We start from the raw sequence: 72089 nt of genomic DNA, 5'->3' as shown, positions 1-72089 counted from the left end.
AGTGCCCCAAGGACAGATAAAAGTCGTCTTATGTTGATCCGCTGGTGCAATGTTGATCTGGTTATAGCCAGAGAAGCCGTCCATAAAAGAGTAAATTTCGCTTCCTGCACACTCATCGATAAGCTGATCGATGAAGGGTGTAGGGAAGTTATCCTTAGGACAGGCACGATTGATATTGCGATAATCAACACAGACTCGGATAGTGCCCTGATTTTTGTTCACAGGGACTATATTAGAAACCCAATCCGTCAGTGGAATGGGGTAAATGAAACCAACCTTGAGAAGATTTTCGACTTCTGCTTTGATAGCTGCGACCTTTCGGGGGTGCACAGGGCGTAAGCGCTGACGAACAGGCTTAGCACCTGAATACGTAGGTATTTTGTGCACCACTATACTAGGGTCGATGCCAGGCATTTCTTCATAGGACCAAGCAAAGACATCATGAAATTCGCAAAATAAGTCAGTGTAGAGTTGAACTTCCTCTGGAGTGCAAGTGACTCCGATATGAATGTGCTCGAAAATCCCTGGTTTCACAGAGATGTCGATAGGTTGGGTTTGCGTGATGTTTCCCATATTGCCCTCAGAAGACACTTGATAAAGCTGAATAGGTGTTTGGAGGGGTGGGGATGGGACACACGAAGCAAACCGCTCGAGACATGCGATCATTTCCAGATGGGGAGGGAGAAACGAAGAGCGGTGGTGATGATCTGACCAAGGGAGCTCTTCGAGAGACATGGTCTCTATGATGGCTTCATCGGAAGGAAATATTTCCTTTAATGGATCCGATGTAGCCTCATCTCCAAGCCAAGGGAAATGAACATACGAATCGGGAACACCGCTCGAAAGAGCAGGTTCGGGAGGTGGAGCCGATGCAGCAACGATTTCGATGTAGTTGAGCTCGGCAGGACTCAACGGCATCATATCACCCCAGGAGTCTATCTGATTAGCGGGAGGAAGGACCCACGGATTAGAACGTACAGAGATCATGTTGATAGGGGCGAGATTCGGAGGTGGGAGGGGAAAGACTCCCATTAAAGCGGGATCTTTGAAAAGTCCGGCACCCACGCTCTCGAATGACTTAGAGGTATGCTCCATAAATGGCACATTCCCTTCAGAAGAAGAGGCGAAGAAGGAGAGTTGGTCCACCGTGACAATCTTCCCCTGGTGAGGGAAACGAATGACACGGAAAAGGGAGGAAGCCACGGCTTGCATCGCATATGTCCAGCTACGTCTGAGGAGGAGGTTGTAGGTAAGATTGGCGTCAACAACTTCGACCTCCACTTCCACCATCTTCCCTTCTAAAGAGATGGGCAAGCGTTGGAGGATACCGTAAGGACGGGACTCTCTTCCATCGAAGGCTTCTAACGTCGTAGGAGACTGACTCAACGTAGGAGAACCAATAGCCTTCCAGCAAGCAACAGACATGATGCAAGTTGAGGTACCTTCATCAATGACTGTACGATGGATCGTTTTGCCACTGATGATGACCTGTATAAGGAAAGCGACTTGGTGAGGCAGTCTCGGTGTAAAGCCCTTGAGATCAAAAGAAATCAAATCTGAATCCGCCGGGTCTATGCCACCGATTGCCGATAGCAAGGACTTCCTCTAGGAGGGGCAGCTCTGGAGGACTTCTAGAGCGGACATAGCAAACGGAGCCTGAGCTAAGTCCTAAACAATGCTATAATGCTGGGCAGCACGAGCATTAGGGTTGTAAGACGACTTCCGGAGTACACCTTTCGGAGGGGGTCGGGGGATCATCTCAGTGATGGGCCTTTCGATGTGGAGAGGACCAGAACTGGACGGAGGAGCGCTGGAGGGGACCTCCGGCTCTTTCCCGGCATGAGATGGATATTCTTTTGCTCGAGTAGAAACATGGATGGGAATTGTTCCAGCCATGAACACTTGAGAGCCAAACGAGGAAGAGGGTTGAGATGGGTCTGCCACCATTTGAGTTTGCTGGGAAGGGAAAGGTTCTTTAAGCATGGCAGGAGTCCCAGGAGCACCTTTCAATAATCAACTAACTTTGGACTGCCTTGGGTAGTCCTTAGTGTAGTGATCCTCATCACAGATGAGACAAGGATACTTAGGTTTTCGTTTAGCTCCTTCCTCGGGTGGAGGCTTAGGGGAATCCTGCTTGGGCTGTCCGGATTTATCTTTAGCTTTCCCTTTCTTTTTCCCTTTTGAGGATTTATCCACCGTGGTGGACTGAACGGCATTTACCTCGGAGGTACTCCCAGAATTAGATTGGCCCTGAGAAGCATTTCCATTAGAAGCGTTCTGTTTTTTCTTCCCAGGGTTCGCGGCCGATTTCTTTGATGACGAGTTTACAGAGCCAATGACTCCGTCAACAGATGGTTTTGGCGGAGCCTTGGACTGTCCAGGCCTTGGGGCGTCTGGAAAATAATCATATAAAGTACCCGACTGAGAATATACTAAGTCAAGGTACTGAGAACGCACGATAGCTTGCTCTTCAGTTACACAAGCTCCCATGGCGATGTCTCGCGCAATCACAGGGACAAAGGAAGTCGTGAACCAATCGGTCAGGAGTTGATCAGGAATCCAGAATTTGATCAAGTGACAACGCCTTCTCCATTCGTGTATATGATCAGATATATGCGTAGCCGTGTCCTGTTTGAGAGACGTGAGGAGATGTGTCCCTGTCTCATACCGAATGGGTAACTGAAAATGAGTTAGGAATGCCATAGCCAGCGAGTTGAAATCTTGAAACGTGCCGCGATTCAGCTCAATATACCACTTAGCGGCGGATCCGGTGAGAGTTCTTTGAAAGAGGCGGAGCCGGATAGAGTCATCAAGCCATGAATTCGATGAACACCAAAGGTGATAGGTCATGACATGGGCTTAAGGGTCTTCACCAGCTTTGCCATCAAATTTTGGGCAATCACCGGGTATTTTAGTCGGAACTGGTGGCCAATATGGATTATGAAGAATGGGATCATTCGTCAACTTGGACACATCCGGGAGTTCCAACGTCACTAAGAAAGGGAACTGAGGGTTAAAGGACATTTGTGGCTATGGAAGAGGGGCAGTACCAGGGTTCCAACCAGGTGGTAGTTGTCCCCATGGAATTTGTCCGGATGGGCCCAGCCCGAAGGGGCCTGGCCCATAGGAACTTTGCCCATAGGGGTTCTGTCCATATGTATTCTGTCCATACGGATTCTGTCCATATGCAGACAGTTGACCCTGGGTCTGCCCCCCAGCACCCCATGGATTAGCAACTTGACCTACAGGTGCAGCGTACTGATAATTCTGGTAAGGAGTGACCTGCATCTGTTGATAATTTTGATACGGGGTAAACTGAGTTTGCCCCTGGGTTTGCTGGTAGCCATACATTTGCTGAGCTCCATACTGAGCCTGATAAGAAGGCTGCGCTTGGTAAGAAGGTTGAGGCCGTGGCCCACCTTGCATTTGATAACCCATTTGAGTTTGGGGCCCAGAAAGATGTCCTTGAACAGGTTGGGCTTAGACCATCTGGCTGGAAGGTTGGCCTGGTTGGGTTTGGGATAGACCTGTTTGCCTAGAAGGACGTACTTGCTGGGTGCCAGGTTGTCCTTGAGCAACCAAGGGTTATCCTTGCAGAACAGATGGTCGAGCGGGCTGGATGGCCGGTTGACCTTGAGGTTGGCCAGCCTGTCCAGAAGGATGATTAAGACGGGCAGTGGGTTGGCTTTGCTGCGTAGAAAGCTGGCCCATTTTCCCGGAAGGATGCATGGGCTGAGCAGTGGGTTGGCCCTGCTGTACGTAGGGTTGCCCCCCTTGCCCAGAAGGATGACTAGACTGAGCAGTGGCTTGGCCCTGCTGTACGTAAGGCTGCCCCCTTGCCCAGAAGGATACCCCTGCTGGACTGTCGGTTGACCTTGTGGAATATAAGTTTGTCCAGCTTGTCCAGAGGGATAACCCTGCTGGAGACCAGGTTGGCCTTGTTGGATGTAAGGCTGTCCTGGTTGTCCAGACGGGTAACCTTGTTGGGTACCAGGTTGCCCCGGATAACCAGAAGGTTGACTCTGATAGGTAAACGATGGACCACCAGCGGCCGAAGGTTGTCCCTGATAGGGTTGTCCTTGTGGGCCCCCAGATTGTCCTGGGTAAGACTAGCCATAAAGTGGCTGCCCTTGGGGGGCTTGCACATAAGGTGGCTGGCCTTGATTAGGCGGTCCTTGAGGCTATGCAGGGATTGCTTGGCCTCCATGAAAAGAGTGAGTACTAGAGTCCCAAGCAATGGATAACGGTACCGAAACCTCAACGAAAGGTTGAAGCGGCAAGGTTTGAGAGTATTGGAGGTATTGACCAGTAGAATCGTAATAAAAGAGTGGACCTTGCGCATTCGGATCCTGAACAGGTTGCCCATAGGCATCATATGGCCCCCCTCCTGGAACAGGACCAGAAGAGGGTGGAGCACTTTGTGCAGGGTGGACGACTCTAGGCGAGAGTTCCGGCTGGCCACTACTCACTTGACCCTGAGGGGAACCAGCACCAGTGTTCATAGATGAAGACGTTGTTACGGCGCTAACGACCGGAGTCGAGTATACTACACAAATAGTTGGATTCGTGGCAACTGAGGTAACAGGTGTAGTATGGGGTTGTGAAACAAAAGGTCCTGTGGTGGGAGTGACCTGAGGATCCCACATAGTCATAGCGGGAGTCCTGGCAGCTACTCTATCCCTCAACGATTGATAACGCGGGGGGAGTGGAGAAGTAGCTGGGATGGGAGTGTCAACATTTGACACCACAGGCGTCTCACTTGCGCTGGGAGATGTCTCATCCATGTGGGAGGTAGACATTGGAGACGAAACACCAGGGGGGGTAACAGGAATATCGTCCTCGTCAGGCTCCCAGATAGGGTTCCAATCGTCTTCATAATCTTCGTCGCCCGGGGCACGAGAGTTGATAGGTTGGATACTCGGGATAACAGGAAGAGTATCACTTACAACCGGTACCTCAGGAGCAGCGGAAGATGGAGAGCCTTGATCACTTGGAACGGGAGTTGATGGGTCAGCCAGGATGACAAAACCCCAAACAAGACCTAAAGGAATCTAACGATAAAAGACCTTACTCAAACTAACGCACACAAGATCTAACCAGGTGATGTTAACGTGGCCGAATAAATTTTTAAGACACAGGAACTAAACTTGACCTTTTCATGTTTCAAGAGTCGAGAAAAGGACGAAAAGATGACTCTAGTCTCCTTCAAATGTTTAATGAGCACGAAGTGACAAGACGCTCACTGGAACCTTTTCTTTTAGGGAGTCCGAAAAGGATCAAAAGTGACTACTCTGGAGATTCTAGGCAAAGGGTTTACCAAGCAATTCGTAAAACTGCTTATACACCTTGGCAATCGTATGAGAACCAAGGACTTTCCGTACTGCAGTCAATCTTCCCAAATGTTGTGTTCGGTGCGTTACGGTTCGCAGGGCGGCAGACTCGGCTTCCTATGGATCAAGGATAAAAGCCTAGTGGGGTCTCCCTATATACGCGACGGTATGTGGGAGCACAATCCGTGTTAGACCACTATCGAGTCACAGAAGGAGGAATCACCCAACCGTAATGTGAAACAATAGTGACTATGTTTAAAGACGCCGGAACACGTCTCTAGCCTAGACCTCTAGATGTTTGCGTTAAGTTCCAATGCGTTTTTAGGTTTATTCAGTTTATTTTATGGTTGATCTTGAATTAATTTTCGGTTTCAGGCCCTATCGTGTGATCTCTCACAATTACCTAGATGCAAACTACATGCCAAAGAATACCATTTCGTTCGATGAATTCTAACTATGAGAGGGTTAAGAGTTTTCAATCAAACAAAATGAACTCAATCAATCAAACAATCTAATGCAACTAATGGCAAAGAAATGAGATTTTCCTTTTGAGAACACAAATCAATGAAATGCTCTTTTTCCCATTAACTATTGAATGCAAAAGATATTAGTTCGATTTCTTTTTCCAATGGCACAATGCACTTAAAATGAATTTTGAGAGACAGCAACACGGAGTAAAGAAAAATAAAATCACTCAATGGAAAACACAACAAGCATGAAAAGAGTCGGTTGAGCCCGAGCAACTGTAATCCATGTTTGGGTAGTGAGAATTAATCGAAACAATCCAAGGACTGGTTCAATGACAATCACCTAAACAACCAAGCAAAGAAAGCAAAAGAGGAAGGTTTTCGCAAAAGCAAAGGCAAGTAGTAACAAATCTTTGTGAATGAGTGATGAAACAAAGTCAATCCAGCGAAAACGGGATGATAACACCAGGTCACAGGACACAAAAACAAGATCCGCCCATCAAGACTTCGCAAGCAAGTGCTTCACAGTTCAAACAATAGAAATCAAGTCATAAACCAGGTGGAAAGAGTAGGAGATAGTCAAACCAACAGGCTCAGGAGGAAAAATTGAAACAAATTCAATTCTATAGGATCAGCGCGGGTGGTACACAGCAACAAAGCGCTGACCGGAAACCACGCGTAGCAACAAAGCGCTGTCAGCGCGGAAGTACATGGCTTAAGTGCGCTGGTTCGATTTCAGAACCATCGCGACTGTTAAACGTACAAGCGCGATGACAACGAAGTCAAAGAAACAGCTATGCGATGTCAGCGCGACTGTTTTGATATAAACCGCGCTGAGGCTAAAAAACAGGCACAAGCAAGCCAAAAGCACCCAAACCAAGGTAATAGCCCTTTAAACAATTAAGGCACCTCCCAGACTGAACTAGGAAATCTAAAAGCAGAGAACTAATCCCCAATCTTTGAAAAGAGAGTAACAATCAAACTCAAAGCAAGAATGAACAAAAAAGACAAAGGCCAGCTCCCCAGTGGAGTCGCCAAATTGTTGGAGAGGTAAATCCCCTCTACGGATAGAGGCGATCCCTACTAGCCCAGAACGGGTCTAGCAACAATCAGTCAATGCTACTATGCAAGTTCCTAATTGCAAACAAAAGGCAGGCAATGAACACTTACTTGGATTCCAACGCTACTATTTGATGAAGAGACATCCTTCTCGCTCCTTCGCTTTGGCCGGTCACGATCTTCCACAATCCCCGTAGATAGATACCTACACACACGAAGAGAAACACAAACACAAGCGTGAAATCTAATAAATGCAATTATAAATCAGTCAGAAAGGACGTAATTCACATTAACCATTACAAAGACAAATGAGAATGGAACAATAATAGTAGTCATCTATTATTAATCAATAACAGAGAAAGGTACAACCAAAGTTCTGACGTTGAGTCCTTCTCAAGAGGGTCCAGCCAGCAAGTCTCTTAAGCATTCACCCTTGGAGGTAGATCTCCCAAGACAAAAACTCTCTCTCACACAAGAAAGCAACACTTCACAACCTTCCTTAAGCTCTCTAGCAATCCCACACTTGTCACACCAACTACCTACTAACAGCAGCAGTCTAAGCACTATCAATTCCACACTATCAAAAACTAGCTGCTCATGGCCATGGTAGAGGCTTAAATAGGAGAAGGAGTCTCCATGAATGGTGGGAGGATGAGCTTATCTCCAAGGAAGGTGGCTCAAATGATGAACAGACATGCCATAGAAGGGAGGGCGACATTTACAAGACCAACAACCAGGTCTGGAGTCATCTGGAAGGCTGGCTGTTAGAACAAACTCGCCCAAACTGGATCAGTGCGGGTGTATAACTGCACTGGAGCGCTGATGTCGCATCTGAATAATGGAGAACGTTGTGTCAGCGCGACTAAATACAAATAGAGGATGCGCTGGCTCATGAAATTCGACCAGCGCGGAAAACACGTGTGCTTCCGCGCTGGCAGCGCATTCGTTGCACTATGAGGCGCCAGTCAGCGCGGTTATTTTAATAACAGTCGCGATGATGGAAGAAACCTTGGCAAAGTGGGTCATTTGGCCAGATTAGAGAGCATGAGCATGATTAATTTGAATTCATGACACAGTAGGGAGACTGACAGGGAGACAGTGACAAATTACTGTGTAACACTCCTGTAAGGAAGTGAGGACCCCGAAGGATTCTTCCAACATAGTGGTACAGGTCTGCACTACCTGTCCAATTTCTTCTAGCCCCTTTTGGATAGCGCCAATGCGTTGTTCCTGAACTTCTGGGGTCGTGGATGACTGTGCTTTTAATCGAAATTCAACAATCTAAAGGTTGAGGTCTAGTTGGATCCTCGTTGCTTCCTCCTTTGTCTCACAGAATCCACTGGCCAATTTGTAAATTCACACTCCTATTGGTAGGTTTGTCGCAATCTCTAGCTCTGGGGTGCGGTGACATGCTTCCTCTACTATCTGTTCCAGGTGCTGATTCTGTGCCAATGCTTCATCGCGTTGTAGGCTAAGCTACTCAATGTTGATTTGTTGTTCACTGAGCATTTGCAATGCACGTCCTTCACTAGTGCGGAGTTCTGTTGTCGCTCCATCCTGCAGCTGATATAATATATCTCGCGGAAGGGCAGCCAAGTTTAGGCCCAACCCTTGATCCAACCCACTGTGACTTTGTCCTCTATGCTGTCCACTGTCAGTGCTCCTTCCAGCAGCATGATGGTGTTAGCCATCTTGGCCCGCAACAATTACTCTGTTGCCAATGTACTCGTGGCACCATAGGCAGCTACCGTTCCCTCTTGTGAGGGTTGCACCTGAAGTCCCTACAGTTTCATCCTGAGGGCCTCCAACACAGTTTGCTGCTCTGTCATTGCTTCCTAGAGTGCTTCCCTGGTGACCTCGTGAACTGTGTCACTGATGTCGTATAGGTCACCCTCTGTTAGTGTAATAGGTTCACCATCCAGTTTGGAAGCCTTGGTCTTCATTCGTGGCCCTATTCGTTCCATACCACGTGGCCGTTTCAGTTGTGTTGATATCATGCTTGAGTCTGCGCATTCTGCCATGTCGTTTGTCCTCTGTCCTGCGGTTAGGTCCGAGCCACTTTCCTCCTGCGTCGTGGTAGCCCTAGTTGCCGGTGCTGCTGCTGTTTTTTCGGTGGCCTTGTTTTGCTCCGCGACAACCTTTGCTGCTGTTAGGTTCCTATACCAATAGGTTTCATTTTTCATGATTGACTGTAGAAGAGCCAAATATGTTCATCCTTGCATGCTGCAAAGGTTCCATATTTTGTAAACAAATCAAGAAAATTAAAAAATGAAAAGAGGGTATGCCCTAAAAGAAAAATCAAAGGGCAAAAAGAGTAAATTGGTCATAAAAAATGATAAAAATGAACCCCAAACCAAAATAACAAGAAAGTGTGCTAGTTTAAATGCCACTACTGTTCCATTGTTGCAGAACTTCATTGTGTACAGGTGGTTGATTCTGCATACAGTTGATGAATAGCTAGACAGTCCAATCCTGGCTAGATCATATTTGAATTTACTTGTCTTTAGAATAAAGAATAATGGTTTGTCCAAACAGTTCAAGCTTGGCAGATGAGTAAATAGGTAGAGTAAACAAAGGAGCCCAACTGCTTAATCTGGGACCTTGGAAGAGATAAGGGTAGACTTAGATAGGTGGGCATTCAAAGAAAAAGAGGAAAATCAGGGTTTGCTAGTCCAAATGCACCCAATCAAAAGGAAGAAAAATGTTAGGTGTTTTTAGGCTGGGTAGGCAGTTTGAGGTTGCAGAAGTAAGTTGGTGATCATTTTTTTCTTGTCTAGAAAGACTTATCTCATGTATGTCACAAAAAACCATGGCAAATTGACTACAGGACAGTGGAAGCATGACTAATTTCCCTTACCATTCCACCATAAATCATTTGCTAACATCCCCTCAAGGACCTTGGGATCTGCCCAATAGTCCTATTTCACTTCATTTTATGAGAAAAGCTAAGTTGAACTCTGAGTTTACTTATTGAAAAGAAGCCACATTTCTTGTGTAAAATATCTTACCATTTTTTCATTTCCCTTAAAACCTAAGTTAATACCTTATCAATTTAGCGTTTCCTATCCATAATATCATATTGACACTAACTCTATTATTTAGCTCCTTTATCATTCCCCATCCCTACTTTACAAAAAACTATATAAAAAACCCCCAAAAAATACCTAAGTATCCCTACCCTTGGCAACTATAGCCATATAAAACAAGTTTGGGGATTATTGGTCCATTTCGGACCTTAATAATAACCCTTCCGCATTCAAAACACATTAGGGGTTAATCTAACATCTGGTTAAATTAATAACCGCACCTAAAACACCCACCTAAGCCATAGGTTAACCCCCCGCGCATGTATACATTGGAATTAGTTTGACATTTGGTTAAACTAATAACCATGGTCGCCCGCGTAACCACATAAAACCCATAATCCAAAGTTTATACCCCCACGAATATTAAAAACATTAAAAAATTGCAGCGGGTCCCGTATCATAACCACCCGCCATCTGCACTTCCCGTCCACCGTCCGATCCCGCGCCATAGATCCAACGGCTGGCGGCGATATCGGAGCCCCTGATCTGCCGAGAATTAGCGTCCGGGGGATGGGTGGTATTGCTATCGTACCCCTGCCACGCGTCGGCTTCCCGGCATGATCGGAGCCCCCTCCTGCGAAACCACCATGGGCCAAAGGCGGTGCAGGGAAAACGGCTTACCGCCCACCGCCTACCACCTGACTTCATCCCCACGTCACCTGATGACGTTGCATCCACGTCGCCCACCACTGCTCTACACCAGTGCCATATCATCTGTTGACATCACCACCCCGCCACCATGTCATCCGCCATGTTATCCCACACGTCAGCCGCCACATCATCCTCTGTACCCACTACACGACAAAAGTACGTCATGATGACGTCATCACAAAAAAGTGCTAAAATGCCCAAATTTTGTTAAAAGTCGTGAAAACGACGGTTTTTTGTTTATTTCTATTTGTGCGCCTGCAGAGAACGTGCATGCCATTTACGACCAATTTGCCTCTAGAAATCCAATTAGCCACCCACATGAGTTCATCCTGCAAACTCGGCCCCCCAGCTCAGTGTTGTACCTGCCATTTGTACCAGTCGGCTCTGAAACAGGTATTTACCCATTGTTCGCTCGTAAACCCTGTTTTTCGAAATTTCTCCATTTGAAATCAACTGAGGAACTAGAATTCAAAGTAAATTGCACTCCTGCCTATGAATCGCCACCTTTTAATTCACTATGTGAGCCATTGATTCAAAAGAAAACCTACAAACTTTGCCCTCCTCTGCAAATCATCCATTAAACTACACTTCGAGCCCATTTCTGTCGGCAGAGTCTCCAAAACTACCCATGCATTGAGTTAAATTGCCAAAATCTCCTGCAAAAGAGCACCATGTCCTCTATTTCATCTAGCCTCCCAATTTAACTGTGCAGACTTTGTCCTTCCTGTGAAATTTACCCAGTAAAGCCGTTTTTGTATAAAGTTCGGTCTGCAAATTCCCTGACAAAAGCCTCAGAGGCGGTTTTCAGTGTTCAGTTGTTGCACAAAACCAAATTCCAAAATTACAAACACAGAGAATTTAAAGATGGCCACTCCAGCAGCCTTGAACATTACTCCTCTCAATGCACCCCACAAAGAACTGGAAGCATTACCTTTGGCTGATAGGGACTACTTAATTCAAGACTTGGTTGGTGACAGAAACCACCTGCAGACATTCTGTGAGCTGAGGAACAGTTACTTGAACAACAGTGATATTTATGGGATATGGGAATCAAATTTGCCCATATACTTCCTCCCTTCTATCAATGTCTTCCCTGAAATAATTCGCCTTTGCTGTGAAAACTATGAGCCAACTCAAAGGGCAGTCAAGTCTCCATCTGGGAGCATCCTCTTCCATATAACTCCTGACTCCATCAATCAAATGCTAAACTTCAAGCAAACTCAGCTTCTGGTCCCTCTTTCTATGAAATTCCTGCTTGATGAAGGTCCCAAGCTCTCCAGCTCAGAGATAGCCTGAATTGCCCAAGTATTCATGAGGGCAGATCGCCAACCTACAGGGCCACCTCCTTTTCTCCATGTACATTTCAATGAAGTGGGTAAATTACTAGTTGATATGATATCTTATGTTCTGGGTTTCAAGACAAGTGAATATATTGATGAGACTATACTGGTATTGCTGTCTGCATTTAGCCCAGGACAGCCCCCTGCTGTCAAATACATTTACGCCAAATTCATTGCCAATAAGATACATGACCAACTACTGAAACTGGATAGGGAGGGAGTATTCAAATACTCATCCTACATCTATCATCTATTCCTGTATTATCAGCCAGACTGTTTCCAATGCCCCATCAAAAGATTGGACTCCAAAGGAGAAAAGAGGTTTGTGATTTTTTGGACCTCAATCTTTCATGAAGTCTGCAGCTCTCCCTACTCTTACTGTGAGTTCATTGACCTGTTTGTCTATCCAGTCTCTTCTCTCCTAATGAGAACTCCTCCTGCTAGGCTATCCTATGACATGCAGAAAATATTGCAGCTTTCAAAAAACTACAAAATAGGTGACTGGTACTTTTACCAGAATCACACTGTCATTAGGATATATGGCTGTGAGCTGTGTCCCTACCGGCTGCCAAGATATGTGCCAATGAGATTATTTGCCTTGGAATATTACAGGCAATTTATCAACTCAGATCTAACTCATTTTCATAGCACCAAGAAAAAGGCTCAGTTGAAATTCAAAGACCAACTAGGCCCCTTTGTCATGAACAAAAAAGAAGGATGGCAAGATGCTGATCAAATATTGGGGGAAAAACTCAGGTTAAAAAGAAGTTTTTGGTGGGTACCTTATGACCCAAATGGTTTAATCAATGCTAGAAAAATAAAATATAGGCTGTCAGCCTATGAACATTGCAAAATCCCACAGATTGAATAATTTGCCAACCAAGATGAGTGGGTGGCAGGGACACTAGCTGAAGAATTCACCCAAGAAGAAATAATCAAGAAAAATGTGAAAGATTTGGAAAAGACTCTTGACTTGGATTCATTTGAGCAGGTAACATTCAAACTGCCACAGCAAGTTGGAGAAGGCACATCAACTGCTGCAGCTTCACAAGCTGCCCAAGAAAAGACTACACGAACAGCAGTTACAGCAAATGTCAAGGAGGTAATTGATGCAGAGCAAGAAACAATGACAAAACAACCAACTACTTCAAAGGAACAGAGTCAAGGACAAACCCCTCCACTGCAGATAGAGGCTCCATAGGTACCAGCTTTGCAGACTCCTCTCAACAAGGAAAGAGGCAAGAAACGGGACAGGGAAGAAACCACACCTGCTAGTGGGTCAACACAGCAGCCAGAGGCCAAAAGGCAGAGAGTAGATCCTCAAATTGAAGAGGAAGTTACTGAAGAAGTCATAGAGAGCCCAAGGAGGGAGAGGGAAACCAGCCAACAAACATCCATCAGCTTTCACAGACAGGAAATAGAGATGCAACATGGTATGGAGGTGTCCTCCTCCAGGCAGCAAGGTGCACAACCATCTGGTATTAAAGGAACTTTTATGGAAATCAAGGCCCAAAATGAGTTATTGAGAATATAGCTGTATGATCAGTTTCTCTTGACAACACCCTCCAAACAACAGAGATTAATGGCAGCTTATGACATTAAGGAGGAGAAAATGATCTTAAGTCATTTCAAGCCTAAGATACCACAGTCACAGACAGCTGCAGATTACATAAAGACAAACTTAGAGGTCCTTGCCAAGGACATACACCCGATGGAGCAAATTGAGCTACACAAGCAAAGCGGTGAAATGGTCTATGCCACTCTAGCAGACAAGGAAATGCTGGCCCATCAATTGAAGGAATCATTGAGAAATACATCTAATCAATTAGATTTGGAGAGAATGTCTTCCTTGGCCAAAGACAACAGAATAAATACATTGGAGGAAATTATTATGGAACTAGGGCATGATCCTAAGGATTCCAAGGGCATCAAAGCCCTCATAAGAAAAAAGGAAGAAGATATTGTTGCACTTAGAAAGCAGCTAAGGCTACCTACAACCATGCACCCTCAAACTACAGAACTTGTGCAAGAAAAAGAAGGTGAAGATACAATGGATTTTCTAATGAGGATGAATCAAAGGATAATTCAAATGGAGGAAGAATTGGAGAAAGCATTGCAAGGCAAGCAGGGAGAGTCGACCTCCCAGCCACCTGTAACAGCTCCAACAGTCCCCACTGCCCTTCCCACAGCCATAGCAACAATTCCTCCTGTCATTCCAGCATCAACAACAGGTACATCAACTACAGATGCTTGAGCAGCATCAACAACAACAGCACCAGGATCTAGCATGAGTATAGACGAAATGATGAAAGCAGTTAAAGAGCTAGAAGTTCAAATGACAGAGCTGAAAGAGGCCAAAGAGAAGTTGGCCAAGCTAGAAGTAAGCTATGACAAGTCCAATATAACAGTGGCTGAGAAAACAAGGGGAATAAAGGCCTTGGACAATAAAATAAAGTCCTTAGAAAAGGAGCTTACTCTAGCTGAAATCAAGAAAATTTTGTGGGCCAAAATTGGCCAATCTATCACTGACCAATGGCAATCAATTCAGACCATACATGAGCAAATAGAATTGATAGGCCAAGCTCAATTTGAGACTCGAAAGGCTAGAGAATCATTGGGAAATATGCCTAAACAGGCCAACAAAATGATTCAATTTTTGAACACTCATACCAAGGAGCAGCTGGCAGCTCTAGATATCAAGAACAAGATAGATACCATTCTGATAGTAAAAAAGGTGCTGACCCTGAGAAATTTTGTACAGAATTTAGAAAGGAAGTGCCAAGAAATGCAAGCAGAAATAAATGCCTTCAAACTAAAGTTTGCAACATTGCAGAGCAAAGGATTACCCAGCCTATTAACCAACAGTGGAAGACGGCTAACACATGAACAGTATGCCAACAGGGTAAATAATTATGTCTCCAATCAAATTACAGCATCCTCAAGCACCTTAGAAGAAACAGGGCCACCTATCAAAAAGTGAAAACAGCAGAAAGAAGAAGTCAAATTGTGACTGCAGCTCATTAATGGAAAACCAAGCACTAATGACAAGTCCAGGACATCAACACAACAAGACATCAAGCCAGCAAATGCAGGAAATGCAGGAAATGCAGAGTAAAGACGCAGCCACCAACCGACTCACTCAGTCCAGAAAGTCAAATATCTCTGACAAATTAGACAGCTAGCACACCAACATTTACTGTGGCATTTATTTCTCTCATTAACTTCTTCTGAAGAGTTGGTGAAGGAAGTTATTGCATGAGAACTTATCTACAAGATATTTTGGTCTCCTTTTTTGTATAAATACCTCCCCATAAGATGTATTTGGGGTTGGTGATTTTCTCTCTAGACTGCGTTGTATTTCTGAGACTCTCTAATACAAAGGTTGTTTGAAGTTCATTGTTGCTGAACCGTCTGAATGTGGATTTGATGTTCTGGAACCTGCTACAGAATTCATGTGTCTTTCTATGGATCAATAAGTTGCTCTAACCTGCGTTTATGTTTCCTGTGTTTGCAAATATCATATATGTTTCATGATCTTAGTAACAGAGAAAAAGAATAGCCCAGAATTTGTTTAAATACACTCTGTGTTCAATCTCTGCTATTAATTATGTTTTCTTCAGAATTAGTCATAAATAGGAATTCTTAGCTGCTCCTGTTTTCACTAATTCTTTCATTTTGAATACTACTTAGGAATTCTTAACTGCTCCTTGATAATATTCAAGCACCTTCCCTCTACCAACATGATCAAGGATTCTTCACTGCCCTTCATCCACTGGCTTACATTCCATTAACTTCCAGATCTCAAAATTGTTCCAAAACTGATTATCTTGCTCTGTAGCATTACCCTTTACCAAAGAAAACACTTTTAGCAGTACATCATCATTGACCCCATTGCCCAATGGTATAAGCTATTTTTGACCTGCATCCCAGCTTTATTTGGGAACACCATCCAACAAACTTAAAACCAAACTCTGTGCATCATAACTAGCCTAAAATACGTTGAACAAAGCTAAATTACAAAGAGAGAGCCCTCCCTGGTTGCAGGTTGGCTAGAATCTGTAGCTAAAAGATTGGTTAGTGGTTACGTCAGCCGTATTCCCTTCTGGAGGCAGGGAACAATCTAAGTGATAACATCATTGGCGACTCCACTGGGGATCTGAATGGCTGTTTGTAACTGCTGTCTATTTTCTAAAGCTACAGATGGATCCTGAAGTTAGCCAGGTAGCCTCTGAAGCTATACTTGCCGTGAATTTACAGGAGTAAATAAAAGCTGCTTCAGTCAATCTCCAGTCTAGTTTTAGGCCTTGGACATCTGTCCCAAAGATTTGATCAGTCTCCTTGTTTCAACATATTGAAAGGAAAGCCCAAGTCCTCCTATATGCCAAAGAACATCTTGTAGAATATTATAAAAAACTGTGATCTCAAAACATTTCCAGAAAATACCAAAAAACAAATTTAGAAGCTGACTCGAAAGAAGAAAACTCATTACACCAGGTCAAACCCTGACCCAGATCCTCCAGCTATTTTTGAAAATCCTAACTTAATTTCTAAGACCCTTAGAAAACAAGAAAAACTAGAAAAATCTGTTGATTTACACCTTGATATACTTCAACAAAACCCTACTACATCTGATATTACTCCTGGGAGAGTAGCAGTCCTTTCTACAACCTCTCCTAGTTCTTCATCCACACCTCAAAGTATCCTCTCCACTCCCCCATCCACTGCACATATTTCCACTGTTGTCCCTGCTGTCCCAGCTGTCTTATTTCTTCTTGTTGTCCCATTTATCCCTGTAAACATGGCAAACCGTTATGCTCCTCTGCAGTTACCTGTAGGAATTTACAGGGTAAGTTCCTCAGAAAGAACACCAAAAGGACACCGCTCACAACCAGATCACAGATCAATACACCAGTATTTTTGACGTGGTTAAAACCCTCAAAGAGGGAAACAGTCCACGGCCTACGCCAACGTGGCTACTACAGGCAATTTATTAATCAAAGAATGAAAATTTACATAAGCTTCTCTCATGCACGGATTACCCGAACAATGACCCTCCATGCGCTTTAAATAGAACTCATGGACCAATCAGGTGTCAAGCCACGGATCAAGTGTCGATAATACCGAGGAGAGAGAGAACCGTCGGATCACTACATATCATGACCGTCGGATTGTAAGTTACAAAATGTACAACGGTAAAGAAACACACTTTACCTAACTCTATACCTAACTCTATACTAGACCAAGTTGAACTTAACTATTTCCTATGTTTCAGAATATCCTAACATCCCCCCTTAAGAACAACTTGGGATAGGATTGAAGGATTTACAAATATGACACAATAGGAGAAGGAAGGAGGCACTAGAGCCTATCCCGCCTTAGTGACAACTTCCTAAACTCCAAGCATATATCGAAGTTTAGTGAACTTCGCCTCTGTGAGAGCCTTTGTGAAGATGTCTGCAACCTGATCATATGTTGAACAATATTGCACTTCAAGAACATGGTCATGTATGAGCTTTCTGATGAAGTGCATGTGTAGTTCAATGTGTTTGCTACGCTGATGCTGGTCTGGATCTTTGCATAGCTGAATGGCACTTTGATTATCACACCAAAGTGTGGTTGGATGTTGCTGCTCAAAGCCAAACTCTGATAGGATCTGACGAAGCCACAAGGCTTCCTTACTAGCTTCCACGACACCACGATACTCTGCTTCTGCTGACGAAAGAGAAATGGCAGCCTGTTTCTTACAAGCCCATGTAATAGGTCCTGAACCAATAGTGAAGACATAACCGGCAGTAGACTTCCGATCATCAGGGTCACCAACCCAATCAGAATCAGTGAAACCAACTAATAGAGGAGCTGCTTTGGCACTGTAATGAATCCCAAACTGTACTGTACCTCGAACATAACGAAGTATTCTTTTGGCTGCTTTCCAATGACTTTCACGGGGGTTTTGCATAAAACGAGCAACAAGGCCAACAACAAAGGAAAGGTCAGGACGAGTATGGGTTAAATACAAGAGTTTTCCTACAGGTTGACGGTATAAGGTAGCATCAACTTCAGGAGAAGTACAAGAGACTGAAAGTTTGACTCCAGACTGAAAGGGAGAAGGGGCTGGCTTACAGTCTTCCATGTGAAAATGACGAAGAATATCACAAGCATACTTGGACTGGGAAAGGGAAATACCCTCCTTGGATTGCAAGACTTGAAGACCGAGAAAATAGTGTAAGTGTCCTAAGTCTGTCATTTCAAATTTCTTTTTAAGGCTAGACTTCACATGGTTTATAAGGTTGGGATCACTACCAGTAAGAATAATATCATCAACATAAAGAACAAGGATGATAAGAGAGTTTCCCACTTTCTTGTTGTAGACAGTATTGTCAAAATAACACCTAGAAAAGCCAGATTCTAAAAGAAAGCTATCCATTTTGGCATACCAAGCCCGAGGAGCTTGCTTGAGACCATAAAGAGATTTCTTAAGTCGACATACAAGGCTGGAGTCTGTTTGGATGAAGCCAATGGGTTGTTCCATATAGATTTCTTCATTCAAGAAGGCAGATTTAACATCCATCTGATGGACTTCCCATTTTAAAGAGGCAGCAAGGGAAAGAACAAGGCGGATAGAGTTCATTTTGGCAACAGGGGAGAAGGTTTCAGTGTAGTCAATGCCTTCAACCTGTGAAAAGCCCTTAGCAACAAGACGAGCTTTATGTTTATCAACTTTCCCATCTGGTCCATACTTGGTTTTGTAAACCCATTTACATCTAACAAGTTTGCGTCCCTTTGGTAGAGGAACAAGATCCCATGTATCATTTTCCAACAATGAATGATATTCTTCATTCATAGCTGCTTCCCAATGTGGATGGCCTGAAGCTTCTGCAAAAGTGTCAGGATCATGATTTACTGGAGCTTGAGCCAGTAAAGAAGAGGCTCTTTCAAACTGAGAACGTGTACGTCGCTGATCTGTAGGATCACCGACAAGATCACCTGCTGCATCCCGAGTAGCACGGACCCATCTTGGAAGTTGAGGATCCTGAGAAGGTGGGGGAGGATTGTCATCCTCACTTTCATCATCTAAAGAAGAAATGTTTTCAAAAGTAGAAGAGATAGAAAGAGGTGGCACATCCGCCGAACTAGGCTCGCAGGCCGATTTATTTTCATCAAATTTTACATCTCTTCTAATGATAACATTTTTGGACTTAAATGGAATAAGTCTATAACCTTTTACATCTTCAGAATATCCAACAAAAGTACATTTCTCACTCTTAGGTTCTAAAGCTTTATGCTTTTCATTTGGAATATGGGCCCATGCTTCACTTCCAAAAACACGAAAGTGACTTACATCTGGTTTAATGGAACTCCAAGCTTCTTCTGGAGTGATATTCTTTAGAACCTTAGTAGGAGTGCGATTGATTATATAATTTGCACAATTAATTGCTTCGGCCCAAAAACTAAGACTGAGTCCTTTAGATTGCAGCATACAATTAGCCATTTCCTTTAAGGTGCGATTTTTCCTTTCAGCTACACCATTTTGTTGTGGAGTGTATGGAACAGTATGTTGCATTTGAATTCCATTTTCGGTGCAAAAGTTGATGAAGGTGTTTTTAACATATTCTCCACCATTATCAGTTCTTAGCTTAAGAATTTGATGTCCAGATTGTTTTTCAACAAAGGCTTTGAAGGCCAAAAATGTGTTAAATACTTCGCTCTTAAGTTTTAAGAAGTATACCCAAGTGCGTCTGGAGAAATCATCAATGAAAGTTAAGAAATACTTGCAGCCAGAGAATGAAGCAATAGGAAGTGGACCACATAAATCACTGTGCACAAGCTGTAAAGGGGCTGAGGCGTGCCAAGAGGCACGTTTTTCAAAATTGTCCCGATGATGTTTTTCGAGTACACATCCGGAACAAACACCATCTCTGCAAGATACCATAGGAAGACCTGTCACCATATTTTCTTTACATAGATGCTGAAGGGAGCGATAGTTTAAGTGACCAAATCGCTCATGCCAAAGTTTGCTCACTTCATCATTATGAGCAACAAATACTGAGGGAAGATTTGATGACCCAAAGTTGTGAAACTTATACAACCTTGTGGAATCATCAGCAATACCAGTAGCTAGAATCTGTTTAGGATCTCTTAGATCCTTGATTACAACATCATGAGGTGAAAATTCAACAATTTTACCTTCACCTGAATGAGTTATCTGATATACAAATAGAAGGTTGCGGGATAAGGTTGGAACACATAATACATCATTAAACTGACCATTGTCTAGATGAACAGTTCCAGTCCCTACAACATTAAGAGATCTATCATCACCAACATATATATTTTTGGTGTTACAATCATTTAAAGAAGAAAACATGGCTTTGTTTTTGGCCATGTGATAAGAGGCTCCAGAATCAATGAGCCACTCATGAGAATGAGAAGAAGAAGATACATTTAATGCATAACCAGACTGAGATGATTGACAACGACATGCAGAAAGTGCCATTCCTGAAGATGAAGTTGAAGTTGAAGAATGCTCCACATGGATGTTATGTTTCTTCATTGCGGCTTCCAAGGCTTCCATCTTCTTAAAGCATTTAGATTCTAAGTGGCCATCTCGATTACAAAAGTTACAATGTCTATCAGTCTTCTTCCATTTGTTTTTATTGGTCTTATCATTTTGCTGAAATGATCTTTCATTTTGAGGCCGAGTTTGCTTAGGACCCTTGTTTGGTTTAGGACCATTCTTTTTAGGATATGACTTCTTAGGATTCTTTGAATTTGGTTGCTGCTGGGCGGCTAACGCTTTCTTGGAAGAGTTTCCAAGATTAAGAAGACCAAGGTGTAAGAGTTTTTCTTGTTCTCTTATTAAAGAATCACAAAAAGAGTCAAAGGAAGGGGCCTTGTAGTCTTTTCCTTGACAAATGAAAGCTTCCCTTGTAGAATGGAAGGTGGAAACAAATACAGAGTAGGCTGGTCCCAACTTAGTAAGGATGGAATAAATAAGGTTACTATCTTATTTCTTAACCTTAACACCTTCCAAAAGATATCTAAGGGTCTTGAACTTAGACAAGAAATCTTCAATGCAAGAAAAATTATTAGGATCCAATGTAAGCATCTCATTTTCAAGTTGATGGGCTCTAATTTCATTTTTAATCCCAAAAACTTTAGTGATTTGTTCCAATGCTTCATGAGGAGTATCAAGTTCTGCAATATGGAATCTAAGATCAGGAGAAATAGACATCCCTATCAAACCACGTGCTTGATCTTGTCTATTTTCCAATTTTGCAGCCTTGTCTTCATCTTTGGGTTTCTTCTCTTGGTCTGTGGCTATTCTGTAGAGACCTTTACTTCTAAGTAAATCTTCCATGTAGGCTATCCATTGGAAGTAGTTAGTGCTGTCAAGAATGACTTGGCATGGACTTTCCATTTAAAAAAAAAAAAACTGAAGCTGAAGATGCTGAAAGTAAGTGTTCCAATGGATAGATCTTGAAAAATTAGGCTGTTTTAAAAGAAACGGCTCTGAAAAAGGCTTCCGGATGAAGAAGTTATGGTTTTTTGAAAAAAAATTGTTGAAGTTGCTGGCAAAGTGCGCGAATGTGTGGGAATGAAAAAATCCGCCCCCACAAAATGGAGACTTGAACCCAAGACCTCTACTCTCTTAAAATAGCTTTGAACCAATTGATCTATACAAAAAATTTGAGAGAGAGAGAGAGAGAGAGAGGGGGGGGTGGCCTTGGTTTGTGTGCTTGCCTTGAGAAAGCTCTTTTTCCCTGCAAAACACAAAACACAAAACCCAACACGGACATGCAAAGAAAACGAACCTTATGGCTCGAAGTTAGCTTTAGCAAAAAAAACTAGATATTTTCAAAAAATGAACCTTGCGGCTCAAAGTTAGCTTTGGCCGGAAACTAAATATTTTTCTCAATGTTTCTGATTTTCCGAGATCACCCTAAGGCACAGGGAAAAGAGCATACGCATGAGAAAAATCCTTCCTTTCTGTTTCTGATTTGCCCAGATCGCACAAAGTCGTAGGGCAAAGAGCATACGCAGAAAAGAAAGGTATAGATCCGGTTAAAAAAAAAACTAAATAAACCGAAACCGAAATAAGCAGAGAGAAAATAACAGTAAACTACAAATAAAGACTGTATACCTCCAGATCTTAAAAATGACGCAGCTAGGGCTACCGGAAACCTTTTCGCGTGAAACGAAAGGGGTTCCTCACTGGAACAAATGCTCCGAACACAACAGAGTAGTCCTCTCGGCCCGAAAGCAGTCAAAAACAGCAGATCTAGGAAACGACAGTCGGATGCAGTTCTACCGGCTTCAGATTTGGATCACCAATGGACGCGGCCCTCAAATAGCTCCGATACCATGTAGGAATTTACAGGGTAAGTTCCTCAGAAAGAACACCAAAAGGACACCGCTCACAACCAGATCACAGATCAATACACCAGTATTTTTGACATGGTTAAAACCCTCAAAGAGGGAAATAGTCCACGGCCTGTGCCAATGTGGCTACTACAGGCAATTTATTAATCAAAGAATGAAAATTTACATAAGCTTCTCTCATGCACGGATTACCCGAACAATGACCCTCCATGCGCTTTAAATAGAACTCATGGACCAATCGGGTGTCAAGCCACGGATCAAGTGTCGGTAATACCGAGGAGAGAGAGAACCGTCGGATCACTACATATCGTGACCGTCAGATTGTAAGTTACAAAATGTACAACGGTAAAGAAACACACTTTACCTAACTCTATACCTAACTCTTTACTAGACCAAGTTGAACTTAACTATTTCCTATGTGTCGGAATATCCTAACATTACCTAGAAATCCAAGGGTTATGCCTCCGGATTATTAGAGCAAAATCACATATTTTGATGGTGTTGGCTCCTATATAGCCCAGCAACACACTAAGAAAATGCAAGACTATTTTGAGAATTATGAAATTGATGATGATGATGTGAGAATGAAGATCTTTGTCCAAAGTCTAACTGGTGATGTAAGAATTTGGTTTAGAGCACTTGTTGTAAATTCTATAGCCAATTCAGGAGCTCTTTATCAATCGTTTTTAAACAGATGGGAAAAGAAGAAAGACCCTTTACACATCTTAACAGAATATGACAATTTGAAAAGAGGCCCACAAGAAACCGTCCAAGACTATTGTGCTAGGTTCAACAATGTCTATAATGCTATTCCTCAGAACCTTAGACCTCCACCTGATTTGGCCTTGATCAAATTCCCTGATGGATTTGATTCTGACATGGCATATCAACTAAGGGAAAGAGCCCCTCCAAGCTTAGCAGACATGCAGAATATAGCTGTTAGTGTGGAGGAAACTTGATTACTAAACGAAATTAGGCAAGAGCTGAAAGAAGAACAACTTTCAAAGAAGAGCCTTCAGCATTTGAACAAAAACTGGATGCAATCATCAAAGGTATGGACAGACTTGGAGATAGAGTGGAAACTATTGAAAGGAAATCATCTTGGGAAGGTCAACCAAGTAACACTGCAAGAAACCCAAACTTTAGAAAAAATCAAAATCCAAATGTTGGAAGGGCTGGCCCTGACCAGAACATCAGACCTCCATTTCAAGAGAACTATGCCGAAGCCTCAACATCTAGTGAACCAACAGAGGACACCCAAATCAATCTAATGGGGTTAAACAATGAGCAACAAATATTTCTAACCCAAGATGACCAAGAAGCTCATAATTTCAGTCAATTGCAAACCAAATCCGGAGAGTCATTTGATTTCAGAGAAGGTTATGATGCAGCGGTCTATGAGGTTCATAAACAGTATAAGTTAAGAAGCAGAACTATAGATGTGCCTGAAACTACCAAGCTGAAGGATACCAAGCAGCCAAAGAAAACAAAGGATAGAGCTGTCCTAACAGAACTCCCTGTTAAAACAGACTCAGACCCAAAGGAAGCCACTGTGGAAGACATATCAGATGTACAGCCCTCAAAGAATCAGCCATCCACATCCCATTCCTCAAAAGAAAATCTAAACTCCCCTCCTGAAAATAATTTTAAAATAGATTTACTTCAAAACAACACTCATAATCAAGATAAGGTCACTGAAAATACAACAAAAAAGGAAAACCTTGCTGCTTACAACACAAGAATACAAGTGGAAAAACCTTTTAACTTAGAAACAAAAATAGGCAAGCTGAAAATAGCTATTCCTCTGTCTGAATTGGCTAAACATGAAGTTTACAGAGAGCAAATCAATAGGTCACTCCAAATACCAGAGAATAGGGATGCAATCAACGTTTTAGATGATCAACTAGAACTAATTTTTGGTCCTGAAGTCAATGGTAAAATAGTAGATGGAGGGGTTCCTCCATTCTATGTAAGCTTGGATATTCATGACAAAGTGCTGCATAATGCAATGTTTGATTCGGGGGCTTCCCATAACCTAATGCCTAAGTCTGTGATGGAAATACTAGACCTAGATATCACAAGGCCATACAATGACTTGTTCTCATTTGATTCTAGCCAAGTCAGGTGTCTAGGCCTAATTAAAGACCTTCGTGTATCTTTGGTCCAATATCCAGCCAAAACAATCTTGATGGATGTGGTGGTTGTTAACACCCAGGTTGTTCCCTATGACTCCCAAGGGAATACGGCCGGGGTAACCACTAACCAATCTTTGGATCACTGCTTCTAGCCAAACTGTGATCAGAGAGGGCTCTCTCTTTATGATTTGTATCTGTTATGATAGTGTTTTAGGCTAGGTATTATGCACAGGTTTTGTTTATGTTTTGGTTGAAGATTTTCTTTCAGGTCTTGTGATATAATGTTCAAAGAGTCAAATATCATTGGGCAATGGAGTCTATGGCTGTAGGTGTCTAGAAACCTTGAGGTGAATTGGTGAAACTTACAGGGCCATTTGGATACTTCATACAACAAAATTTTTGATTTATAACACAAACAGGTGAAAAAACCAGTGAAAGCAATTAAGAATTTTCACTAAAGTATTTAAGTATTTCCACCAAACTAGGTATGAGAAACGGATAGATGTCTCAGGAGCAAACTTGAATCCTTGGGAATGTCTATCACTGTAAAAGATATAGTTTTAAAGTGCAGCAATTAAGAATTACACTTCATTCACTGTATCTGAAGAAAACATGGATAATAGCTCAGATTGAGTTCAGGGTAATCAGTGATTAAATCCTGGAACTATTCTTCTACTTTGCTATTAAGTGTAAAACATTTAAACAATAAAAGAGAACAAAAGACTCGAAAACATGTAACACAGAGATTTAAGAAAGACTTATTGTTTTATGAAACACTCTGGAATCCTGCAACATTCACCATTCATCACAATGCATCAAGGTACGCCAAGCTTTGGAAGTTCCATTCACCCTTTGTATTATTTCTCTGAGAATTTTACAGCAAGTGAGATCTCCAAAATGAAAATAACAACAACCCCTTAAGCTTCAGTGAGGGGCGAATATATACATACGATTTTACAAAAATATCTGAGTTCTAAGTTATCTCAGACTTAATGTTCTCACCAACTTTTGAGATATTATTATCCGAAATTTATTACAGCATTGAATACAAAATAAAGGCGTCTTGATGTTCTGTCAGAAGATATTTTAGCCTTTGGGAGCTGCTAAGTCGGTTGGGATACTTTGATCAAATGCTGGAGAACCCGACTTTATGGCTCGTGCGCTGTATTTTGGGTCTGCCACCTGTGATTGTGATTGCTTCTGTGGTGAGTAAATAGCCCTGCTGAGTTGGCTCAGCATCTGTCTTTTCCTTGTGGAGTTATCCACCAAAATTCTGCCTGTGCATGACTGTTCATAAACTGGAGAAAATTAACGCTACAGGTTCGGGCCTGATAAGATTATCTGTGTCAAATTCCTCCATACTTCCTGTGTGGGAAATTGGTGTTTTATGATTGCCTGCATAGTTTCATCTGCTTCTGTATACTTAAAGAAATTTGGTGGTGTATCAAACAGGTGATCAATTTCATTCATGATAAAAAACAGGTTATCCACCCTATCATACAAATTCTGCCCTGATGCTGGCCCTGTTTCTGCTGAGGTACTAGGTTGTTTTGCAATTTGTGCTGCAGCATGGGCATCAACCCTTTTGATGTAATTTTCCAGGGTAAGCAGTCTTCCTACACTGCTTAATATGCTGGGGAGGCCTCTGTTCTGTAATGCCAGGAATCTGTCCAGGAATTTGTTGATCTCGGTCTGCATATCCTGTGTTCTCCTCTCCAGCGTTCCAATTAGGCTTCTTAGTGTCAGGACTCTTTTAACTACTGAGATTGTCTCAGTCCTGTTGGTAATTCCTATTGTGGCCAGCTGAGAGCTTGTCTTGTTATTTAAAATATTGATCATTCTGCTGGCAGCATCTGGCATGTGGCCAAGGCTTGCTCTAGCTCTGTGTATTTCCTTGTTTGCCTTTGTGATGAGTACTATTTGCTCATCCATAGTCTCAATATACTGCCACTGATTGGTGATGGATCGACCAATGTTGCCCTAGAGGACTGCTTTTAATTCTGCTGTTACTTTTTCTAGTGCAAGCTCCTTTTCTAGTTCAGCTATTCTCTTTTTTAGAGCTTTTACCTCTCTTTCCTTTGCTGCCTCATTCTGCTTGCTTTTGTCAAATATTTCATTCACCTTAGTCAAAGACCTTTTGACTTCATCAAGCTCTTTCATTTGGGATTCAAGAACTTGGATCTCAGCTTGCAGCTTCTGCATATCCAGACTAGGAGTCTGCTCTGTTGTTGGCGTAGTTGTTGCTGTAGATGGTGTTGTAGTTCCTGTCTGCTGAGGAGGAAGAGTAGTTGTTGGAGGAGCTTCTTCAAGATTGATTACTTCCGGAGGGGGCTGGGAAGTTTGGCCCTCTTCTCTCTGTTTCAATGCTGTCTGTAATGCTGCCTTTGCAGCTTCTGATTGTCCTAGCTGGTCTTGAGTCCGAACCAGCTCCTTGTATAAGGATATCATCAAATCCGTAGCATCCTTTTCTAGCCTTTGCTGAGCAACTTCATCTGTTTGAGGATGGATGGTGGCTGGGAGCTGGATTTTCCTCCTTAAGGCAGCCATGTCTTGATCCCTTATCTTCAACAGTTCTTGGATACCTTTAACATCTTTAGGATCATGTCCTATTTCTATAATTACATCCTCCAAGGACTTGATTCTGTTGTCCTTGGCTTGTGATGAAGCCCTCTCCAATTCTAGCTGAGAGGCTGTATTATCCAGGCTGCTCTTCAATTTATAATTTTCCAATGTCTCATCTGCCAAGGAGGCATAGACCATCTCACCGGTTTGTTTATGTAGCTCTATTTTATCCATAGGGTGGATGTCTTTGGCTAGAACCTCCATGTTGGTCCTGAGGTAATCCGAGGCAGATTGGGGATGCAGAGCTGTGGGCATGAAATGACTCATGATCATTTTGCCTTCACTTACATCAAAGGCAGACATGAGTCTTTGCTGATTGGTGGGAGCCAGGTTCAGCAAATGATTGTACAGCTGTATTTTAATAGGATCACTCCTCCTTTTAATGTCGATAAATTGTTGTTTGATGCTTACTTGTCCTTCTTGGTGCTGGCTGGAGGAACTGACCTCTCCTCCCATAGCTCTATCATGTTCATGCTGGAATGAACTGGCTGACACTTCTCGGCTGGGTGGGCCCATGCCCGATGCTTGTCTTATTGCCGCATCATCTTCTGGGAAGTCATTCAACCTTTGCCTTTTCTCTCCCTGATTGATGGATGAAGTCAGGGGAGTCTCTCTATCTCTTTTCCTGGTTAAGTCCTCCTTTTGTGGGGTTTGGAGGACCGAGGCATCAAAAGTAGTTTCTGCCCTAGGAGGCACTATATTCTGAGCCTGTTGCTCAGTGGAACTAGGAGTGTCAATCACCCTTTCTTGCTGCAAGGGTTGCTGTTCCTTAAGTGGCACTTCTTCTTGTTGCTGCTCCATCTCTTCTTGCTGTTGCACCAATGTTTCCACTTGCTCTTCTGTCAATGGAGGTGGCTGTTCCACCTGTTTCCCTTTATCTTTACTGGCTGTTTGTGGTGTTTTCCCGGCAGCTTGCTGCTGTGTTGTTGATGATGAAGCGGCTGATCCAAGCTGTCTTCTGTATGAATGAGGAACCTGTCCACAATTTTCCAAGTCAGCTTGCTTTTGTATATTTCTAGCTTCTCTTTCTAGAAGCTCTTCAGCAGTTATTTCTTCTTCTAAGGTACCCTCTTCCCAGCTTAATGCATTGGCATACTGTTCAATCTCAGGTTGTCTCTTGTGTGCATAACTACCCAATTTGTATTTTATCCTCCTGAGGGAGACAAAATGATTGGGGTCATAGGGTATCCATTCAAAACTAGTTTGCAGTCTGAGGCCTTCCAGGATAGTGTTTGCCTCTTTCCATCCCTCCTCTTTTCTGTTATATAGGAAAGGACCCAGCTGGCTCCTCACCTTTAGCTGTGACTTCTTGTTCTTGCTCTAAAATGCAGGTAGTCTGAGTTGCCAAACTGTCTGAAATATTCCAAGGCAAAAAGCCTCATGGGGACATACCTTGGCAATCTAAAAGGTGTCAACTCACAGCCATATATTCTGATGACTGTGTGGTTTTGGTAGAGGTACCAATTACGAATGCTGTAGGTTTTGTTTAGGTGAAGAACTCTCTTCATATCATCAGTTAGCCTTGGAGGAGGAACACCATGCAATACTGTCAAGGCTGGATAAATGAATAAGTCAATGAACTCATTGTATGTGTAAGGTGACACAGATGTATAGTGAAAGACAGAGGTCCAGAACACCACTGATCTTGGATTTCCTTGGGCATTGAGTTGCTTCAAAGGAAAAGAGAAGGTAGCTGGTTGATAAAACAAGAAGAGGTGGTATATGTATGAGGTATACCTGAATAGTCTTTCTCTCTTCAAGTTCATAAACTGGTCATGGATTTTATCTGCAATGTATGTAGCATAATCATAATGCACAGCTGGGGGCTTATCAGGAGAGGATAGAGACAGCATTGCTATTATGGTTTCATCCACATCCTCCATTCCCTTGAATCCTAGGGCATAGCTGATCAAATCCACTAACATCCTGCCCAATTCATTCAAGTACTGATATCCAATAGGAGGAGTTCTGAAGGATTCAGAGCCTGGTTTCACAAATAGCTGATTAATCTTAATGACTTGGTCGGTTGTCAGCCTGCTTCTTTTTTTTATCAAATTCTGCATATTGAGGGGGGTCAATTGCTTGGCAGTATGGAAGTGCAGCATCTCGTTAATACTCTCTGAGGTGATCTGGAACAAAACTAAGCCTGAGGGGCTAATGACAGCTCTTCGGCTTGGGTCATAGCATTCCTGGCAGCTGTATATCAACTCTGGCATAGGGTTTACCTGGGGGAGGTTATAGATTGGCAGGTTTGAGTCCCAGATTCCCAAAATGTCTGCTCCACTAAGATGCTGGGCTTTCAACTCATTCAGCATCTGAATATTGTATTTGGAGCCCATAAGAAACCAGTCCAGCATTTGGTAATCCATATCTCCCAGGGCTTTCCACTCCAATTCCTGGTGAGGGGCATTGAGGGGCTTGATGCTGAGAGCAATGGGAGTCTCCATGATCTTCTTCAAAGTTCAACAATTGTAGGTGGATGGTTTAATGGAAGCAACACAGAATAGAATTGATTTTCTGTAAAAATAGTTTGTATCTCAGATACCAGAGGAGGAATTTACACAACAGCAGTTGAAATACTGTTTGTTTCAGGAGCAGGGCTTCTCTATGGTCTCACTATGTCCTCTTTTAGCGGGTGAATTGAGTTTAACAAGAAATTTGCCGGGAATACGCAGTGAATGTTGTTTTTGAGCGAAATTACAGGTATTAAGGCTCGGCTGGTGTTTTTGGACTTCACAGTTGCAAATGTGGATGTGCAGAGGGAAATGGCCGGTGAAAATATAATTTTTAAGGTCTCCTTAGCCCTCTGAGTAACTTTAATTTCAATAACAGGCGTATGGAGGGCAGCAAACGGTAAATACCTGTTAATTGACGAACAGAGGTCGCATAGGCGTGCACGGTTGGAGCTCTGGAGGTCGCCTTGGTTAACTGAGCAGGTTGGCGAAAATTTGGACGTAAACAGCCATGCAGAGCCGAAGTAGCGACAGGAGTAAAAAGTGAGAAAAACACGGTTTTTTGGGTTAATATGGACCTTTTTACCATTTTGGCGCTTTTTAGTGATGACGTCAGCATGACGTCATTGGTGGGTCAAGGTGAGGTGACGTCAGCTGACGTCATCGGGTGACGTGGCGGTAAGCTATTGGTCCATGGGGGCGATGAGGTGGCAGCCATGTCATCAGCGAGGTGGACCAATCAACGGCAAAAGGATGAGCAGAAATGACGTGGCGATATGACATAGGAGGACAGCTGGTGGTCAGGACCGTAGCGGTTACGGTTAAGGCTAGCCGCTACGGTCTCTCGGGGCGGTCTGGGTACGGCGCTGAAAGTGTCAGGCCTGGCTCCGAGAGCCCTTATTGTTTGACGCGTGGCCTGCCCGTGACGTGACGCAACGTCACTTTCTCGGGCGGTAAAGGACCACCATGGGGGCCGCTCCGATATCGCTGTGGATCGTCGGATCCTTAAGATCTGATCCGACGGTGGGTGAGGTAAAAAGGTGCTTGATTTATAAGCGTAGGCGGAAAACTTTGTAATATGGTTTTTCAATGTTTTCCATTAAAACAAACTGCGCGCTAACCTTTTGGAAATGTGCCAGAGGCGGGCTTTTTAGACTTTGGGTAATTTTTGCAAAGAATTTAAGGGTAAAAGAGGGTTTATAAGGGTTTTTTCAATGCAAATGGTGGTTTGAGGAGCAAGTTGGCTTGTGGCAAGGGGGAATGGGACGTGATAGGTTCACCAAGGTGACCAGAGGTCACTTTGGTTCCTTTTGAAGAACATATGGCTATAATGCCAAGGGGAGGAGTATTTATAGAATTTGGGGCTTTATACACCATAGTGTTAATATTATTAGGGGACAAGGTAAGATGGGGGAGCTATATAGTAGAATTAGAGGTTAATATGAATGAGGGAGCAAATGAAGGGGATCTCACTGAGTTTATCTGAAATTGATTTAGTTTAGAGACTAGATCAAAATGAAAAAGATTTTAGACAAGAAATGTGGCTTCTGAATGAACAAGAACCACCATAAAACCATGATCTCTTTCCATGAATCTCAGCTGAAAAAAGGGAATGTTAGTAATGGAGTGAAGGGGGAAAGGGAGGTTAGTCATGCTCCTTGCTGCAATTTGATGGAATTAACCACTTTGTCCATTGACAGATTTTTCCTTGGCAAAACACCTTTTGACATATGTGCAATGGTGAAAATACCCTTTCTGCAACCACAACTGCTTACCCAGCTATTTTCCTAGCATTTTTTGTTTCTCCATTGGAGGGTGCACTTGGACTTGCAAACCCTTACTTGCCTTTTCTTTTCTTTGGCTTTTTCTTTATTCTTTTCTATCTACTTCTACCCTTATCTCTTCCAAGGTCCCAGATTAGGCTGTTGGGATCCTTTTCTTCTCTACCTAAACTAGTTGTCTACCAAGATTAAGCAGTTTGGACAGACTCCTTTCTCTATTCTACAACAGAAAATTTAAACATGGCATGATCCAGATTAGACTTTTGGACCATCCATCAAAATTTGAAATAAGGTCATCAATATTTGAAACACTTTACACACCTCTTGTTCTCTAGGAAATATGGGATCTTTGTGATATCAAAGCAGAGCATATTTGGACTTTCCTTGGCCAATCATGAAATATGAAACCTATTGGTATAGGTATCCAACAGTGGCTCCACATGGGGATGGTTTTTCTTTTGAAAGACCAAGAACAGCAGGTCAGATTGCCTTGTTCTTTGACTGCCCATCTCAATCTTGAAATTTCGCTGCTTTGATGTGTCAAAACTGTGTGCCTCCTTTTTGAAAGACCTCTGATCCTATTTGCCTCTTGCTGGTTGGTGAATCACTTGGAAAACTGTATTTTACAATCTAAAATAGAAAACTATATGTACATCCGCATATATACAATGAATCCTTAGTTTCCACTCATGGGGAAAAGTCAAAGTAGTGTTTCAGCATCCTGCCATTGACAGGACCTTCATCCAAGTCAGTTTCAGTCAGACTTTTAAGGAAGTAAGTGTTGTTACCTTGTACTGCTTGGACAGCAAATGGTCCTCTCCATAAAGAGTCAAACTTTCCATGTTTTCCTTTCTCTTCTCTTCTTGCATCCCACTTTAAGACTTTGTCCCCCACATTGAAATCTTCTGCTTTGGTTCTCCTATCAAAGGCCTTTTTCAATTTTTCTTGTAATATCTGCACTCTGCTGAAAACTTGTTCTCTAGTTTGCTGTAAACAGATTATCTGATTGATCCTCCTTTGCATATCATTTGGCTCTGCTTGACTTTCTTGCAGAAGCTTCATAACCGGTACTCCTAGTGATGAAGGAAATCTGGCTTCTAATCCATAGACTAACTCATATGGGCTGGTCCCAATTGATCTTTTGGTTGTTAGTCTATCTGCCCATAAAGCATTTACTAGTTTCTTATGCCAGTTCTTTTTGTTCTCTTCCAGCACTTTCTTTATGATATTTATTAAACTTTTGTTTGATGATTCAGCAAGGCCATTTCCTTGAGGATAGTAAGCAGTAGAATGGCCCAAAGTAATGTGAAATTTATGGCAGAAGTTCACCATTTTCTTGGATCTGAAGGCAACAGCATTGTCTGTTATTATCTTGTCTGGACAGCCAAATCTAGCCAGTATATTGTTTTCCAAAAACTGAATAATTACTGAATCATTTGCTTGTCTGCATGGGGCAGCTTCAATCCACTTGGTGAAGTAGTCTGTTTCTGTTAAAATCCATCTGTGTTGTCCTAAAGATGAGGGATGAATTTCCCCAATGAAATCCAAGCCCCATTGTTGGAAGGGTCTTTCTGTTGCAATGGGCTTCAAAGGAAGTGGCAGCAACTGTCTTTTGCCTTCAAACAGTTGGCATTTGTGGCATGAGGTTGTAAATTTCTTAACATCAGAGAACATGGTGGGCCAGTAATAACCAGCCCTCAATATCTTGTCCACAGTGGACTTCCAGTACAAATGTCCACCACAGTCTCCAGCATGGAAATCTTGCATGATATTGTTAGTTTCATTCTCTATTAGACAGTGCAGCAATATACCTTCATGGTTTTTCCAAAGTAAATTTCCATCTATCACACAAAATCTAGATGTTTTCATTTTTAGGAACCTACACTTAGTTCTGGACAGTCCTGGGGGAGCACACAGGTTTTGTAACACATAGCAGATATCAGAGTACCAAGGAGATTGTTCAAAGGCTAGATTGATCTTTGGAGTCGCCAGCTCTGTTTCACTGTCCAGTTGGTTGATATCTAAGGCTTGGAAATTTGCTTCTGTCATTAATTTGGCCAAACCTTGCCCTTTTATCAGCTTAGTAGGTTTTATTTCAATGTCAAATTCTAGTATATTGGCAATCCATTTTCCTCTCCTGCCCTCTAAGTTTTCTTGGGTGAGAATGTCTTTGACAATAGGACTTGGTACGTAAGCCACAACATGGGAGTAAAGGATGTAAATCCTAAAGTCTTTAATAGCTTTGATCAAAGCATAGGCTTGTTTCTCCATTATTTGGTACTTTAGAGGGGCATCTCTGAGAGCTCTGCTGAAAAAGGCAATAGGCTTCTCCTTCCCTTGGTCATCTTTCTGTAATAAAACATCAGCAATAGTATGTTGGGAGGCAAAGGAGAAAATGATAAAGTCTCTGTCAAACTGAGGATTAGTTAACACTGGGGTTCGAGTCAAGGCCAATTTTATACTTTCAAAGGCTTGTTTTGTTTCAACAGTCCATTTGACCTTTGAATCTTTCTTTAGCATATTGTTTAGTAATCTGATTAATTCTGCTAAATTAGGGATAAACCTTCTTAAAAAGTTGATTTTCCCTAAGAATCCTTGCAATTCCTTGACATTCCTTGGGTGAGGCATTTGTAGGATAGCTTGTATCCTATTTGGATCAATTCTTATGCCATCTTTTGAAATAATGTGTCCTAAGAGTTTTCCTTCTTCCAAGCCAAATAATGACTTCTTGGGGTTTAAGGAAATGCCATATTTCCTACATGTTATGAAAATATGTCTCAAATGTTTCAAGTGTTCTTGGTCAGATTTTGAAAAGGGTGTAAGATCATCTAAGTAAATGACCAAGAAGTCATGAATCTCTTTTGCAAAAGCAATGTCCATTGCTCTTTGAAACGTTGCCCCTGCGTTTTTCAATCCAAAGGGCATTTTCACATACTTGAAAGTTCCCCATGGGGTTGTAAATGCAGTTTTGTCTTGATCATCAGGGTGTACTAGGATTTGATTGAAGCCTGAGAATCCATCAAGCAATGATATCCTTGAAGCCCCTACTACTCTTTGAAGAATGTGATCCATTTTGGGTAAAGGGTAGTTATCTTTGAGTGATACTTGATTCAAATTCCTTAAGTCTACACAAAGTCTAATCTCACCAGTTTTCTTTCTTGTAGGGACCAAATTTGAAATCCACTCAGAGAACCTGATTGGTGCTATGATACCAGCTTTGAACATTTTATGTAATTCTTTTTCAATAGAAGGAAGGAGCATAGGATTGATCCTTCTCAATTTCTGTTTGAATGGTTTTTGATTGGGCTTGAGGGGAATTGTGTGCTGGATGACAGAAGTATCATAGGACTTTAGATCCTCATAACCCCAAGCAAAAACATCTTGAAATTCTTTAAAGAGATCAATGTATTTGGGCTTTTGATCAGGGGGCAAAGAGGCAGATAGCTTTATTATTTTAGGCTTGTCAATAGTACCAATGTTGCATTCTTCAACTGTTGCATCTAATGGCTGCATCTTTGGCTTCCTAGGGATGTCATTTGAATCAAAAATGTCCTCTAGTGGGGTAAGGCCTACTGGAAGGAAATTGTCTTTGAGTTGTATGATTTCAGCTTCAGCGTTGCTCATCTCTTCACAGTCAATTTGGTGAATTTGCTGAATGTTTTCATTGCTGAAAATGGTTGGACTCAGTAATTGTTTTGCTGTTCTAGGTGATATTGGGTGAGCAGACTGTTGAAACTGTATTTGTGATGGACTTGCTCCATCAAGTTTTTGTGATTGACATGCTGATTCAAGTATTTGTGATTGACTTGCTCCATCAATATCAATATTTAATCCTGTGAACTCTTGTTGCAAGTTTAAAAAATGTTTATTTGCATGTCATCCTCAAATACTTGCCATTCTTTGACATTGTTTGGAATAGAGGGTCTGTATTTGACCTCGGCTGTGAAACAGTTATTGGGTTCTAATGGGAATTTGAAGGTGCTGGCAAACGTTGCCAAGCTGTGTGCATGGAGATTGTGGCCCCTTGAAATTTTCGTGATAACACACTCAGAGAAGGTCTCTAATATTTCAATTACAGCAGATCTGTAGGACCTCAATCTTTTGTCATTGGTGACAAAATTTCCTTTTACTTGTTGAATTACTAGATCAGAGTCTCCCATGATGGAGAGTTTAGGAGCTTGTAGTGATTTTGCTAGCTTTAGGCCCAGCAACAGAGCTTCGTATTCTGCCATATTGTTAGTGCATCTAAAATTCAATCTATAAGCCCTGCCTTCTGCATAGTCTTTCTCTTTGTTATGTATCCACACTCCAGCTCCTGCCCCTAACTTGTTAACTGAGCCATCAAATTCTAGGACCCACAGGGTATCTTGCTGAACAGGAGATTTAAAATTCTGTTCATGGGATGGCAATGTGAGCATGAGTTGGGGTTTCTTTTCCCATTTGTTTTCTAGGACAGCTTTATCACTTGTTTGACAATTTTTAACAACTAGAGGAGGGATAAGGTGTATTGTTGGTGTGCTTAATGTTTTGCAGGTGCTACTTAATTGATCAATGTTTTGTTCTTGTATGAGTGTTTCGGTCCTAATCTCATTGTTTGAAAGGCCTGCGCTGTCATTGAAGAGGATGAAGGAGTCTATGTCCGAATGGACAGCATATATTGGAAAATTTTGAGGCTTTTCTTCACTGCTGACCATATACTTCATGAGTGTTTCCCTGTATAGTCTTTTTGGTTGCCCAAAGATAGAGATAGTGGCATATGACATGTCTAATTGCAGGGAACCTTGGAGCTTGGCTCCCCATGATCTTGATAACAGCATCCCATATTTAGGTGGGATATCAGCGACTACAACATCCATTAGAATGGTTTTGTTGGGATATTGAACCAGAGACACACATAAATCTTTTATTAGGCCTAAACATTTGACTTGGCTAGAATCAAAAGAAAACAGGTCTTTGTATGGTCTTGTTATATCCAAGTTCAATCTTTCCATGACTGCTTTTGGCATAAGGTTGTGAGAGGCACCTGAGTCGAACATTGCATTATGTAGTATTTTATCATGAACATGCAGGCTGACATAAAAAGGTAAAACCCCTGTGACCATTGTTTTTCCATCTACCTCTGGGCCAAACAGTAATTCTGGAGTGTCATCTAGCACATTTACATCATCTTTGCTATTAGTGAGTTGAAGGGATTTCTTGATCTGTTGTTTGTATATGTCATGCTTGGCTAGCTCTGAGAGGGGAATTGCTATCTTTAGCTTGCCAATCTCTGTGCCTAGGTCAAAGGGTTTGTCAATTTGGGTTTTAGAGTCACGGATAGCAGTCTTTTCTTTGTTCATTAAATCTTCTTGTTGGATTTCATCTTGATTTTGAGACCTGCCCCTTTTACTCATGTCTTGAGGGGTAAAATTTGAATCAGGGTGAGAGGACGAAGTTGCCATGGGCTGTTGTAGTGGGGACAACAGTTCAGTAACCTCCTCAACTACAATTTCTTCTGCAGGAAAGTTTATTTTGTCATTGGGTTCTGTGATCATGGTTTCTTTAGACCTCTGTTTATCCTTTATCTTGTCGGGCTGGTTTACATTCACAGTCCTACTCCTCAGTTTATACTGTTTATGGACTTCATAGACAGCAGTATCATATCCTTGTTTAAAGTCAAAGGATTCTCCTGATTTAGTTTGGAATGTTTTGCTTTCATCCTCCTCATGGTCTTCTTGTGTTAGGAAAACATGGCTTTTACCATCCAGACCCATTAAGTTAATTTCAGGATCTTCATTGAGCTGATTGGCTGTGGAAGTTTCTGCATAGTTTTCTTGAAAAGGGGGTCTAATGTCTTGGTCAGCACTTGTCTTTCCTATGTTTGGGTTCTGAGTTCTCCTAAAATTCGGGTTTCTAGGAGGGTTGCTTTGTGATGCCTCCCATGATGATTTTCTTTCAACTGATTCCACTCTTTCACCCAATCTCTTCATGCTGTTTAGTATTGCATCCAGCTTTTGATCAAAACCCGAGGGCTCTTCTCTGAAGCCAGTCTTCTTTTCCAACTTTGCCCTGTTTCTTTTGGCAATTAGGTTAGCCTCTACAGTGACTGCAACCCTTTGAGCTTCTGCAAGGGTTGGAGGATCTCTTTCTTTCAATTGATAGGCCATATCAGAATCAAAACCGTCAGGGAAGTTATACAGGGCCAAATCAGGAGGGGGCCTTAAGTTCTGTGGGATAGCATTATATACATTGTTAAACCTAGCACAATATTCCAAAACTGTTTCTTGGGGACCTCTTTTAATAGTGTTATATTCACCAAGTATGTGGAGAGGATCTTTCTTCTTCTCCCATCTCTCAGTAAAAGCTTCGTAAAGCTGATCAGGTGTTGCAATGGAGTTTGCATTGAGGGATCTGAACCAAGTTCTAACATCCCCAGTTAAGCTTTGAACAAAAATTCTCATCCTGACGCTGTTATCATCTATTTCATAGGTCTCAAAGTGGTCTTGCATCTTCTTAGCATGCTGGACAGCTGTCAAAGGGCCATGGGAGTCAAAAAATGAGATTTTGGTTTGGTAGTCTTGGGGTAGAGCTGGAGCATTAGCTGGTATCTGCAGAGGTGCATACCTGTTGGCCATGTTTATGGGATTTACAGGTTTGACAGGAATAAATGGGACAGCAGGGATTACTGGTGTAACAGGGTTAATGGGATGGGTAACAAATGGGGAACTGGTTGAAAGAGTATGTGCAGTGGGTGAAGATGTAAGAGGAGGACTTTGAGGTGTTGATGATGAACTAGGGGAACTAGGAGTGGACCGGAAAAGAACTTTGCAGGGTGTGGGAATGCAGATAGGCTGATCTGAAATTATATCTGACTCAGCAGGCTTCTCCTGCTTTTGCTGTCTCCTAATGTTCTTTGGAATGATATTTGGATTATCAACAATGATAGGTTGATTAGGGTCAGGGTTTGCCCTAGTGTGCCTTGGGTTTCTTTTGGGAGCCAGCTTCTAATTTCTTTTGAATTTGTACAAGAAGTTTATATATGCAAGGACTGGATGAAAATTTTGGAATGGCTATATATGTTCCAAAGCTAGGATGAAGATTCCCTAATTAGCTCTTCCCTAAAGCTGTCCCTGTATTACAGAAACAGTTCTAAGGCCTCTTGGCTAGTTTCAGGCTTGATGGTAGCTTTGGAAGATAGATAGTAATTGAAAAATCTTAAGAAGTCCCCAGTGGAGTCGCCAATTATGTTAACACCCAGGTTGTTCCCTATGACTCCCAAGGGAATACGGCCGGGGTAACCACTAACCAATCTTTGGATCACTGTTTCTAGCCAAACTGTGATCAGAGAGGGCTCTCTCTTTATGATTTGTATCTGTTATGATAGTGTTTTAGGCTAGGTATTATGCACAGGTTTTGTTTATGTTTTGGTTGAAGATTTTCTTTCAGGTCTTGTGATATAATGTTCAAAGAGTCAAATATCATTGGGCAATGGAGTCTATGGCTGTAGGTGTCTAGAAACCTTGAGGTGAATTGGTGAAACTTACAGGGCCATTTGGATACTTCATACAACAAAATTTTTGATTTATAACACAAACAGGTGAAAAAACCAGTGAAAGCAATTAAGAATTTTCACTAAAGTATTTAAGTATTTCCACCAAACTAGGTATGAGAAACGGATAGATGTCTCAGGAGCAAACTTGAATCCCTGGGAATGTCTATCACTGTAAAAGATATAGTTTTAAAGTGCAGCAATTAAGAATTACACTTCATTCACTGTATCTGAAGAAAACATGGATAATAGCTCAGATTGAGTTCAGGGTAATCAGTGATTAAATCCTGGAACTATTCTTCTACTTTGCTATTAAGTGTAAAACATTTAAACAATAAAAGAGAACAAAAGACTCGAAAACATGTAACACAGAGATTTAAGAAAGACTTATTGTTTTATGAAACACTCTGGAATCCTGCAACATTCACCATTCATCACAATGCATCAAGGTACGCCAAGCTTTGGAATTCCATTCACCCTTTGTATTATTTCTCTGAGAATTTTACAGCAAGTGAGATCTCCAAAATGAAAATAACAACAACCCCTTAAGCTTCAGTGAGGGGCGAATATATACATACGATTTTACAAAAATATCTGAGTTCTAAGTTATCTCAGACTTAATGTTCTCACCAACTTTTGAGATATTATTATCCGAAATTTATTACAGCATTGAATACAAAATAAAGGCGTCTTGATGTTCTGTCAGAAGATATTTTAGCCTTTGGGAGCTGCTAAGTCGGTTGGGATACTTTGATCAAATGCTGGAGAACCCGACTTTATGGCTCGTGCGCTGTATTTTGGGTCTGCCACCTGTGATTGTGATTGCTGCTGTGGTGAGTAAATAGCCCTGCTGAGTTGGCTCAGCATCTGTCTTTTCCTTGTGGAGTTATCCACCAAAATTCTGCCTGTGCATGAATGTTCATAAACTGGAGAAAATTAACGCTACAGGTTCGGGCCTGATAAGATTATCTGTGTCAAATTCCTCCATACTTCCTGTGTGGGCAATTGGTGTTTTATGATTGCCTGCATAGTTTCATCTGCTTCTGTATACTTAAAGAAATTTGGTGGTGTATCAAACAGGTGATCAATTTCATTCATGATAAAAAACAGGTTATCCACCCTATCATACAAATTCTGCCCTGATGCTGGCCCTGTTTCTGCTGAGGTACTAGGTTGTTTTGCAATTTGTGCTGCAGCATGGGCATCAACCCTTTTGATGTAATTTTCCAGGGTAAGCAGTCTTCCTACACTGCTTAATATGCTGGGGAGGCCTCTGTTCTGTAATGCCAGGAATCTGTCCAGGAATTTGTTGATCTCGGTCTGCATATCCTGTGTTCTCCTCTCCAGCGTTCCAATTAGGCTTCTTAGTGTCAGGACTCTTTTAACTACTGAGATTGTCTCAGTCCTGTTGGTAATTCCTATTGTGGCCAGCTGAGAGCTTGTCTTGTTATTTAAAATATTGATCATTCTGCTGGCAGCATCTGGCATGTGGCCAAGGCTTGCTCTAGCTCTGTGTATTTCCTTGTTTGCCTTTGTGATGAGTACTATTTGCTCATCCATAGTCTCAATATACTGCCACTGATTGGTGATGGATCGACCAATGTTGCCCCAGAGGACTGCTTTTAATTCTGCTGTTACTTTTTCTAGTGCAAGCTCCTTTTCTAGTTCAGCTATTCTCTTTTTTAGAGCTTTTACCTCTCTTTCCTTTGCTGCCTCATTCTGCTTGCTTTTGTCAAATCTTTCATTCACCTTAGTCAAAGACCTTTTGACTTCATCAAGCTCTTTCATTTGGGATTCAAGAACTTGGATCTCAGCTTGCAGCTTCTGCATATCCAGACTAGGAGTCTGCTCTGTTGTTGGCGTAGTTGTTGCTGTAGATGGTGCTGTAGTTCCTGTCTGCTGAGGAGGAAGAGTAGTTGTTGGAGGAGCTTCTTCAAGATTGATTACTTCCGGAGGGGGCTGGGAAGTTTGGCCCTCTTCTCTCTGTTTCAATGCTGTCTGTAATGCTGCCTTTGCAGCTTCTGATTGTCCTAGCTGGTCTTGAGTCCGAACCAGCTCCTTGTATAAGGATATCATCAAATCCGTAGCATCCTTTTCTAGCCTTTGCTGAGCAACTTCATCTGTTTGAGGATGGATGGTGGCTGGGAGCTTGATTTTCCTCCTTAAGGCAGCCATGTCTTGATCCCTTATCTTCAACAGTTCTTGGATACCTTTAACATCTTTAGGATCATGTCCTATTTCTATAATTACATCCTCCAAGGACTTGATTCTGTTGTCCTTGGCTTGTGATGAAGCCCTCTCCAATTCTAGCTGAGAGGTTGTATTATCCAGGCTGCTCTTCAATTTATAATTTTCCAATGTCTCATCTGCCAAGGAGGCATAGACCATCTCACCGGTTTGTTTATGTAGCTCTATTTTATCCATAGGGTGGATGTCTTTGGCTAGAACCTCCATGTTGGTCCTGAGGTAATCCGAGGCAGATTGGGGATGCAGAGCTGTGGGCATGAAATGACTCATGATCATTTTGCCTTCACTTACATCAAAGGCAGACATGAGTCTTTGCTGATTGGTGGGAGCCAGGTTCAGCAAATGATTGTACAGCTGTATTTTAATAGGATCACTCCTCCTTTTAATGTCGATAAATTGCTGTTTGATGCTTACTTGTCCTTCTTGGTGCTGGCTGGAGGAACTGACCTCTCCTCCCATAGCTCTATCATGTTCATGCTGGAATGAACTGGCTGACACTTCTCGGCTGGGTGGGCCCATGCCCGATGCTTGTCTTATTGCCGCATCATCTTCTGGGAAGTCATTCAACCTTTGCCTTTTCTCTCCCTGATTGATGGATGAAGTCAGGGGAGTCTCTCTATCTCTTTTCCTGGTTAAGTCCTCCTTTTGTGGGGTTTGGAGGACCGAGGCATCAAAAGTAGTTTCTGCCCTAGGAGGCACTATATTCTGAGCCTGTTGCTCAGTGGAACTAGGAGTGTCAATCACCCTTTCTTGCTGCAAGGGTTGCTGTTCCTTAAGTGGCACTTCTTCTTGTTGCTGCTCCATCTCTTCTTGCTGTTGCACCAATGTTTCCACTTGCTCTTCTGTCAATGGAGGTGGCTGTTCCACCTGTTTCCCTTTATCTTTACTGGCTGTTTGTGGTGTTTTCCCGGCAGCTTGCTGCTGTGTTGTTGATGATGAAGCGGCTGATCCAAGCTGTCTTCTGTATGAATGAGGAACCTGTCCACAATTTTCCAAGTCAGCTTGCTTTTGTATATTTCTAGCTTCTCTTTCTAGAAGCTCTTCAACAGTTATTTCTTCTTCTAAGGTACCCTCTTCCCAGCTTAATGCATTGGCATACTGTTCAATCTCAGGTTGTCTCTTATGTGCATAACTACCCAATTTGTATTTTATCCTCCTGAGGGAGACAAAATGATTGGGGTCATAGGGTATCCATTCAAAACTAGTTTGCAGTCTGAGGCCTTCCAGGATAGTGTTTGCCTCTTTCCATCCCTCCTCTTTTCTGTTATATAGGAAAGGACCCAGCTGGCTCCTCACCTTTAGCTGTGACTTCTTGTTCTTGCTCTAAAATGCAGGTAGTCTGAGTTGCCAAACTGTCTGAAATATTCCAAGGAAAAAAGCCTCATGGGGACATACCTTGGCAATCTAAAAGGTGTCAACTCACAGCCATATATTCTGATGACTGTGTGGTTTTGGTAGAGGTACCAATTACGAATGCTGTAGGTTTTGTTTAGGTGAAGAACTCTCTTCATATCATCAGTTAGCCTTGGAGGAGGAACACCATGCAATACTGTCAAGGCTGGATAAATGAATAAGTCAATGAACTCATTGTATGTGTAAGGTGACACAGATGTATAGTGAAAGACAGAGGTCCAGAACACCACTGATCTTGGATTTCCTTGGGCATTGAGTTGCTTCAAAGGAAAAGAGAAGGTAGCTGGTTGATAAAACAAGAAGAGGTGGTATATGTATGAGGTATACCTGAATAGTCTTTCTCTCTTCAAGTTCATAAACTGGTCATGGATTTTATCTGCAATGTATGTAGCATAATCATAATGCACAGCTGGGGGCTTATCAGGAGAGGATAGAGACAGCATTGCTATTATGGTTTCATCCACATCCTCCATTCCCTTGAATCCCAGGACATAGCTGATCAAATCCACTAACATCCTGCCCAATTCATTCAAGTACTGATATCCAATAGGAGGAGTTCTGAAGGATTCAGAGCCTGGTTTCACAAACAGCTGATTAATCTTAATGACTTGGTCGGTTGTCAGCCTGCTTCTTTTTTTTATCAAATTCTGCATATTGAGGGGGGTCAATTGCTTGGCAGTATGGAAGTGCAGCATCTCGTTAATACTCTCTGAGGTGATCTGGAACAAAACTAAGCCTGAGGGGCTAATGACAGCTCTTCGGCTTGGGTCATAGCATTCCTGGAAGCTGTATATCAACTCTGGCATAGGGTTTACCTGGGGGAGGTTATAGATTGGCAGGTTTGAGTCCCAGATTCCCAAAATGTCTGCTCCACTAAGATGCTGGGCTTTCAACTCATTCAGCATCTGAATATTGTATTTGGAGCCCATAAGAAACCAATCCAGCATTTGGTAATCCATATCTCCCAGGGCTTTCCACTCCAATTCCTGGTGAGGGGCATTGAGGGGCTTGATGCTGAGAGCAATGGGAGTCTCCATGATCTTCTTCAAAGTTCAACAATTGTAGGTGGATGGTTTAATGGAAGCAACACAGAATAGAATTGATTTTCTGTAAAAATAGTTTGTATCTCAGATACTAGAGGAGGAATTTACACAACAGCAGTTGAAATACTGTTTGTTTCAGGAGCAGGGCTTCTCTATGGTCTCACTATGTCCTCTTTTAGCGGGTGAATTGAGTTTAACAAGAAATTTGCCGGGAATACGCAGTGAATGTTGTTTTTGAGCGAAATTACAGGTATTAAGGCTCGGCTGGTGTTTTTGGACTTCACAGTTGCAAATGTGGATGTGCAGAGGGAAATGGCCGGTGAAAATATAATTTTTAAGGTCTCCTTAGCCCTCTGAGTAACTTTAATTTCAATAACAGGCGTATGGAGGGCAGCAAACGGTAAATACCTGTTAATTGACGAACAGAGGTCGCATGGGCGTGCACGGTTGGAGCTCTGGAGGTCGCCTTGGTTAACTGAGCAGGTTGGCGAAAATTTGGACGTAAACAGCCATGCAGAGCCGAAGTAGCGACAGGAGTAAAAAGTGAGAAAAACACGGTTTTTTTGGGTTAATATGGACCTTTTTACCATTTTGGCGCTTTTTAGTGATGACGTCAGCATGACGTCATTGGTGGGTCAAGGTGAGGTGACGTCAGCTGACGTCATCGGGTGACGTGGCGGTAAGCTATTGGTCCAAGGGGGCGATGAGGTGGCAGCCATGTCATCAGCGAGGTGGACCAATCAACGGCAAAAGGATGAGCAGAAATGACGTGGCGATATGACATAGGAGGACAGCTGGTGGTCAGGACCGTAGCGGTTACGGTTAAGGCTAGCCGCTACGGTCTCTCGGGGCGGTCTGGGTACGGCGCTGAAAGTGTCAGGCCTGGCTCCGAGAGCCCTTATTGTTTGACGCGTGGCCTGCCCGTGACGTGACGCAACGTCACTTTCTCGGGCGGTAAAGGACCACCATGGGGGCCGCTCCGATATCGCTGTGGATCGTCGGATTCTTAAGATCTGATCCGACGGTGGGTGAGGTAAGAAGGTGCTTGATTTATAAGCGTAGGCGGAAAACTTTGTAATATGGTTTTTTAATGGTTTTTCAATGTTTTCCATTAAAACAAACTGCGCGCTAACCTTTTGGAAATGTGCCAGAGGCGGGCTTTTTAGACTTTGGGTAATTTTTGCAAAGAATTTAAGGGTAAAAGAGGGTTTATAAGGGTTTTTTCAATGCAAATGGTGGTTTGAGGAGCAAGTTGGCTTGTGGCAAGGGGAATGGGACGTGATAGGTTCACCAAGGTGACCAGAGGTCACTTTGGTTCCTTTTGAAGAACATATGGCTATAATGCCAAGGGGAGGAGTATTTATAGAATTTGGGGCTTTATACACCATAGTGTTAATATTATTAGGGGACAAGGTAAGATGGGGGAGCTATATAGTAGAATTAGAGGTTAATATGAATGAGGGAGCAAATGAAGGGGATCTCACTGAGTTTATCTGAAATTGATTTAGTTTAGAGACTAGATCAAAATGAAAAAGATTTTAGACAAGAAATGTGGCTTCTGAATGAACAAGAACCACCATAAAACCATGATCTCTTTCCATGAATCTCAGCTGAAAAAAGGGAATGTTAGTAATGGAGTGAAGGGGGAAAGGGAGGTTAGTCATGCTCCTTGCCGCAATTTGATGGAATTAACCACTTTGTCCATTGACAGATTTTTCCTTGGCAAAACACCTTTTGACATATGTGCAATGGTGAAAATACCCTTTCTGCAACCACAACTGCTTACCCAGCTATTTTCCTAGCATTTTTTGTTTCTCCATTGGAGGGTGCACTTGGACTTGCAAACCCTTACTTGCCTTTTCTTTTCTTTGGCTTTTTCTTTATTCTTTTCTATCTACTTCTACCCTTATCTCTTCCAAGGTCCCAGATTAGGCTGTTGGGATCCTTTTCTTCTCTACCTAAACTAGTTGTCTGCCAAGATTAAGCAGTTTGGACAGACTCCTTTCTCTATTCTACAACAGAAAATTTAAACATGGCATGATCCAGATTAGACTTTTGGACCATCCATCAAAATTTGAAATAAGGTCATCAATATTTGAAACACTTTACACACCTCTTGTTCTCTAGGAAATATGGGATCTTTGTGATATCAAAGCAGAGCATATTTGGACTTTCCTTGGCCAATCATGAAATATGAAACCTATTGGTATAGGTATCCAACAGTGGTAGCTGATATTCCACCTAAGTATGGTATGCTTTTGTCTAGATCTTGGGGTGCAAAACTCCAAGGGTCTTTGCAACTAGACATGTCCTATGCCACTATTTCAGTCTTTGGCCAGCCAAAGAGATTATACCAGGAAACATTAATGAAATATGTGGTTAGCAGTCAAGAGAAACCCCAAAACTTCCCCATCTATTTGATGCATTCCGACATGGATTCGTTCATTTTATATAATGCTGAGATGTGTCCCAAAACTGATGTCAAACTCCTGAAAACAACACAAACAGAAAGCATAAATGAACAATCTAGTGCCCAAGATCAAAAAAATCTTGATGTGATTGATGCAACAAAGAAAAATGACATATCATATGAGTTACAAGAGCCAAATCTGCCCACTGAACAAGCTTCCAAAACTCTTAAGGCTAGTCATAACCAAGAAATCTTATGGTACTTAGAGTTTGATGGGTCAGTGAACAAATTAGGAGGAGGGATAAGGGTTTGGACACACAACATGCAAAATGACCATGCTGAAGGTCATGCATATAGGTTAAATTTCAGATGTACAAACAATATGGCCGAGTATGAAGCCCTGTTGTTAGGACTCAAACTAATCAGAAGTCTAGGGGCAACCAAGGTTTCAATTCTAGGGGATTCAGATTTGATTATCCAACAAATGAAGGGAAATTTTGTTACAAATGATCTTAGGTTGAGAGCTTACAGAGGGGCAGCCATTGAAATACTTAACACCTTCTCAGAATCTCAACTCACCAAAATTCCAAGAAAGCACAATTTACATGCACATAGCCTGGAAACTTTTGCCAGCACTTGCAAGCTACCATTTGAGCCCAACCACCACTTCACTGCTGAAATCAAACACAGACCTGTTGTCCCAGATAATGTCAAAAATTGGCAGGTGTTTGAAAATGATACACAAATCAATAATTTCCTCACTTTGAAAGAGGAATTCTCCAGTATAAACATTGATACAAGCACCATTGATGATCAACAACAAATAGACAAAATTGAGCAAAGTATCTCAGCTGAAACAACAAATCTGATTTTGCATCCAACAACTTTTGATGACAAAAATTTACAAGAGCTGAAGCAATTAGACCTTGATGAAATCGCTGAGGTAGAATCTGAAGTAATTGAACTAAAGGATAATTTTCTGCCCACGGGCTTAACTCCTTTAGAGGATATATTTGATTCAAATGATATCCCAAGAAAGCCAAAAATGCAACCACTGAATGCAGAAATTGAGGACTGCAACATTGGAACCATAGAAAATCCCAAAATGGTAAAACTGTCCAAAACATTGCCTCATGATCAAAAGCTGAAATACATTGAGTTGTTTAAGGAGTTCCAAGATGTCTTTGCCTGGAGCTATGAGGACCTCAAGTCCTATGATACCTCTGTCATCCAACATACTATACCTTTGAAAGAGAATCAAAAACCTTTTAAACAAAATCTTAGAAGGGTGAATCTTGTCCTCCTTCCCCTGATTGAAAAGGAAGTTAAACGAATGTATGAAGCTGGAATCATTGCACCTATCAGGTTCTCAGAGTGGATTTCAAATCTAGTGCCTACTAGGAAGAAAATGGGAGAGATAAGACTGTGTGTTGACTTAAGAAATTTGAACAAAGTCTCTCTCAAAGACCACTACCCCTTACCAAAAATGGATCATATCCTACAAAGGGTAGTGGGGGCTTCTAGGATCTCACTGTTAGATGGATTCTCAGGATTCAATCAGATTTTAGTCCACCCGGATGATCAAGACAAAATTGCCTTTACAACACCTTGGGGAACCTTCAAATATGTGAAAATGCCTTTTGGACTCAAAAATGCAGGGGCCACATTTCAAAGGGAAATGGACATAGCCTTTGCCAAAGAGATCCATGATTTCTTAGTCATATACCTTGATGATCTCACTGCTTTTTCAAAATCAGACCAAGAACATTTAGAGCATTTAAGACAAGTGTTCCTAATTTGCAGAAAATATGGCATATCATTGAACCCAAAGAAATCACTGTTTGGCCTAGAAGAAGGCAAACTCCTAGGTCATATAATTTCAAAAGATGGCATTAGAATTGACTAGGACAGAATTCAAGCTATTCTTCAAGTGCCCCACCCAAGAAACATCAAGTAGCTACAAGCCTTTCTAGGGAAGATCAATTTCCTAAGAAGATTCATTCCCAATTTGGTTGAGCTAATAAGACTGCTGAATAATATGCTGAAGAAAGATTCTAAAGTCAAATGGAAAATGGAAGCTAAACAAGCGTTTAAGGACATCAAAACAACTCTAACAAAAACACCAGTCCTCACCAGCCCTAGGTTTGATAGAGATTTCATGATCTTTTCCTTTGCATCTGAGCAATCTATTGTTGCTGTCCTATTGCAAAAAGATGACCAAGGGTGTGAGAAGCCCGTTGCTTTTTTCAGCAAAGCACTTAGAGATGCACCTTTAAAATATCAGATCATGGAAAAACAAGCTTATGCCCTTGTAAAATCCATCAAGGATTTCAGAGTTTATATCTTGTATTCACATGTGATTGCTTATGTCCCTAATGCAGTGGTCAAAGACATTCTGACTCAAGAAGGAATAGAAGGTAAAAGGGGCAAGTGGATAGCTAACATTTTAGAATATGACATTGAAATTAAGCCAACCAAACTGATAAAAGGACAGGGATTAGCCAAGCTGATGACTGAAACCAATTTTCAAGCCCTTGACATCAATGAACTGGATAACGAACAGGAGATGGTGATTCCACAGATCAATCAAGCCTTTTTACAATCACCCTTGTATTCTAACATATGTTTTGTATTGTTAAACCTGCAAGCTCCTCCAGGGTTATCCAGGACTAAAAAGAGATTCTTGAAAATGAAGGCATCAAAGTTTTGTATTATAGACAATGTGTTGTTTTGGAAAAACCATGAAGGTATTTTGCTTAATTGCCTAACATTGAATGAAACTGACAAAGTACTCAAGGAATTTCATGTAGGGGACTGTGGTGGACACTTGTATTGGAAGTCAACAACTGATAAAATTCTAAGAGCTGGTTTTTATTGGCCCTCCCTGTTTGCTGATGTGAAAAGATTTGTAGTTTCTTTCCATAAATGCCAGATCTTTGAAGGAAAGAGAAAGTTGCTGCCTTTGCCCCTCAAAGCCATTTCAACTGAAAGGCCATTTCAACAATGGGGTTTAGACTTCATTGGGGACCCTTCATCCTCTGGCCAGCATAAGTGGATTTTGATAGCCACAGGCTATTTTACCAAGTGGATAGAAGCTATTCCTTTTAGGTAGGCCAATGACTCAATTATCATGCAATTATTAGGAACCAACATCTTGTCTAGATTTGGCTGTCCGCAGAAGATTATTACAGACAATGTAGCTGCCTTTAAATCTAAAAGAATGATTGATTTCTGTCATAAGTACCACATTACCTTGGGCCACTCCACAACCTATTACCCTCAAGGTAATGGTCTAGCTGAGTCATCCAACAAAAGCTTAATCAACATTATTAAGAAAGTCTTGGAGGAGAACAAGAAAAATTGGCATAAAAAACTGGTAAATGCACTATGGGCAGACAGATTGACCACCAAAAGATCTATTGGAACAAGCCCATATGAATTGGTTTATGGCATGGAGGCAAGATTCCCTTCATCTTTGGGAATCCCAGTGATAAATTTGCTGCAAGAAATACAAGCAGAACCTAATGATATTCAAAGAAGGATCAATCAAACTATTCACTTGCAGTAGACCAGAGAGGAAGTATATCAGAGAAGTCAGGTTCTACAAGAAAAACTGAAAAAGATGTTTGATAAAAGAACCAAAGCAGAGGATTTCTTCATTGGGGATAAAGTGTTAAAGTGGGATTCTAGAAGAGAGGATAAAGGGAAACATGGGAAATTTGATTTTCTTTGGAAAGGACCATTTCTTATTCAGACTGTACAAGGAAACAACACCTATTTTCTGAAAAGCTTGGATGGCACACAGGCAGATGAAGGGCCAGTAAATGGTCGAATGCTGAAGCATTATTTTGACTAGATTTTTTGAAAAAAATCAGCATTGTAGTTTGTACATAATAGTGTTTTCTTTCTGCAAATTTATTACAACAATATGATAGGGAGTGACATGCAACAAATTTTGAGGAAAGATGAGGAATTGTGACACCTAATGGTATGGCACTTTGAGTATATCACAAGAAGTTACAAAGAGACTTGGGAACTGTAAAAATGATGGCAAATGTTCAGACAGAGTAAGCCAAACAGAGCTGCAACTAAGTGAATGAATTCATGAGAAACACTCAAATTTTGCAGAAGCACCATTTAGTATACAACAAAGGAGGAATTTCAGATTACATCAAGAGGTGAAAATAAGGCCATCTGACCTGTTGTTCTTGGCTTTTCACCAGGAAAAGCCATCCCCAAGTGGAGCCACTGTTAGGTTCCTATACCAATAGGTTTCATTTTTCATGATTGACTGTAGAAGAGCCAAATATGTTCATCCTTGCATGCTGCAAAGGTTCCATATTTTGTAGACAAATCAAGAAAATCAAAAAATTAAAAGAGGGTATGCCCTAAAAGAAAAATCAAAGGGAAATTAGAGTAAATTGGTCAGAAAAAATGATGAAAATGAACCCCAAACCAAAAGAACAAGAAAGAGTGCTAGTTTAAATGCCACTACTGTTCCATTGTTGCAGAACTTCATTATGTATAGGTGGTTGATTCTGCATACAGTTGATGAATAGCCAGACAGTCCAATCCTGGCTAGATCATATTTGAATTTACTTGTCTTTAGAATAGAGAATAATGATCTGTCCAAACAGTTCAAGCTTGGCAGATGAGTAAATAGGTAGAGAAAACAAAGGAGCCCAACTGCTTAATCTGGGCCCTTGGAAGAGATAAGGGTAGACTTAGATAGGTGGGCATTCAAAGAAAAAGAGGAAAATCAGGGTTTGCTAGTCCAAATGCACCCAATCAAAAGGAAGAAAAAATGCTAGGTGTTTTTAGGCTGGGTAGGCAGTTTGAGGTTGCAGAAGTAAGTTGGTGATCATTTTTGTCTTGTCTAGAAAGACTTATCTCATGTATGTCACAAAAAACCATGGCAAAGTGACTGCAGGACAGTGGAAGCATGACTAATTTCCCTTATCATTCCCCCAGAAATCATTTGCTAACATCCCCTCAAGGACCTTGGGATCTGCCCAATAGTCCTATTTCACTTCATTTTATGAGAAAATCTAAGTTGAACTCTGAGTTCACTTAGTGAAAAGAAGCCACATTTCTTTTGTAAAAGATCTTACCATTTTTTCATTTCCCTTAAAACCTAAGTTATTACCTTATCAACTTAGCATTTCCTATCCATAATATCATATTGACACTAACTCTATTATTTAGCTCCTTTATCATTCCCCATCCCTATTTTACAAAAAACTATATAAAAAACCCAAAAAATACCTAAGTATCCCTACCCTTGGCAACTATAGCCATATAACACAAGTTTGGGGATTATTGGTCCATTTGGGACCTTAATAATAACCCTTCCGCATTCAAAACACATTAGGGGTTAATTTAACATCTGGTTAAATTAATAACCGCACCTAAACCACCCACATAAGGCATAGGTTAACCCCCCCACACATGTATACATTGGAATTAGTTTGACATTTGGTTAAACTAATAACCATGGGCACCCGCGTAACCACATAAAACCCATAATCTAAAGTTTATACCCCCACAAATATTAAAAACATTAAAAAATTGCAGCGGGTCCCGTATCATAACCACCCGCCATCTGCACTTCCCGTCCACCGTCCGATCCCGCACCATAGATCAACAAGCTGTCGCGATATCGGAGCCCCTGATCTGTCGAGAATTAGCTTTCGGGGGATGGGTGATATTATTGTCATACCCCTGCCACGCGTCGGCTTCCCGGCGTGATCGGAGCCCCCTCCTGCAAAACCACCATGGGCCAAAGGCAGTGCGGGGAAAACCACTTACCGCCCGCCGCCTACCACCTGACGTCATCCCCACGTCACCCGATGACGTTGCATCCACGTCGCCCGCCACTGCTCTGCACCAGCGCCATATCATCTGCTGACATCACCACCCCGCCACCGTGTCATCCGCCACATCATCCCACACGTCATCCTCCGTACCCGCTACACAACAAAAGTACGTCATGATGACGTCATCACAAAAAAGTGCCAAAAAGCGCTAAAATGCCCAAATTTTGTTAAAAGTCGTGAAAACGACGGTTTTTTGTTTATTTCTATTTGTGCGCCTGCGGAGAACGTGCATGCCATTTACGACCAATTCGCCTCCAGAACTCCAATTAGCCACCCAGACGAGTTCATCCTGCAAACTCAGGCCCCCAGCTCAGTGTTGTACCTGCAATTTGTACCAGTCGGCTCTGAAACAGGTATTTACCCATTGTTCGCCCGTAAACCCTGTTTTTCAAAATTTCTCCATTTGAAATCGACTGAGGAACTAGAATTCAAAGTAAATTGCACTCCTGCCTATGAATCACCACCTTTTAATTCACTATGTGAGCCATTGATTCAAAATACAACTTGCAAACTTTGCCCTCCTCTGCAAATCGGCCATTAAACCACACTTCGAGCCCATTTCCGCCGGCAGAGTCTCCAAAACTGCCCATGCACTAAGTTAAATTGCCAAAAATCTCCTGCAAAAGAGCACCATGTCCTTTGTTTCATCCAGCCTCCCAATTTAACTATGCAGACTTTGTCCTTCCTGTGAAATTTACCCAGTAAAGTCGTTTTTGTAGAAAGTTCGGTCTGCAAATTCCCTGACAAAAGCCTCAGAGGTGGTTTCCAGTGTTCAATTGTTGCACAAAACCAAATTCCAAAATTACAAACACAGAGAATTTAAAGATGGTCACTCCAATAGCCTTGAACATTACTCCTCTCAATGCACCCCACAAAGAACTGGAAGCATTACCTTTGGCTGATAGGGACTACTTAATGCAAGACTTGGTTGGTGACAGAAACCACTTGCAGATATTCTGTGAGCTGAGGAACAGTTACTTGAACAATAGTGATATTTATGGGATATGGGAATCAAATTTGCCCATATACTTCCTCCCTTCTGTCAATATCTTCCCTGGAATAATTTGCCTCTGCTGTGAAAACTATGAGCCAACTCAAAGGGCAGTCAAGTATCCATCTCGGAGCATCCTCTTCCATATAACTCCTAACTCCATCAATCAAATGCTAAACTTCAAGCAAACTCAACTTCTGGTCCCTCTTTCTATGAAATTCCTGCTTGATGAAGGTCCCAAACTCTCCAGCTCAGAGATAGCCTGAATTTCCCAAGTATTCATGAGGGCAGATCGCCAGCCTACAGGGCCACCTCCTTTTCTCCATGTACATTTCAATGAAGTGGGTAAATTACTAGTTGATATGATATCTTATGTTCTGGGTTTCAAGACAAGTGAACATATTGATGAGACTATACTGGTATTGCTGTCTGCATTTAGCCCAGGACAACCCCCTGCTATCAAATACAATTATGCCAAATTCATTGCCAATAAGATACATGACCAACTACTGAAACTGGATAGGGAGGGAGTATTCAAATACTCATCCTACATCTATCATCTATTCTTGTATTATTAGCCAGACTATTTCCAATGCCCCATCAAAAGATTGGACTCCAAAGGAGAAAAGAGGTCTATGACTTTTTGGACCTCAGTCTTTCATGAAGTCCGCAGCTCTCCCTACTCTTACTGTGAGTTCATTGACCTGTTTTTCTATCCAGTCTCTTCTCTCCTAATGAGAACTCCTCCTGATAGTCTATCCTATGACATGTAGAAAATATTGCAGCTTTCAAAAAACTACAAAATAGGTGACTGGTACTTTTACCAGAATCACACTGTCATTAGGATATATGGCTGTCAGCTGTGTCCCTACCGACTGCCAAGATATGTGCCTATGAGATTATTTGCCTTGGAATATTACAGGCAATTTATCAACTTAGATCTAACTCATTTTCATAGCACCAAGAAAAAAGCTCAGTTGAAATTCAAAGACCAACTAGGCCCCTTTGTCATGAACAACAAAGAAGGATGGCAAGATGTTGATCAAATATTGGGGGAAAAACTCAGGTTAAAAAGAAGTTTTTGGTGGGTACCTTATGACCCAAATGGTTTTATCAATGCCAGAAAAATAAAATATAGGCTTTAAGCCTATGAACATTGAAAAATCCTACAGCTTGAACAATTTGCCAACCAAGATGAGTGGGTGGGAGGGACACTAGTTGAAGAATTCACCCAAGAAGAAATAATGGAGCAAAATGTGAAAGATTTGGAAAAGACTCTTGACTTGGATTCTTTTGACTAGGTGACATTCAAACCGCCATAGCAAGTTGGAGAAGGCACATCAACTGCTACAACTTCACAAGCTGCCCAAGAAAAGACTGCACCAGCAGCAGTTACAGCAAAAGGCAAGGAGGTAATTGATGCAGAGCAAGAAACAATGACAGAACAACCAACTACTTCAAAGGAACAGAGTCAAGGGCAAACCCCTCCACTGCAGACAAAGGCTCCACAGGGACCAGCTTTGCAGGCTCCGCTCAACGAGGAAAGAGGCAAGAAACGGGACAAGGAAGAAACCACACTTGCTAGTGGGTCAACACAGCAGCCAGAGGCCAAAAGGTAGAGAGTAGATCCTCAAATTGAACAGGAAGTTAGTGAAGAAGTCATAGAGAGCCCAAGGAGGGAGAGGGAAACCAGCCAACAAACATCCATCAGCTCTCACAGACAGGAAACAGAGAGGCAACATGGTATGGAGGTGTCCTCCTCCAGGCATCAAGGTGCACAACCCTCTGGTATTAAAGGAACTTTTATGGAAATCAAGGCCCAAAATGAGTTATTGAGAATACAGCTGTATGATCAATTTCTCAAGACAACACCCTCCAAACAACAGATATTAATGGTAGCTTATGACATTAAGGAGGAGAAAATGATCTTCAGTCATTTCAAGCCTAAGATACCACAGCCACAGACAGCTGCATATTACATAAAGACAAACTTAGAGGTCCTCTCCAAGGACATACACCCGATGGACCAAATTGAGCTACACAAGCAAACAGGTGAAATGGTCTATGCCACTCTAGCAGACAAGGCAATGCTCGCCCATCAATTGAAGGAATCATTGAGAAATACATCTAATCAATTAGATTTGGAGAGAATGTCTTCCTTGGCCGAAGACAATAGAATATAGACATTGGAGGAAACTATTATGGAACTAGGGCATGATCCTAAGGATGCCAAGGGCATCAAAGCCCTCATAAGAAAAAGGAAGAAGATATTGCTGCACTTAGAAAGCAGCTAAGGCTACCTGCAACCATGCACCCTCAAACTACAAAACTTGTGCAAGAAAAAGAAGGTGAAGATACAATGGATTTGCTAATGAGGATGAATCAAAGGATAATTCAAATGGAGGAAGAATTGGAGAAAGCATTGCAAGGCAAGCACGTAGAGTCGACCTCCCAACCACCTATAACTGCTCCAACAGTTCCCACTACCCTTCCCATAGCCACAGCAGCAATTCCTCCTGTCATTCAAGCATCAACAATAGGTTCATCAACTACATATGCTTCAGTAGCAGTAGCAACAACAGCACCAGGATCTAGCATGAGTATGGAAGAAATGCTGAAAGCAGTCAAAGAGCTAGAAGCTCAAATGATAGAGCTGAAAGAGGCCAAAGAGAATTTGGCCAAGCTAGAAGTAAGCTATGACAAGTCCAAGATAATAGTGGCTGAGAAAACAAGGGAAATAAAGGCCTTAGACAATAAAATAAAGTCCTTAGAAAAGGAGCTTACTCTAGATAAAACTCTAGCTGAAATCAAGAAAATTTTGTGGGCCAAAATTGGCCAATCTATCACTGACCAATGGCAATAAATTCAGACCATACATGAGCAAATAGAATTGATAGGCCAAGCTCAATTTGAGACTCAAAAGACTAGAGCATCATTGGGAAATATGCCTGAACAGGCCAACAGAATGATTCAATTTTTGAACACTCATACCAAGGAGCAGGTGGCAGCTCTAGATATTAGGAATAGGACAGATACCATTCTGATAGTAAAAAAGGTGCTGACCCTGAGAAATTTTGTATAGACTTTAGAAAGGAAGTGCCAAGAAATGCAGGGAGAAATAAATGCCTTCAAACTAAAGTTTGCAACATTGCAGAGCAAAGGATTACCCAGCCTGTTAACCAGCAATGGAAGACTGCTAACACATGAACAATATGCCAACAGGGTAAATAATTATGTCTCCAATCAAATTACAGCATCCTCAAGCACCTTAGAAGAAACAGGGCCTCCCTCTGGACAGAGTCTTTATGATAAATTAGAAAATCTGTTCTACATTGAACATGAGATAAATCACCTTTTTGAGGTTCAGCCCAACTTTTATAGATATACTGAAGCTGATGAAACACTGATAAAAATACAAAGACATCAGTTGCCTACAGAAGACTGGTGGCAGAGAATGTTGGAAATTTTACCAAGGTGATTTTGTTTCTGTTTCCTCTTTTTTGGTCAGCTACAGGTCAGCAAATTCAAAGGCACGAGCCACCTATCAAAAAGTGAAAACAACAGAAAGAATAAGTCAAATTCTGACTGTAGCTCATTAATGAAAAACCAAGCACTGATGACAGGGCCAGGACAGGAACACAGCAAGACATCAAGGCAGCAAATGCAGGAAACGCAGGAAACGCAGAGTAAAGACGTAGCCACCAGCTGACTCACTAAGTCCAGAAAGTCAAATATCTCTGACATATTAGACAGCTAGCACACCAACATTTACTACGGCATTTATTTCTCTCATTAACTTCTTTTGAAGAGTTGGTGAAGGAAGTTATTGCATGAGAACTTATCTACAAGATATTTTGGTCTCCTTTTTTGCATAAATAGCTCCCCATAAAAAGTATTTGGGGTTGGTGATTTTCTCTCTAGACTGCGCTGTATTTCTAAGACTCTCTAATACAAACGCTGTTTGAAGTTCACTGTTACTGAACCGTCTGAATGTGGATTTGATGTTCTGGAACTTGCTATAGAATTCATGTGTCCTTCTATGGATCAGTAAGTTGCTCTAACCTGTGTTTATGTTTCCTGTGTTTGCAAATATCATATATGTTTCATGATCTTAGTAACAGAGAAAAAGAATAGCCTAGAATTTGTTTAAATACATTCTGTGTTCAATCTCTGCTATTAATTATGTTTTCTTCAGAATTAGTCATAAATAGGAATTCTTAGATGCTCCTGTTTTCAGTAATTCTTTCATTTTGAATACTACTTATGAATTCTTAACTGCTCCTTGATAATATTCAAGCACCTTCCGTCTGCCAGCATGATCAAGGATTCTTCACTGCCCTTCATCCACTGGCTTACATTCCATTAACTTCCAGATCTCAAAATTGTTCCAAAACTGATTATCTTGCTCTGTAGCATTACCCTTTACTAAAGAAAACACTTTCAGCAGTACATCATCATTGACCCCATTGCCCAATGGTATAAACTGTTTTTGACTTGCATCCCAGCTTTATTTGGGATCACCATCCAACAAACTTAAAACCAAACTCTGTGCATCATAACTAGCCTAAAATATATTGAAACAAAGCTAAATTACAAAGTGAGAGCCCTCTCTGGTTGTAGGTTGGCTAGAATTTGCAGCTAAAAGATTGGTTAGTGGTTACCTCGACCGTATTCCCTTCTGGAGGCAGGGAACAACCTGAGTGATAACAGTTGCCTCGCGGGAAGCCCTTACCTCCTCGGCGGAATGCTCGTTGCGCTTTTGTTGTGCTAGTATCTTGGTGGCATCCTTCTGTTTTTGTATTGGTATCACATCGGGCGCCACCAGATCCGGGGCGTGCCACTCGGGTGGCCATGAGTCGAGCACAGTGAACACAATGTCATCAATCGCGATGAAGGGGAGTTTGGTCCAGTTCCACTCTAGATCCTTCTGCACCTTGATATACACATTGTGCATATCCACCTTAAAGTCTGCAAAGCTCCACAGACTATCATACACCATGGGGGATAGGGGGGCCTTTTGTTGATCCAAATTCTGATGCTTGCCTCCATGAGTATCCAAAAGATCTTGGTCTCACGGATTCGCGTGGCATCCTTTGTTGCCCAGAGCGACACGTATTTTTCTGCCTCTTGAAAGTCATTTTCAAGAGGGGAAACTGACTATCCTCAGGCAATTCCCCTGCAACCAACAATATGGATAAGAGCAACCACGCATAGTTGAAGGTCTTACCCTACTCTTGGGCCTCCTTCCAGTTCATCAGAAATTCCTCGCAGAGGAACTGCACCTAGTTGAACTGTACCCCCTCTGCGCATTGTTCGGCCAATGCGATGACTGTCATTGGTACCTCGTTGTTGCGACATTTTCTCATCACTTCCTGCCAACAGCTGGGTGGCTATGCGCACCCCTTTGTCTTGAATGCCACTAATTACGTAGCCCCTCTGCTTTTTCTCCAATTTGTATTTCTTCTTCATGGCCTCTGTGAGCACCAAATCTCCACTTTTTCCTGCTATTTCCACGGGGTCCCTTCCCATATATGGAAGCCGAGAAATCCTATGAATAAGCTCTGTCATGATGGGAATAGGCTCCTCCAACCACAAGTACCCATCGTGCACCAGGAAAAGCAGTTACCTGATGAGAAAGATCGTGTTCAGTGCTCGGTGAAAGTGTGGAATCCATAGAAGGTGGAGTAGCCTAGCCTCTTCCACACCGCACAACTATTTATGTGGCTCTAGTGTTGTAACTTATCCTTCCTTACTTCATTTCATGAGTTGGCTAGCCTCCAAATATGGGAATGTTTCGCTGTCCGCGAGGTCCCAATCTTCAAATTTCATCATGGGCACGCGGCCTAGAACTGAACCTTCAAACAAAATTCCTTCTAGGAGGAGTGGGGTTTGGAGTGCACTCTTAATGACATCAAAATCTTTGGGTACTTTTACTCTCCCTTTCCGCGGAGGGACATACTAGGGCATTTTTGCTGCAACGCGCACTGGCTGAATGTCTTCCTCCTATTAGTGTCAGTGTCTTCACACTGCCATTAGTGATCAAATTCTTCTCTTTGCATTTCATAGTAGGAGTCTCATTCTGATGAGGTTGCATTCCCTTAGGTCATGGATTCAATGATGGTAGGGTTTACTTTAGTTTTTCCCTCATGATATATACTTACTTACCTCCTTTCACACTTTCTCAGTCATGATTTATGTTCAATCCTGCGGTTCATTTTATTAAATCCTAGGGTTCGGTCCCATTAGGTCTTAGGGTTTCCACCATGGTCAAAATTCAGTGATTATTGCTAATAATGGTCAGCAAAGACATGAGGAGGTCAATAATGGTCAGAAAAGTCATAATTTGTTAATTTGTAAGCTTAATGAAGTTCTCAAAAACTAGTTTTGAGGTGAAAACAGAGCATTTGTATTTTATCTTTAAATTTGATGTAATTTTAATCTTCTCATATGTAATAATGGTTCCATGCTGCTCCTTGAAATCTGGTGATGTTGCCAAAGTACTGCCACTGCACAAAATCAAAATAATTTGAGTATCAGTCCACCTATCAAAGCAAAGAAACCAAGCATAAAAAATTAGAGTATTCGAAAAAGAAGATAGGCATTATAAAAGTGGGTTTTCACCAACAAAAAATCAAAAAGTGAAATCTATATAAATCCATCCTTCTATTTATCATTTCATTGTGTTAATGTTGAAGTTCAAAGTGCCAAAAGGAGAGCTAAGGATAGATTTCAAGCATGATTGGGCAAATACAAGTGAGTTGTTGTGTTTTTGGAAAAATTTGAGCGGCATTGCGCTTTTGAGGAGGGTGTTGCGTTTTTGAGTTGGTGTTGCGCACCTGGTAGCATTTCCCTGCACAATTTACATAGGCACTGCACTTTCAGAGTGGCATTGCGCACCTGTGTGAGGCGCTACGCTTCTACCCAGCCAAGCCCCAAATCGCCCAAATTGTTCCAAAACTGTCAAATTAACCTCAAAACCTTCAATTTCTCTCTCTTACAAGTAAGTACATTTATCATATCTTATCTTTTAGGGTTTTTTTTGCCAAGTTTGGTGTTTTGCATTCTTAAATCTAAAACCCTAGCTTCTAGGGTGAAACCCTAGTTTTCCTCATTTCACTAGTGTTTTACTTACCCTATCTACTTGCCATTATTCCCTAAACCCCATTCCCACATACCATATTTCCTAAATCCCATTCCCCTCATACATTTTCCCTAAGTTCCCACTTACACTCTCCATCAACCCTATAAACCCTACCCACTCTCCCTAAAACCCTACTCATCCCTAAAAACCTATTCACACATCATACTCTCACATATTCCTTCATCTTCACTCTGTTCATTTCATTCTTCCACCCTATCCCATCATTGTCCATATAAAACCATAAGTGTTCACAGTCACAGAAAAATAATGGAAAGTGATAGTGAATATGACTATGAGGAAGGGACACTCAGTGATAGTTCCATGGAGAGACATAAGCAACAGAGGAAGCCTCATAAAGGAGGAAGAATTATCAGAGAAGATCCCACTAGTTTGAGGGAGTTACAAGATTGTCCCCTTGCCATTTCTTGCTTTAAACACCAGGCATGCTTTTATTTTTTTGAAATGATAGAAAGAGTCAGGTTTCATCATGAGTTGGCTAGGCTATTTGTGACTCATTTTCACACCAATGAAGTAACCCTTGCCAGAAGAACCTTCACCATATCACCAGCTGTCATCTCAAAGGCTACAGGAATTCCAGATGTGGGTGAAAATTGGTATAAAGGTCAGGATATTGATAAGGTGTACTATGAGCCTTACATCAAGGCTAGATACAGAGCCCAAATGAAGAGAGTATTCCCCTTCAAGTTTTTGGAAGACAGGTATGCCCCATTGATGAAAATCATTATCAAGTACTTCACTTGTGAAGGTAGGTTCTCTCAGTTGTATGCCTATCACATTAGACTCCTCATGCATTTCACTCGAGTAAAGATGATGAATCTCTCTTACTTCTTGTTTAGAAACATTGAGAAGATGGCACATATTGTACTGAGGAAGCCATACCCCCAGAAGTTGAATAGCGTTTACCATTACTCTATGATCAAAATCATTGTTCTTCACCATCTGAGCCTCCTTAACATGCCATGGGAGACTTTCATTGCCCATGAGATGTTTAAAGGCCCACAAATATTTTCATCAATACATCATGAATAAGGTGGACCTTCAAGCCATCAAAAGGTCAAAGAGACTGAAACTGTTGGAGTGCCAGTGTTTGTGACATATATGAGGGGTACTAGGAAAATTTTTGCAGCTATTAGGCAAGTATTATCTCCACAAAGTGTGGAAGGGGTCTTGCCTTCGTCATCAGGCCACAGGCAAATGCTATCTTCACAAGGTGTGGAAGGGGCTTTGCCTTCTTCTTCAGAAAAAACAGGTACAGGTTGAGCAGCAAAGCAAAGGCAAAGAGAAGATGCATCAGGATGATATAGATGATGAACAAGAAAGAGAATTTCAGTTGGAAGAGCATGATGATGAGCCACAACACCAGACTCATCATGGAGTAGAGGTCATTGATCTTGAAAGTCAAACTAAAACTTCAGCTCAAAACATGCTTTTGAAGGAGAAGGATTCCCACATTCGGATTTTGATGGATAACTTGGCAAGGGCCAGATATATTGTCACGTATCTAGAGAAATAGAAAAAACAGATGGAGGATAAGCAGGGCCTAATGGAGCTTGAAATGTTGAAACTAAAGAGGCAAAGTGACAAAGAAGCTCATGTCACTTTGACTCCCATTGAGCAAGAGATTGAACATGACTGGGAAACTTGGCTTGAGAGGGTCAACATGCATCTTGAAGGACTGATCAACAAGTCCAATAGGGACAATATAATGCTCTGGCACATTTCATATCATTAGATGACTCGAAACAAAATTTCCAATATGAGAATTAGGAAGCTTAAGGATAGGTTGAGGAAGGCCTTAGAGAGCAAGAAAGAGCAGGACAAGTTGAAAATCTTGGCTGAAGCTTCACTAGCCCATCACAATAGTTGATGGTGGTGCCTTGTGCCAAATTTGGGCAAATTTTGGAAAGTTTTCGCATTTTTCAATTTTTTAATTTTCCAACACAGAAAATTGGCAGCACGCTTTTCCCCGAGGCATCCAATGAGGAAAACGTTTACATTTTTGGATTCAATAGGATGAGGACATGCACTCCATAAAATTTCAGAAGTTTTGGAGCAAATCTAGATCACCAAAAGGTCAAACAACTGCCGAGCAATGACCTTTCTACCCTTTTTTGGACACACAGAAGCTGCCTTGGGAGATTCAAGGTTTGATGGGGCAAATGACCTCCAAATTTAGAAATTGAAGATGTTCCAGAAACTAGACTCAAAGAAATTTCCAATGAGCTATCTTGGGATCAATTTGGATAAGGCTAAGAACTCCAAAAGTGGGTGGAACGTGGCACTACGTTTTTGGCCAGTTTGCCAGAAAAATCAAATTTCGCCCGTCTTCTCTGTAAATTCACTTTCTCTCTCCTCATGGATGATTTTGATGATGTAATTAATGACTTGGCATGTAAATGTAATATTGAAATGACCTGAGAGGGTAGATTCATTAGTTAGAGGTCGTTTTGGGGTCAATGAATCAATTTCCATGCTTATAGAGGCAAGTTGTTCCACTGCCTATGTTCCTGGTCCCTGATTGGAAATGGTTGTAACAGCTCCTCTTCTCTTGGTTTCGAGCCCTGATGGCTAGCATAGGTGGTTTTATGTCTATATTATGTATTTTTTCTTTCATTAGCAAAGGTTGGATTCAGCTGGATGCTCAAGTACTGAACACTTATCATTTTGTAGCAGTTGTGGCAGGAAATTAATAAAGTTGCCGTTATTTTTATGGGATACCTGTGGTATGGCCTTTAGCATGTGTTTCTTCTTCTGTAATTATGTTCTGATTCCATTTATGTATGCTTCTTTCATATAATTACTTTTGATTGGTTGTTTTCAAGTCAAATAGGTGGAATACATTAGGTTTTAATTCTCTGCCTTGGGAAAACACCAGTATTTCATGTTTTCTCCTCTGTTTAGGAAGGATTCTTGACTTTCTCAGGCCCTTCTTAGCTCCTCACCAGTCTAACCTTTCACCCCATCAATCTTAAGGTGTTGAATATCATACCTACCTTGCCCCATAGAATACCCTACAAATTTTGGTTAGTTACCCAGACCCTAATTTCCTAGCTCCTCCTGATTTGGCAAAAAACACCAACCATTTCAATCAAACCCTAGAGCTACTATACCTAGCATAAAATCTTGTTCATGATCTAGTTATCTTGACTGAGATTCATAAGGAGAGAGCCCTCTCCCGACCTGGTAGGGCTAGCTACCAGGTTAAGCTTGGTTTGTAGTTATCCTAGAATTGCCTTTTTCAGCCTGAGGTCAATCTAGGCACTAACATAGTGGCGACCATACTGTGGAAGAAAGAAAAATCACCCTAGTAGTATCTTTCAAAAAAATTCTTTAGCTTTGGATGATGAGTTATAGAATTTGTTAGGTTGAAACAAGAAATTTGTAAAGCAATATAGAAAACTTCAAAGTTCGAACATACTGGCTTCCAGAAGATATACCAGATCCAATCCTGATCCAAATCCGCCAGTCATTATTGATGATCCTCACAATTTTGGGAAGAAGCATTGGAAACCTACAAAAAAATTCAATGGTGGCGAAGGAAAATTGAATGACCAATCAGCTGAATTTTCTATCTCTCGTGTCAATTATCTCCTGGAAAGGTTAGACTCTCTGCAAGATCTTGAAATTGATATAAGTTTTGAGCAAAGTTTGATTAGAAATAAGTCTTTGAGTTGGCTAGATCAAGTTGTTTTTTATCCTTGAATTCTTCCTGGAAACCCCGCTGAAATTTTATTAACTCAAAGTGAATCAGGATTACAGTTTCATCAAGCTCTTGATAATTTACAAAATCTGGTTTCATGTGTAGACACTTGGGTTAAACACAGGCCTTCCTTTGACTTTCAGAGTAGCTCTTTCACATGAACTACCACTCAAACCATGCCAAACCCATTTCTTTCATCTATGTAGTTTGTTAATCCTACTATTTGTGACTACAGTTGTTAGTACTCCATTGAGTATATCAAGCTCCACAACTCCTGTTCAAACTGCAGTTCCCCAACCTCAAGTCATTGCTGCCCGATATGCACCCCTCATTCTCCCTCAGAATCAGGATGATATGCCCGCAGAATTTTGATGCCACTCAAGGCATTACATCATAGAAACATGTTGACAAAATGAATGACTTCTTTGACCTTTAAGAAGTAGATGCAGAAAATGTGACTATGAGATTGTTTGTACAAAGTTTTGGAGGCGAGGTTTGAAAATGGTTCAGAGCATTACCAACAGCCTCTATCAAAACTTTGTCGGTCTTGCATAGGCAATTTCTAGACAGTTTGGAGGTAAAGAAGAATCCACTTCAGATTCTATCTGAATATGAGAATATCAAAAGGAATGTGGGTGAAAGTGTGCAAGATTACTGTGTGAGGTTCAATGCAATCTATAATTCTATTCCAGCTGACATTAAACCACCGATGGGGTTAGTGCTCCTCAATTTTCCAGACGGTTTCAACAGTGATATGGTGTATCAATTACGAGAAAGAGATCCTACCACACTGGAAGCTATGCAAAAAAATGCAATAAGTGTAGAAGCAAATCTGTTGGCCAGAAGAGCGAGAATGAAATCAAAAAAGAAGGTGACTATAAAGTAATAAACATCTACCTCCGATGTTAAGATGGATACCTTACTTCGAAAAGTTGAGAAGATGTTTGACTGGTTTACTGTTGCAGATAAACCCAAAACACCAATCAGAAATGCAAATTTCAGAGGAAAGTAGCAACCTCAATTCTGGATTAAGCAAAGGGAGAAAAAGGCACAAGATCAGGCAGCACAACAGCAACAGGTCAGAACTCCTTTGCAACAAAACTATGTACATGGATTAGAGGATGAATATGATGATGATCTGGTGGTTGAGGCAAACCATTTATTTACTGCTGATGATTTGCCCATGTTTCTGAAGGAAGATGAAGAACATGCAGAGGTTCTAGATACCTATCAAGATGAGGATTTCATACTAGAAAGTGAGACGGTTTTGGAAGATGAAACAGATGATTACCAACGAGGACATATGAATGCATTGACAACACAGCAGAAGCAATATTCATTGAGAAATAGAGATGTTCCAGTCAGTCCAATTCAGAAAAGGAAAGAATCACAAGCTAAGAATGATTCTTCAAGCATTCAAAATAAAGGAAAAGAACCAGTTGATCCAAGTTCCAACAAAGGAATTTCAGCAAGTAACATGGAAAATGAGAGGAGCAATCAGCAAGGTGCAGCAAAAGAAAGATCAGAAAAGAAGGACCTTCCTGTCAAAGAGTTAGAGAAAATTTTAGCTTTTAGTTTAGAGAATGAACTAGCTAAATTAAAAGTTTCAATTCCTTTGACTAAATTGCTTAAGAACAACAGCTATAAACACCAAGTGTCCAAAATTCTGCATATAGATCCTTTATCTGATATGGTCAATGTAGAAGACGATCAACCTGAGCTCATCTTTGGCCCTGCCTTAGAAGGTAAGTATGAGGATAGTGAAGTCCCTCCATTCTACATTAGCCTTAGATTACATGACTATGTCCTTCATACTGCTATGTTTGACTCTGGAGCCTCCCATAATCTAATGCCAAAATCCATTATGGAGAAGCTGGGCCTTGACATTACCAGGAAATACCATGACCTCTATTCCTTTGATTCTGGCAGAGTCCATTGTATAGGCCTAATTAAAGACTTGGTAGTATCTTTGGACCAAATCCCAGCTAAAAATGTTCACATGGATGTTGTTGTTGTCGACATTCCACCACTGTTTTGTATGCTTCTGTCCAGATCATGGGGTGCAAAGTTAAAAGGAACTTTACAACTAGATTTCTCCTATGCTACCATTCCCGTGTTTCACCAATTAAGAAAACTATACCGGGAAAAGAAAATGAAGTACATGATTACTAGAAAGGAGAAACCTCTCAATCATCTAATTAATGTTGTACATATAGACTTAGAGTCATTTGTATTATATTCAGATAATGGTTTGAATGCTATTGATAGTCATTTAGTTGAAGTAGAAGATGTTCCATAGATTTCAAAAATTTTTAGAGCAGCCCTTGTTTAGGAAAGACAGAGAATCACAAGTACTTCTAAGCAGTCTATAGACCACCCAGCAGCAAAAGGACAGTGAACAATAGAAAATTGAAGATATCGGTCAGAGTAAGGAAGAAAAGGAAACATAACTTCACCATCTAGAAGAAGAGACAGGCCTATGGAGCATGGATTTTGATGGAGCCGTGGGTAAGGATGGCACTGGCATAGGAATTTGGATTCAGAGCCCTGCTTTCCAGCCGAATAAAGTTCCTAGTAATGTTAGAATATGTTCATACAAATTGGCCTTTAACTGTTCTAACAATGAAGCGGAGTATGAAGCGTTGATTGCAGGTTTGAAAATTCTGAAAAAGCTGAATGCAAAAAGGATTTCAGTCTATGGAGTTTCGTAACTGATAATCAAGTATGTGTAGGGAGAATATCAGGCTAAACACACGTAGATGAGAGCCTACAGAAATGTAGTTTTAGATATCTTACGAATGTTTCCAGATTATACTTTGACAATAGTACCTCGTACTCAGAATGTTATTCCGGTGAATTCCAACAACAAGTTTGAGATCCATGTCAAACACCGCCCTGCTGTTCCAGAAAATTTAAGGTATTGGCAGGTGTTTTGGGATACGAAAGAAACTACAAGGATGCTTCAATAGATGATGATCATGACAGTGATGAGCAAGAGATGGAGGTGAACCAGATGGAAGTTTGGTAGCTGAAAGACAATGTGATTCCTAAAGGTCTCATACCTTTAGAAGAACTTTTTGATCAAGATGATGTGGCCAGAAAGCCAAGTTTACTGCCTACAGAAAAAGGAGTCGAAGATGTAAATATTGGGACAACTGATCATCCAAAATTTGTAAAATTGTCCAAAGCATTGTCTCCTGAGGTAAAGGCTAAATACGTTAGTTTGTTATCTGAATTTTCTGATGTGTTTGCTTGGGATTATTCATATCTAAAGGTGTATGACAAAGACATAATTCAGCACATTATTCCTATCAAGCCAAATTAGAAACCATTCAAGCAGAAGTTGAGGAGAATTAAGCCAAAGTTGCTGCCTTCTATTGAAAAAGAGGTGAAATGGTTATACAAAGTTGGTATAATTGTCCCAATCAGATTTTCTGATTGGATTTCGAACTTGGTTCCGGTACGAAAGAAGACTGGAGAAATCAAATTATGTATTGATTTTTGGAACCTTAAGAAGGTATAATTGAAGGACAACTACCTGCTGCCGAATATGGATCATATCCTCTAGAGAGTGGCCAGAGCATTGCGTATGTCACTACTCGATGGATATTCTAGGTTTAATCAGATCCTAGTACATGAAAATGACCGAGATAAGACTGCATTTACCACACCTTGGGGAACTTTTCATTATGCAAAAATGCCATTTCGTTTGAAGAACACTGGAGCCACATTTCAGTGAGCAATGGATATTGCATTTGATAATGAAAAGGATGTATTTTTGGTTGTATATTTAGATGATTTGACAATTTTTTCAGGTTCCGATGATGAACACCTTCACCATTTAAAGATTGTGTTTCAGAGATGTAGGAAGTTCGGAATATCTCTTAATCCCAAGAAAAGTCTCTTCGCCATGGATGAAGGAAAGATGCTTGGTAACATTATCTCAAAAGAAGGCATTCGCATTGATCCTTCACGGGTGGAAGCAATTCAGCAGATAGATTTTCCCAGAAACAAGAAGGAGATACAAGCTTTTAATGGTAAGATGAATTTCTTACGTAGATTTGTACCCAATCTAGCTGAACATTTAAGAGAGATAACTAATATGTTGAAAAAAGACAGCATGGTGAAATGGACGGAGGAGGCTATTAAATCATTCAATTTGGTAAAGTATTTTTTATATACAACTCCAGCCTTGATTAGTCCTAACTACACGCAATATTTCATTTTATTCTCATTTGCATCCAAGCATACCATGGCTGTAGTCTTAATGCAAAAGAGAAATCAATCAGAGAGCCCATTGCCTTTTTCAGTAGGACCATTAGAGATGCTTCCTTGTGGTACAACATAATTTAAAAACAAGCTCTTGCTCTTGTCAAAGCTTTGAAGGATTTCAGAGTGTATATTATGCACTCACACATTATAGCATACGTCCCCAATGCAGGAGTAAAGGATGTGTTGATACAAACTAATCCATAAGGAAGATGAGAAAAGTGGATTGTAGTAATGCTGGAATACGACTTGGAGATTAAACCCATAAAGCTAATTAAGGGGCAAGGTTTGACAAGGTTAATGGCTGAATAAAATCTTCATGCTTTAGATATTAATCTTATAGTAGCCATGTCAGAAGGGTCTCCAATTCAGGTGTCTGAAATGTTTCTTCAGTCACCTTGGTATTCAGATATATTGTATGTACTTCAACACCTTTCACAACCTCCGTAAATGACAAGAAACAAAGGTAGATCACTCAAACTTAAAGCTGCTAAATTCTGCATTTTGAACAATGCACTTTATTGGAAAGATCCAGGAGGTATTTTACTGAACTGCTTGATTGAAGATGAAGCCCAGCAGGTGATGAGGGATTTTCATGAAGGTGATTGTGGTGGTCACTTATTCTGGAAGACAACAACAAATAAAATACTGAGAGCAGGCTATTATTGGCCAACCTTATTTTCTGATGTGTACAAAATAGTTGTGAGTTGTCATGAGTGTCAAGTATTTCAGGGGAAAAGAAAACAACTGCCACTTCCACTAAAACCAATTGAATTCAATGCGCCATTCATCAGTGGGGATTATATTTTATTGGGGAAATCCATCCAGCATTGTTGGCACAGCACAAATGGATCCTGACAACAACTGACTACTTTACCAAGTGGATTGAAGCAATTCCGACCAGACAAGCCACTGATACAGTAATTATTCAATTCCTTGAATCCAACATTTTATCTCTTTTCGGTTGTCCTAACAAAATTGTCACAGATAATGTAGCTGCCTTCAAATCAAGGAAGTTGATACTACCCACAGGGAAACGGTTTGACAGAATCATCAAACAAATCTTTAGTTAACATCATCAAAAAGCTACTGGAAATAAACAAGAAAAGCTAGCACAGGAAGTTGGTTAATGCTTTATGGGCTGATAGAGTACGCCATAAGAATTCTATAGGTATGTCTCCATTTGAATTAGTTTATGGCATTTACATAGTTTTTCCAACTTCCCTTGTAGTCCCGGTTATGAAATTGCTACAAGAGGCTAGATGTGAGGAGGATGACTTTCAGAGGAGAATCAATCAAATGTTTCATTTACATCAAACACGGGAGGAGGTTGTCCAAAACACTTTCATATTACGGGAGAAAATAAAGAAGATCTATGACCGGAAAACAAAGGCAGATAACTTCCAGCTTGAGAATGTAGTGTTGCAGTGAGATGCTAGGATTGAGGATAAAGGAAAGCATGGTAAGTTTGATAACTTATGGAAAGGGCCCTATAATATTGCTGCATATAGAGGACAAAATGCATTTCTACTGAAAGAGATGGATGGATATGATTGTTCAGGAAGACCAATCAATGGTAGGATCCTGAAGTATTACTTCTTCTAAGGCAATTTCTGAAATCATGATATGATCATCGTACATACCATTTTACATTTCACTGCAAGATTTGAAGGTACATATGTCATTTCAGCTTGGGGCCTAAAGTGAAGGCTATAAAGTTGAATGGTATGTGTATGGTTTGCTAGTTTTTAATAGTTTTAGTCACAGTTTGAGTCTTGAGTCAGTTTTCAGTTTTTGAAGTGTCTTGACCCCATTTCCCAATGGATAAAGCTACTAGGTCTACGGTGTTCTTAGCACCTACAAGGAGCTACCATCCCCATTAGAGCCAATGTTAGTGTCAGTGTCTTCACACTGCCACCAGTGATCAAATTCTGCTCTTTGCATTTCATAGTAGGAGTCTCATTCTGATGAGGTTGCATTCCATTAGGTCATGAATTCACTGATGGTAGGGTTTACTTCAATTTTTCCCCCATGATATATACCTACTGACCTCCTTTCATACTTTTTCAATCATGAGTTATGTTCATTTCTACAGTTCATTTTATTAAATCCTAGGGTTTGGTCTCATTAGGTCTTAGGGTTTCCACCATGGTAAAAATTCAGTGATTGTTGCTAATAATGGTAAGCAAATACATGAGGGGGTCAATAATGATCAGAAAAGTCATAATTGTTCATTTGTAAGCTTAACGAAGTTCTCACCTGAAAACTAGTTTTGAGGTGAAAACAAAGCATTTGTATTTTATCTCTAAATTTCATGTAATTTTAATCTTCTCATATGTAATAATGGTTCCATGCTGCTCCTTGAAATCTAGTGATGTTGCCAAAGTACTGCCACTGTAAAAAAATCAAAAGAAGTTGAGCATCTGTCCACCTATCAAAGCAAAGAAACCAAGCATCAAAAGATAGATTATTGGAAAAAGGAGATAGACATTATAAAAGTGGGTTTTCACCAACAGAAAATCAAAAAGTGAAAGCTATATAAAGCCATCCTTCTATTTATCATTTCATTGTGTTAGTGTTGAAGTTGAAAGTGCCAAAAGGAGAGCTAAGGATCGATTTCAAGCTTTATTGGGAAAATACAAGTGAGTTGCTACGTTTTTGGAAAAATTTGAGTAGCACTGCACTTTTGAGGAGGGCGTTGCGCACCTGGCAACATTTCCCTGTGCAATTTTACACAGGCGATGCGCTTCCAGTGTGGCGCTGCGCTTCCAGTGTGGCGCTGCGCACCTGTGTGAGGCACTGCGCTTCTACCCAGCCAAGCCCCAAATCGCCCAAATCATTCCATAACTATCAAATTCACCTCAAAAAATTCAATTTCTGTCTCTTACAAGTAAGTACATTTATCATATCTTATGTTTTAGGGTTTTTTTTGCCAAGTTTGGTGTTTTGCATTCTTAAATCTAAAACCCTAGCTTCTAGGGTGAAACCCTAGTTTTCCTCATTTCACTAGTTTTTTACTTACCCTATCTACTTGCCATTATTCCCTAAACCCCATTCCCACATACCATATTTCCTAAATCCCATTCCCCTCGTACATTTTCCCTAAATTCCAACTTACACTCTCCATCAACCCTACAAACCCTACCCACTCCCCCTAAAACCCTACTCATCCCGAAAAACCTATTCACACATCATACTCTCACATATTCCTTCATCTTCACTCTATTCATTACATTCCTCCACCCTATCCCATCATTGTCCATATAAAACCATAATTGTTCACAGTCACAGAAAAACAATGGAAAGAGACATTGAATATGACTATGAGGAAGGGACACTCAGTGATAGTTCCATGGAGAGACATAAGCAGTAGAGGAAGCCTCATAAAGGAGGAAGAATTATCAGAGAAGAGCCCACTAGTTTGAGGGAGTTACAAGCTTGTCCACTTGCCATTTCTTGCTTTAAATACCAGGCATGCTTTGATTTTTTTGAAATTATAGAAAGATTCAGGTTTCATCATGAGTTGGCTAGGCTATTTTTGAGTCATTTGCACAACAATGAAGTAACCCTTGGTGGAATAACCTTCACCATATCACCACTTGTCATCTCAGAGGCTACAGGAATTCCAGATGTGGGTGAAAATTGGTATAAAGGTTAGGATATTGATAAGGAGTACTATGAGCCTTACATCAAGGCTAGATACAGAGACTAAATGAAGAGAGTATTCCCCTTCAAGTTTTTGGAAGACAGGTATGCCCCATTGACGAAAATCATTATCAAGTACTTCACTTGTGATGGTAGGTTCTCTTGGTTGTATGCCTATCACATTAGACTCCTCATGCATTTCACTAGAGTAAAGATGATGAATCTCCCTTACTTCATATTTAGAAACATTGAGAAGATGTGACATATTGTATAGAGGAAGCCATACCCCCAGAAGTTGAATAACATTTACCATTACGCTTTGATCAAAATCATTGTTCTTCACCACTTGAGCCTCCTTAACATGCCATGGGAGACTTTCATTGCCCATGAGATGTTTAAAGGCCCACAAATTGTTTCATCAGTACATCATGAAGAAGGTGGACCTTCAAGCCATGAAAAATTCAAAGAGACTGAAACTATTGGAGTGCCAGTGTTTGTGAC

This window comes from Pinus tabuliformis, chromosome 4_1 (assembly GCF_031772625.1).
Source record: "Pinus tabuliformis cultivar Carrire ecotype Pingquan chromosome 4_1, CPIR1, whole genome shotgun sequence".
Classification (NCBI taxonomy): domain Eukaryota; kingdom Viridiplantae; phylum Streptophyta; class Pinopsida; order Pinales; family Pinaceae; genus Pinus; species Pinus tabuliformis.
Note: the sequence above shows the minus strand (reverse complement) of the source record.